Here is a 72,089-nt window from a genome sequence, read left to right as displayed (position 1 = left end):
ATAAATATGCCAAAATTGAAAAGAAAGAAATAAACTTTTGCAATACAAACATTTCACCTGTAGCCTCACTAGTCTGTTAAGCTTATCATATTTTTAATTGTAATTATTAATAATGTACCTTTATTCTCACTCTCACATTTATATTTAAGTGAAACATTTATCGTTATGATCAAAGCTCCAGTGAGCACAATATGCTAGACCTCTGTTAAAATTAATTTGAAAATTATTCATGTACTAAAAACTTTAATTGTTAAGCAACTTGATTTGTAAAATATAACTGATATGTTCAGAGTCGTACTCGTACAAAATTTAATATCAGTTCTAAATTAACAATAAATTTTAAATTGTCCTCCCGTGGCCATGTTTGCTGTAAAGTACCCGAAACGTCGGACATCTAAAAAATTTAATAAATCTAGCTAAAATCTGAAAAAGTTGTTTTATTATAATGAGTGAAGTTCGCGTAAATATTAGAAAACAATATAATTATGAAATACTAATTCTTAGTAATGCTGCAGGATTTTTTAACACCAATACTTTAATTTTTTAACAAGAATTTAAACGATTAAGCTATAATAAAGTGAATAAAATAAGTAATAAAATAAATATATATTTTTTAATTTATTAAAAATATATATTTTTAAGTTTTTAGAGGAATTATCATAGTGATGAGATATTAAAACATATTTTTACAATTTCCATAGAAATTTCTTCAATTTTCCCACTTCTATATGATATGTGACATCGTGACAAGCTCGATCACTTGTATACGTGACATCATTATTATTTCTTATAACGTCTCAAATGGGGTAAAAAAATATTTCATAAGTTAATCTTCCACGTCTTAAATTGGCCAAATATATATTGTGTTACGCTTTATTTTTTGTTGTGGACTAAGATGAGACTAGAAGCTTTTGATGATTATTTTACTTCTTTGATTATTACTTTTCACTAGATTATAAATTTTAATTTTAACTAATATTTAGTAAGTTCTAAGTACAAAACATTACATATTTGTGAATAAAATAGTAATAAATGCAATCTGTTTAATATTTACGTTAATTAATTTGATGCTTGATTTTAAGTTTTATAATTAAAGCTTTAAATACTATAAATTACTTATCATTACATAGTTATAAAACAAAGTCACTTCCCGCTGTCTGTATGCTTAGATTTTTAAAACCACGCAACGGATTTTAATGCGGTTTTCTTTAAAAATAAAGTGATTCCGATAAGAATAAGAGATTGGAAGGTTTATATGTATAATACATGCACAATATACTAGAGGAACAGTGATAGTTTTTATAACCGTGCGATGCCGGGGCGGGTCGATAGTAGACTATAAATCGTTAATAAAATTGAAGAAAAGTGGCATGTTTCCGGTAAACACGGAACAGGACCGGTACAAGCCCGATTCACGAATGTTAATAAAACGTTTCGCAATAAACTTTGATAGTTTGTGAAATTGTTATATTCATGAACAATAGAAAGCGGTAAAAAATGCTTTGCGATATTTACAATTCAAAATTATGTTCATTTAGGTATTGAATAGGAGAATCTATTTATATATTCATGTTTTTTGAGAAATTATGCTGTTTTTTTGTTACGTATTTGTCGTCAGAGGTGACTACTCTTCATATGCGAGAAGCGTGTGAATTAGGTACTCGAAGAGTGTATCGAAATACCGTGGTATACATAATTTATATAAGCTTTACCTATTTTGTAGCGCGTGTCACGTCGTTATGCTTCTCGACGAAATATCAATTAATCATTGTACCTAAATAGCCTTAATACTGCGTCGTCGTCTTAATCGTGTCACATGAAGTATTTGTCGCATTTTGTTGTACCGTTTTGAGCTCGTTGCTTCTTGACATTTTTCTTCGTTCACCCGAAAGAGCTCGATCAGCTTATCACCCTCTATGATGTAAAACGTAAATGTATCAATGAAATGGAACCAAACGCTTTATTTCCATAAAAATCCTTTACATTTTTAATCGTATAAATAAAATTATAAAAAACAAGATTTGTAATAGTCATGCGGTATTTCTAAATATTATTTTAACGACCACCACCAACACCACCGTTTACCACGAGTAAAACACGACAGTTTTACGCGCTGCCGAGGCGTGGTGGGGTTACCCACAAAAACGTATACCCAGACCAGAAACAAATGTTATATTTATTTAGAACGGTTTCTATCTAAATCAATACAAACCGAATTTACGAAGTAACAAGTGTAATAAGAAGCGTGTGGTCACTTTTGTTGAGATTTGTTACATTACATAAACTTTTAGTGAGTTTTAGTAAATAAAAATACAAATTACAGCCCCAGTTTGACAGCGAATTATGTACAGATAACACTAAAAGAAACAAAGGTGACCCAGATGGATAAAATATGGAAAATAAAAACATGTTTGAGTTGTTGGTCAATACGGACTGACATCGCTGATAATACTTAATGAATATTCAAGTAATCATTGTTTTTTGGTGATAAAGTAAAAAACGTTTGAACCGGCGATTCTAGGAAATAAATCCGAGACTAGTGTGTAATACGCTACTCAACTCATTAAGCTACAATTACTCCTTATTAGGTGCTTAATTTGCTCATTAACTGCTAGTACGAGTATTATAATTATGAGACCTAAAGGACGCATTCACTGATTGTAGGTATATCACACTTTAGTCGAAAAAGATAGTAATGATCAACAATACATTCAAGAGCACGTATAAGTGAAACCTTACAAGGTCCATACCCAAGTATTTATAATGAGGTAGGGCACAGCAGGAATTTCCTGCTCAAAATATGGAGCAGCCCGACTGGGGTTGTACCTCGACCTTACAGAAGATCACAGCAAAAGAATACTGTTTTCAAGCAGTATTGTGTTCCCGTTGGTGAGTAAGGTGACCAGAGCTCCTGGGGGGATTGGTGATTGGGTCGACAACGCGCTTGCAATGCTTCTGGTGTTGCAGGCATCTATAAGCTACGGTAATCGCTTACCACCAGGTGAGCCGTACGCTTGTTTGCCGACCGAGTGACAAAAAAAAAATTATAATGATTAAACCAGTCGAGTCGAGAAACAAACAAAACTTGAAGATGCTTCTTCCAATTCTGACTTTTTGCCGCGTGTATCTTTTATTTCATTGCGAATTTTAGAAGTATTTGATTCCTGAATAATATGTTTTTTTAGCTTGTATCGTAGCGTAAAATTAAAACGATGTTCATTCAAACGGTTGGATTGTCACGTACAATACAAAATTGTTCTTAGTCAGTAAAAACTTATTAATCTTTTTTCGTCGATAGAAATGATTTATACAAATGTTGTAAGAATCGCTTCCACTTCATCATTACTAATAGTAGCTAAAACTGTATTCTATATTATTTAATAAATATTATATTATAGTGATAGTTTCACATATTACTTTTTTAAGTTTCATCCCGATTGTCATTCTGAAACTCCCGATTTTTGCCGTGTTTGCCGTGGTCTGGGTTCTTTGGTCTCCCCATCGTGCCTCAGAGAGCACGTTGAGCAGTCGGTCCTGGACATGATATCGGACATGATAGCGATTATTACTCATAGAAGGGAATATATCCGCCAACCCGCATTGGATTAGCGTCGTTGATTAAGCATTGATCCTTCTCCTACATAGGGAAAGAGGTCTATGCCCAGCAGTGGGATATTACAGGCTGAAGCGATTATAATTTTAATTTTGAAAATTTAATACTTAATACTCGTGCCAAACCGAGGCGGGCTGCTAATATATATTATGTATTTTATTAATTTTAACATTCACCTTCTAGTGTATATTCTATTCTATGTCATCTTTAATAAAAGCGTTTGTACTGCGGAACTTCAAATAGCTTAAATGAATCGTGATTTGAATAATTTATCCACATCGTATGTACAACTGTCTTACAATAAAATTCATTGTAAATTTATTACACACACGGCTAGAGGATATACGTTAAAATAATTTTTTTTTTCATGATATTAACATTATAAAGCCTGTTTCGCTTGTTGCTGATAAATCAATAATAATCAAACTTATAATAGTATCCAACAGATTAGAGTTCGTGATATAATTTCTCAATGTTATTATTTTTGTAAGGAATATTTAGCTAATTTTTTAATACAATATATACTATGTCACCCGGCGATAGTTTGGCTTCCTAACAGTGAAAGAATTTCTCAAATCGGTTCAGTAGTTCCTCTTTATAATATTAGTATAAATAAAACAGATTATATTAAGATATATCATAAGTTAAACGATACAATCATATGTTAAATAATGATCACCCAGGAATTTAAAAATACTTTCGACGATCGCTTATAATAATAAAAAAACGACTGTGTTTTAGACCACACAACTGAAGTTAAGTTTCTGCACAATAGGCCCGCACTGTGTCTTAGTATACGAAACGTAACTGGCTATGAGAGTAAGAGAGAAAAAAAATGTGTGCTCGCATCTTTCTCTCTCTCTTGCTCCGTTCGATTCGTCCGATCACACCTTTTTGTCACGCCCCGTCACGCATTGACCAGCTTATTCCCCAAGACAATCACGCGTCAAAAAGTTTACTTCAAGAAAGGGAACTGTCAAGAAAGAGTTTGATTGAGATAGATAGAATTGAAATTTTCATTTTCATGAATATAAAAACATTATATAATTTATATAATTGTATTATTAGTTATAACATAAATATAATATAAACTCTCTGCATAAGCATGATTATATTTAAAAAATAATAGCGATAGAATAGGAGCGATACATGCCATTTCTAACAAAACTAGTTCTAAGGTGTTACGATCAACACGTGCCTTATCGCACAAGTTACATAACCATAGGAAATGAACTTGTAACGCTAAGGTCATGGGCCTTTCGTTGCGCAACAGCAAGAGTGCGTCTGGCGCTTTTAAAGTATACATGGTTAATTATATGAGTGTTTTATTTTTATTATGAAAGATCATTATTTTATTTATTTTATTTTTTGATATTTAACTTGCCTTAGGTTGTTTAAGTATAAATTGTTTTTATAATATTGTTACGGCAATTGTATAAAGTGTGCTATTTAATATAGTTTTAGGGTATTGTTTAAATTCTTCATAGTTCGAAATATGCAAACAATTATACTTTTGTACAATTAGGGGGGATGTATTATAAGTGTCGATAATTTTAAACACTTCATTAATCATTTAATTTCATTGAATATTTTTATTGAACTGTTTAAACTTTCACACATAGACCACTAATCGTAAGTAAATTGAAGTAAAAAAATATAATTTAATAAATAATTTAGAAATTCGTAAACCATTTTGTTTCGATTTATACAGCTAAACAAATTTATAAATTTCTTATAAGTTGTTCATTGTTAGTTCAAGCAGTTACCTTCGAAGTTTCAAACAGATGAGAGACTGAAGAATTACAATTTCCTGGAATCTCATAAATCTTAAGATTGTGTAAACTGTATTTTACTTGGGAATAATTTTATATGTACCGGGTCGTAATCCCTAAAGATCGTAAGTTATTCTTAAGTAAATTTTACCAGAGTTAAAACTCACATCAAACCTTTATGGAGTAAAAAAAGGGTTACATTAAAATATGGACATCGACATTATTTTGTACGTAATTTTTTTTACTTAATTTATCGTTTTTGAACTTTGTTAATTAGTGTTAAATAGACAACGTTATAATAAAACATCAAATCACATGAACAGGTTGTTAGTTGATTTTCTTTTCTTAATATTACTTACTTTATTATTATTTATTACTCCATCCTAAACGAGTTCTCCCGACGTGTCGGTCTCTGTTTGAACAAAACGAAAGCTATGTTTAACAACCAAGTTATACCGAGATCGGTATCGGTCGACGGTACCTTTATCGAAGTTGTTCAGGATTATATTTACCTAGGCCATATTATTCAACTAGGCCGCAACAACTTCGAGAAGGAGGCCGACAGGAGGATTCGGTTAGGCTGGGCGGCATTTGGCAGGCTTCGTCGAGTCCTCACTTCGAAGATTCCGTAAAGCTTGAAGACAAAAGTCTTCGAGCAATGCGTCTTGCTCGTGTTAACAACACACGGAGCCGAGACGTGGACACTAACGAAAGGACTGGTCCACAAGCTTAAAGTCGCTCAACGTGCAATGGAACGGGCTATGCTTAGGGTTTCTCTCAAAGATAGGATTAGAAATGAGACTATCCGCGAGGGAACGAAAGTAAGCGACATAGCTCACAAAATTAGCAAGTTGAAGTGGCAGAGGGCTAGTCATCTGTGTCGCAGGACTGGTGGCCTTTGGAGCAGACGGGTCCTGGAGTGGAGACCGCGTCTTGGCAAACGCAGTGTGGGACGTCGTCCTACGGTCTGTTGGACCGACGATCCACGTAAGATTTCCGGTGTAGGCTGGATGAAGATTGCGGCAAACCGGGATGTCTGGCGCGAACTTGGGGAGGCCTATGTCCAGCAGTGGACTAGAATAGGCTGAACTGACTGACTGACTTATTTTTTTTTTTAAAGATTAAAATACAAACTTATATCGCATAAAAAATAACACATTTAGGACAAATACTAAATATTACATTTAACTACGATAATAGCAAGAGTCTTTGGTTCGAAACAAACCCAGATTTGCTTTGTAAATCCGAATTTGTTTATCGCGTCACTTGCTGTGGTATTTTCAATTTCACCGCGATACTGTTTATTGCTGTACTATACATAAAAATGTTAAAAGCAAGATTCTCTTATTTTAGAGCTCTAAAGGTATCAAAATATGAGATTTAGAGCAATCATGTCTATTTTTCGGAGAAGGTTTTTTATAGTGTCAATTGTGTATATATGTATCTATTTATTTGTCTGTCGATTTTATTGTTATCGACTTTTTTTCAAATTTATCTTATTTATTAATATAGCAATTTTTTACGTATTAAATACCACTCTTATAATTTATCTAAAGGTACCAAGATATGATGAGATTTAGAGCAATCATGTATATTTTTCGAAGAAGGATATTAAACAAACAAATTATCGTTAAATATATGTAAATTTTTAAAATTATTAAATTGTATTAATCAAATCGACACCAAAAGATAGATTCATGGAAATGAATATATAAACAGCAATTAAGTATTCAAGTTGTAGTTCAAGCCTGTTGGTTGAATCTAAAATAGACAAGTTGAAGGCCACTGTCGGACTGGCCGGAAATATCATTTTGAATATATTATTACGTACTGCCTACTGCTTACTTGCTTAAAAATTGTCATTCAACAGGTCTACCTGTTACTAAGACAATCCTCATATTAATGGTTTAACCTCAATTTTATTAATGAACTCTATGATTCATTTATAAAAGTTTTCTTAATTCTTAGCAATGAACGAGATTCTATGCAAATATCACCTACCTTTAGTTTCGTGTCGTGTCTTTTGAATTTACTCTACTCTGCTCCTTATTACTCCGGAGTGAGATAAGCACTAACAACTTAACCTACATTTGACACTTCTAATTAATTTCCAAAGACGTGTTTTACAGCATCAAATAGCATTTATTTTAAACGATTTCAAAACATCGAAATTTATAGTATAATGATGAACCTAATTTATGGTAAATTTGTCTATACCCACTAATTTGCGCTCGACGTTAATCTTCAACCAAATCAAAGTGATGAGGCATTGAGTGAGCTGTTAGTAATTATAAGTACCTAAGGGATTTCAAAATTAATAGAGACAGTACTAGATAGAGATCCTTCATAGTGACATGTCCTTTGATCTGTGACAAGATATTAATTTATAAACAGTTATTTACTTAGTTTAATTAATAACTTTGTGTTCCCATGATTTAATGTAAATTCTTCAGAAGACAGCTATGAAACAATATAATAAATATTTGTCAAATCATTTTGTTGGTTACGAAATTTCGTATCGAATGGGCCTATAAAAGTGTTCAGTAAGCAATGCCTGATCCTATTTAGTATTAAAAAAATACTTCCCCGTAGAGTCTAATGTATATATTACTATATTTTAATAAATTAAGACATTTATATTGAACAGATTTCACAAAATATAGCCTCTTTCCCATGTAGGAGAAGGATCAGAGCTTAATCCACCACGCTGTTCCAATGCGGGTTGGATATATTTCCTACTATGAGTAATATATGATATACCAATATATATATATATATATATATATATATATATATATATGTATGTATAAAAACAGGGACCGACGGCTTAACGTGTTCCCCGGGGCACGGTAAAGAGACACACAAGGACTACACCAACACCAAGACCACGGCAAACATCTGTATCCCTATACTAATGTTTGTCACGTGCGGGGATCGGACCCGCAACTGCCAGCGCAACAGCCACAAACCTGTCGCGACGTCACAAATAAAGCAGAGTTTTTTTTCGACTAAGGCCTTGTCAGTCCCAAGTGAACAGACAATTGATATATTTCTATGTTTTTTCTTGTTATGAAATAACAAATATTAATAATAAAATATTCGAAAACTGTTTTTTTAGAAAGTGAAAATATATTTAATGAAACTATTTTGTTAAGGGTCAAAATATCTATGTAGTATCCATGAAGTATGTATAATTATGAATATGGGAAATATCGTAAGGGACGAGTAGTTTTAAATAACGTCAAACTATCCCGTTCAAACAACATAATGATTATCTCTTGGTCCGTGATATTTACGCGTTCCTATGCAAATATGGACACTATTGAATCAGCAATATTGGGTTTAATGACCGTGTTTTGACTCTAGATATACGTTTTGGTAAATGTACGCATATCTTCTATACATGAAATGACAATGTGATCAGCAGTTGATATTTGAAGACTGTTTAAATTTATTATGCTCTTTAATGTCCTGGACTACATTTTCATTTTATGACTAGCCCGTTGGCGCAATTTATCCTTTCTGCTCGGGGGATTGCGGGTTCAATTCCCGCCTGAGTCTGTACAATTTCTATATATATTGTTGTCAAAAAAAAAATGCTACGTAAGTCGGTTGTTACTAATAAGACAAGCATTATGTAGATTATACACACAGCGTTTAAAGAAATTTATTTATTTATATACGATTAAAAAAAATAAAACTTTGGCAATAAGCAACACAAAAATAAAATGAAGACGAAAGAGGTTTTAAGTAATAATTTAAATGTTTCTAATCTAATACAAGTAGAAAAATAATAAGAGCAAATAACGTTTTAAAAATAAATTAGTTCTTAATAGTTTTAATTCGTTATACTTTAAGCCAATAATTTAATGCATCATATTAAATAAAAATCTATACAAGTATGTCGTATGTGTGTTTGTGTATGTGTCAATGTGTGTTAGTTTAATAACTAAAACGACTAAAGATTTATGAGTGAATGTAATTGTAATTACTTGTTTAAATTTTATTGTGTCTCTGTTTTTATGTTACTTATATCTTAACAGTTACATTATTGTACATAAGTTGTAACATCAAACAGGATCTCTAAACATTACACTCTTCTTTCTTTTCCCGTCTTTTCATTTAGAATAATACAGTCAGTATGTGTCGAACACAAATTCATAAAATTAATAATATATAAGAATAAATAATTTAGCTTTTAATATATGTGAAGCTTACGTTAAAAATTATTCAAGGTCACCTTATCTAATTAATTTTAAAACTAATTTAATCTCGATCAGTGGTCTCGTAAACTTTATCATAGTTACATTAATATTACGTAAAACATAAAACTGGAGCCGCAGTATAAGCGTACTAATGTTTATATTTTTTACTTACAGTTGTATTAATTGTATACAATATCAATACGTTTGAACTATATTTACACACAATAGAGTTCGTTGACCGAGTGAGAGTGAGTTACATGTTTTGAGTAGGCTTAATGAGTTAAGCCGGTTATCAGTGTTACGTTGTTAGAGCTATTTTCATACTATTGTATGAAATACGCGCGCATAAATAAAAATACTCTATATTTTTAGACGTAAATCGATATTGTTTTAGTACTGACCTTTAACATTTTACGGAAACGTAAGGAAAAATGTGGTGAAATTGAATATTTTATTTAATGTGTAAAATTTTATCGTTTGATTAGATTTATAAGTTACTAAAGCGTAAGTAAAACCACAGGCTTTAATTACTTATATCTTTACTTAACTATTTATTACACACTAGCTGCCAGAACAGACTTCGTTCTGTCAACAGTTAATAGTATTTTTTTTAGTAATAAAATCTTCCGTGGGTCTTAAGGAACATACAAAAAAAGTTATTAGCCGGATTGATCGAGCCATTCTCGAGTTTTGCGCATAGAAACATTCATTTTTATTTATATAGATTACATATTGACAATCTTATCGCGGCTAGTGACACCGGTGACACTAAGGCTATTTAAAATACAGACATTACTCTGTCAATAAACATTAAACGCTTACATATAGAACTTCGCTCACGGAATTTCGTTCATCTTAACATAAGCTTACGTATATATACATATGCATTTCAATTTATATAAGTAGGGTGTATAAAATTGAAAAATTATTATGAACTTTACTCAATTTATGTTGTATTGCAGTAAACTCAAGTAAACACAATTTTTTTAGAGTGTCATTTGCATAAATTATGAAGTCACCCCTATGTTTATGTTTTCAATTAAAAAAAATTGCTGCGAAACTACGTGACAGATTTAATTAAAATTGATTAAAATTTTCTGGGAAACCAACTAGTCATTTTCGCATGTCATTAATTTGGAAGGCCAAATAAGAAGAAAGACCATCTTAGCGATTACTCTCTTAGTGTTACCTACCAGTTGAACTACTCAATTGAAATAACTGCATTTATTATTCTGTCTGGACGATTTATGGTAAATAAAACATTTTGTTTATCACCCAACCTTATATGAAGCAACTTATTATTTAGAAACTAAATTATTCGAGGAAACAGGTCTTAGCTGCTATACAAATAATACTAATTTAGCATATATATATATAAGAAAAAACTTTAAATACGACTTAAGAGACTAGCGAACTTACCAGTTAAGAAATGATAAAATGATATTATAAAGCATAAAGCACGCTCACTAATGAGCGTTTGTGCTAACCATACAACCTCACCGCATCCCTCATTAAAAGTTTCATTGAATTCATTACATAAACAAAGAGTTAGTCTATACTCAACAATTTAGGCGGCCATTTTGTTAAAGTTGTGAGGACCAATTTGTACGACATATTGTTACAAAGTGAAAATGACTGAGATACGATTGTTTAAATTTTCACCCCCTCAATATTTAGATTTAACTGCGATAAAGTTTAATGATGTAAACACGTCTTTATAAAATGGTTTGTTTTGAATTGGTTTATATTTTTTTTGAATTGTATAAATTATTTGTTAAATTTAATATTACAGATTGAAATAGATTTTAATTTCATTAATGTTACCTAATTTGTGTTATTATTATTAAATGTCTTTTTTAAATTAATTTTATGATTTTTGTGTGATTATTTATAAAATTATTATTTTTTTATTGATTTTATTGAATTGTTTAAATTATTTGTTAAATTTAATGTTATTTGTATACAAAAATCTGTAGATAGAGGTAAAATTTGTGATCAACTTAACTAACGCATTGGGTTCACTGTAATGTTAGTTTTAAGTTTTTTATGCATAAATAAATAAATAAATAAAATAATATTTCTATCACACACTGTCTAATACTGAACTCAAAAGTTATATGACCGTATTTTATTGTGCTATTTCATCTAGAGTTTTGCTTCTTACGATGATTAAATTTAGCAATGATTGATTTATTCAGCCTGTAACATCGCTTTCACTCACGATGCTGCTGGGCATCGACGGCTTTTGTCGTATATACGAGGGATCACTGCGAATACATTCCCTATTATGAGTAACGATCGCTACCAGGTGTCTATCAAGTCTATCTTAACCCGAATATGTTTAAAGCGCGGGTGAACAGGCTTCTTCTGGGCGAGCTCGCTCCATCTTCGACTTCGTCTCTGCTTTGAGCTAGACTGGGGTCAAGAGTAAGCCCATTACATAATAAAAAAGTCTATGATGACAACTGGGACAGATAGCTTTACGTGCTTTTGTTACATGAAATGACTTTCATTTAGCGCTTCGCTTCTCGCACTGATAAAATTTATTAATATCCTGAACCAATCTAAGTTTTTTATTTACCAATTGAAGATTATTAATAATTCTATAAATTGTAAGCGGTAGATCAAGCTCTGATTCTTCTCCTACATGGGGGAAAGAGGTCTATGCACAGCAGCAAGATATTACAGGCTGAGACGTAATGCTGCACTATCGAAAAAACCTTTCTTAGAGGATTTCTGCAAATTATTAACTATCTGCTAAATTTAAAGCTTGTAAAAAAAGTTTTATAAAAATTTTCGAAAGCCCTTAAACCTCTTTATTGTAACCCTATCGCAATTTTTTTATTGATAATCGGTCTTTGGAAACTATTAAATACCTCTTTATCAAATTTTAATTTCATAGCACAAAAATTAAGAACTTTTATCCAATGAAACAACAGTTTTTATTTAGACAATAAAATAAAAGCATTTTGTACGATATGAAACGGTGCTTATATTGCATAAGTTTTAAATTGCATCATGCAAAAAGTAAACTAACAATGCTTATTTCAAAATTAAAAAGTCTCTGAGATGCAGTCGAAAATTTTAATTCAAGTACGAAATTGTATTACGTGTTTATTTCGTCGGAATTAAGGAAATTAGAATAGAAGATAATTTATACTGAATTAACCTAGAATAATTCTATGTTGTCCATTTCGTGAAAGTAAAGCACAAATTACGTATGCTTCGCACGATGGGTCACAAAAGCTATTTTAGCTTTGTATCGTTTATGACTTTCTTGTATAAAATACCAAAATCCTATTCGATTAATCATATCGATATGAATTTTCCGGAATGTTAAATTATTCGTTTGATTAAAACAATTCTTTTATTAGAATGTTCGGAAATTTCAAATTCATTTTTTCTTTTATCTTTTACGTTCGAATCGGTTCTCGATATCGATGGAAAAAGTTTCAATGAAAAATGAAAGAATGAACAGTTGCATTGATTTATGAATACGACGTTTATTTTTTTAACGGTACCAATATACCGCTCTTTTTTGTTACCGTTTTTTTTTCGAACAACAGAATGGTGTCCTCCTATATATTTTTATTTTTTATCGATTATAAACACTAAAATAAATAAATATAATAATAATAAATCTCCTTTTTTTACTTTCAACACAAATATTATCGTAAATATTTATTTTTACGTTTGTTATTTAGATATTCATTCTATTCATAACACATTCTAGTGTAATGAATGTCTACCTAAAAACTCGAGCTCATTTTTACTAAATTGCCATTTAATATTTGTGTCCCAAGTTTAGTTTTCGTTAGCCTTAAGTAACATAGATCATTTTCATATAAAAACAGTATGTTAACGAGAAAACTTTTTTTTGATACAAGACGGTAAAATCAATATCGCTGCTACATTTTAATCGATTTTGAATTCAATTTAAAAAAAATGCCCGATTCCGTACAATCCACCGCTTCATATTATGTACCTAGATCAATACATCAAATCAAAAAAAAAAATGTTTGAAAGCCTCATCTTCCATTAGGAGTAATACTTTTGTATCGGGGGTCTGAAAACAAACATATAAAAAAAACAGACTACGGCTGACATCCCCATGGTATATTCTATTGCCATAAGCGGATATCGAACCTGCGAGCGCTAGTGCAAAAGGCATTGCTTAGTGTGGCATGTCATCTATAATATTATTAAGCTATGGTTAGTAAAATGGAAGCTTACAATAACTATAAGAACACAACCTTGCCTATTCTTATTTTATAATCAACCTAAACTTGAAAAATGCAGTTCCCAAACTTGGATCCATAGAGGTCTTACTCAAAATAGATGTTATCTATTTACGATTTACTGCCTATAAATAAAATTGTTAAGATACCAATATAAATATTCTTTTATAAATAAAACGTTAAATGGTTAATGCCACCTATGGAAATCCACAACAAAATTCATGTCAAAATACAGAAAATTAAATTTTTAACTCGGAGAGTCTTGGTAAAAATTATCCTAAAATTTTAAGACAGTGAAAAAAAAAACTATGAATTTAAATTTCTTCCTAATTATGTGCTATATAAAAAGCGGTAAATTGAAGTTAAATAAAAACTCAAAGTTCGAACTTTTTTATAACATACGTTCGGTAAGAATTCTGGAAACAATTCAATGAAAACTTTTACAAGTATAACTTAATCATACACACGTCTTGTTGTGAGTGAACTTTGAAAAGAAGGGCTGTTACTTATTCCCCTATCTATTATGTTGTATTCAATAATGTTTGTTTATTACTAGAATAGAATCAATACGTGACCAGCTTTTAAAGATGAAAAACTGAATATATTTTGTTGTGCACAAACTTTTTAATTTCTCACTGAAGTCTCTCCTAGATCTTATTAAACTTAGTTCATACTTCGAATTTGTTGGCATTTACAATTTTTCAATAATATAAGACTGAAAAGTTTTGCAGACTGATTGATTAATGAAGATTAAATTTAGGGAACAGCCACGAAAGTTGGCTGACAAACGAATTACAGAAGATTACAATTTTATTACAATTTTACAAATTTCGTGAGTTATAATTAACGTTTGCGTTTAACTTTTTGATTTTATCTTATTGACCGTTTTAAATATGACATTTGAAGACAGCCTTTTTTAGCAGTTTTGATTATTTTATATGATAATTATAAAAATTGCTAATTTTTATGTAATATTTAGAGCTTTACTTACTGTGTAAGGCTTACATAGTAAATTGTCTGTAGGATAAGCATAATACATGTTCTTTCAAAAATATATAGAAAATTTATATAGATATTGTTAATTGTAAATAAAAAGCAATCTTTATTTTTATCTGTACCTTTATATTGAGTCGAAAAAATGCAAATTAGGAAAAAAGTTCTCGTATATGAAAAAGGTCTGTGAACAGCGTGCATGCTATTAAGTCGTTTTCAACACACGTACCGTGGTACTCGTAATTAAAGACATACATCTCTAGCGGAGCGGGTTGGCTGCGACATCGTAAATTGCCCGTTTTTATTAAAGACAATATGGTGCGAGTGGTTTAAATTTTTTATACTGAAATTGTGGTCAAATAAAATTAATTTAATTAAATCACAGTCTTTTTTAAATAATAAATCTGTATTTAGTTTTAATAAATATATAAAATACATGACTGTCTGTATACAAATATTTTTAAAGCCATGCATTCCAAGCGTTTAAATCTAAAACCTAACGTGTAAAGTATTATAATTTGTGTTTGCAGGTAAACGAAGAAAAACCGACTTCAATTATATCGACAATAATACGACGTAATACAACGTAGGTAGACGAAAAAATAGTCAAGTAAATACGCATTATCAAAGATTACTCCAAAAGTTGTAATTAGATCTCGATGAAATTTAAATGTGATCACATGATTAACATCGGCTTTCGAATAAATTAAAAATAATCAAAATCGGTACCCAATAAAAAGTTATGCGGATTTTCGAGAGTTTCCCTCGATTTCTCTGGGATCCCATTATCAGATCCTGGTTTCCTTATCATGGTACCAAACTAGGAATATCTCCTTTCCAACAAAAAAAGAATTACCAAAATCGGTTCATAAACGATGGAGTTATCCCCGAAAATACATAAAAAATAAATAGATATATGTATACGGTCGAATTGAGTAACCTCCTCCCTTTTTGAAATCGGTTAAAAATTACAAGAATCAGACATTACTTTTTAAACAATATGCCATGAATATCAGTGGTAAGCTATTATTAATGGAACGTTATGTTACAGCAAGTGAAGATACTCGAGTAACCACGAATAGTTACTACGTATACATAGATTTGTGACTATAAAATAGAAGTAAAGACTGATAGGAAAAAGAAATACCAATAGGAAAGAAGACTTGGGAAGTACCTCTTTACAGAAGATCACACCTGAATAATACTGCTTTCAAGCAGTGTTGTGTTCCTTTGGTGAATAAGGTGACCGGAGCTTCTGGGGGAGGGGGGGATTAGAGGCATGGTTTACAACGAGCTTGCAATGCTTCTGGTGTTGTAGGCATATAATTTAAGGTAATTGCTTACCATCAGGTGAACTTGTGACTTAGTTGTATATAAAGAGAAAAAAAGTCATAACTGGTAATTAAACTTTCTAATCATATAATTGTAAGGTAAAAAATATCAATAATATAAAAATATAATAATCTTGCACAATCAATGATTGTCTTGTAGTTTACGAGTATTATTATAATAAAGCTGATAATTGTTTTGTAGTTTGAGAGCGATAATCTCTCTAGCTAAGCTCTATTTAAACAATTAAAAGACTTCTGTTAAGATTGTTAAGTACTTGCTTGTTTATGAAGGAAGTTTAAATATGGTTGAAAATTACCGCTCTAAGGCTTTATGCAGTATCGTAGTAGCTAAAAATAGATTGAAACAAGCAAACTTTTAAATTATATTCGAATATATAATATAATTATGAAAGATTTATATACCTAATTTTTTTTTAAATTTATTTGTGATATTAAGAAAAGTATGTATTACACTACATTTACTTGCAAAGCAAAAACAAATCTTACACTTATTACTATAATTGTTACGAAAACACGTTTATACTAAGCTTTGACATTTTTTTTGTTAAACAAAGTTGAAAAATTTAACTGTAAAAAGGTAATTGACTCTTTTATAGCACATTTTTTAATATATATTTAAGCACAGTGTAATTAAAATCAGTTTTTAATGGCAAAAACGTTTGTATTCGACTTTTAAAAATTCAATATCCCACTGTTGGGCATAGGCCTCTTTCATAGTAGATTAAGCCCCACTGCGGGTTGGCAGATATGTTTCCTACAATGAGTAACGATCGTTATCAAGTATCTATGATGCTCGTAGCAACCGGGACCGACGGCTTAACGTGCTCTTCGAGGTACGGCAGGAAGACTCACAAGAACAGACATCCAAAATAGAAAGAAATATTTGTACACATAGAAATATCCAATCCGAGCGGTAATCGAACCCGCAAAACGTCGGTGTTTTAGGCGCATCACTACACCAGAGCGGTTGGTGAACAATGAAATGTTAACAGCAAATAAGGGTGATATGTAACTTCTTTGTTCGACTGTAATTAAAAAAGTTTCATTCTTATTTAAACCTCAATATTAAACAAGTTGCCGTCGGGTTTCTAAGTTTCTTTAACGTCAAACAAAAACTTATTTTTGTGTCAAAATTAAAGGTGGATGTATTCTATAAAAGAGGTTTCTAATGAAAAGTGGTTATAAAATTCTAAAAAAAGGTTCAGAAACAAAATATAGACAATCTATAATAATATATATAAAAGCGAAAGGTCACTCACTCATCACGAAATGTCCGAAACTATAACACCTACAAACTTAAAATTTGGCAGGTAGGCTCCTTAAAAGATGTAGGCATCCGCTAAGAACGGATGTTATGAAACTCGACCCCTAAGGGGGTAAAACGGGGGTTGGAAGTTTGTATGAAAGTCCTATGTTTTTGAAGTAAGAGACTTGAAATTTAAAATATATGCTCTATAGATAGTGAGACGGTGTTCAGATAATGTATCTTTAGAAATCAACTCCCTTTTGGGGTTAAAACGGGGGATGGTAGGTTGACTCACTTATCACGAAATCTCCGAAACTATAACACCTGAAAACTTGAAATTTGGCAGGTACGTTTTTTATAGGGCGTAGACATTTGCTAAGAACGGATTTTATGAAACTCGACCCCTAAAGGGGTAAAACGGCGGTTGGTAGTTTGTAGAAAGTCCTATGTTTTTGAAGTAAAAGACTTGAAATTTAAAATATATGCTCTATAGATAGTAGGAAGGTGTTCAAATAATGTATCTTTTGAAATCAACTCCCTTTTGGGGTTAAAACGGGAGATGGTAGGTTGACTCACTGATCACGAAATCTCCGAAACTATAACATCTACAAACTTGAAATTTAGCAGGTAGGCTCCTTATAGGGCGTAAACTACCGCTAAGAATGGATTTTACGAAACTCGACCCCTAAGGGGGTAAAACGGGTGTTGGAAGTTTCTATGAAAGTCCTATGTTTTTGAAGTAAGAGACTTAAAGTTTAAAATATATGCTCTATAGATAGTTAAAAGGTGTTCAAATAATATATCTTTAGAAATCAACTCCCTTTTGGGGTTAAAACGGGGGATGGTAGGTTGACTCACTTATCACGAAATCTCCGAAACTATAACACCTGAAAACTTGAAATTTGGCAGGTACGTTTTTTATAGAGCGTAGACATTTTCTAAGAACGGATTTTATGAAACTCGACCCCTAAAGGGGTAAAACGGGGGTTGGTCATTTGTAGAAAGTCCTATGTTTTTGAAGTAAAAGACTTGAAATTTAAAATGTATGCTCCATAGATGGCGAGGAGGTCTCTAAACAATGAATCTTTAGAAATCAACTCCCTTTCGGGGTTAAAACGGGGGATGGTACATTGACTCATTCATCACGAAATCCCCGAAACTATAACAGCTACAAATTTGATATTTGATAGGTAGGTTCCTTATAGAGCGTAAACATCCGCTAAGAACGAATTTTACGAAACTCGACCCTTTACCCCTAAACGGGGGTTGGAAGTTTGTATGAAAGTCCTATGTTTTTGAAGAAAGAGACTTAAAATTTAAAATGTATGCTCTATAGATAGTAAGAAGGTGTTCAAATAATGTATCTTTTGAAATCAACTCCCTTTTGGGGTTAAAACGGGGTATGGTAGGTTGACTCACTCATCACGAAATCTCCGAAACTATAACAGCTAGAAACTTGAAATTTTACAGATAGGTTTCTTATAGGGTGTAAACATCTGCTGAGAACGAATTTTACGAAACTCGACCCTTAAGGGGATAAAACGGCGGTTGGAAGTTTGTATGAAAGTCCTATGTTATTAAGGTAAGAGACTTGAAATTTAAAATGTATGCTTTATAGATGGTGAGGAGGTGTCCAAATAATACATCGTAATCTATATATATAAAAGAGAAAGGTCACTGACTCAGTCATCACGAGAACTCAAATACCGCTGGATGGTCCATCCATCCTTGGATGTATATATCGAGAGGTATCGACAATAATGGAATTTGGCAGGGAGGTAGATTATAGTTAGTAGACGTCCGCTAAGAACAAATTTCGAGATATTCCACCGCTAAGGGGATTTAATTAGGGTTGATAGTTTGTATAAAACATATATAGCAGCTATAAGTTCGCCTGATAGGTTATTTATACTGCAGCCTGAAAATAAAACTAAAAATGTGGTGTATTGAGGGGTTTTATAAAAATAGCTATTAAATTATACTAAATTGTGCCTTTTAAAAGTTACTCTGTGATAAGCATTTCAAGTGACTGAAATAAAAAAAATAATTTGCGTTAAACATCTTGATAGTAATGCATATTTTCATAACCACGCGGACGTAGTCCCGGGCTACAGTTAGTGTATTATAAAACAAAGTCCCCAAAAGTGTATGTGATCGATTCCCTCAAAATCTATTGAAGGGATTTTCATGCGGTTTCACCAATGGAGAGAGGGCTTCAAGAGCAAGGTTTACGGAACGGCTAAGCCGATTTTGATGAGAGTTTCACGGGAAGTTTGCCGGGAAAACTTTGTGACAAACTGATTACAACGCGGGCGAAGCCGCGGGCACAGCTAGTATAATATAAATTCTTTTGATACTGGCATTTGGAATAGTATTTCTGGCCTTTCCAACATCTGGAGAGGCAAGGATGCTATACAGATTAGTATTAATAGGATTAAGACGTCGATATTTGTAGATTACTTTAGAGATTAATTGTATAGTAGCACATAGGAGTGACATGATCACTTCGTGATCAAACTCCTTAAAAAATAAAGATTAAAAAAAATACAAATTTAGACACGGGTACAATACAGTATGATTTGTCTTTTAAGGTGTATACAGCAATTACTATACAACAGTTAGTGAGCACATAGAGTTGATAGGTATGAATCAATACAATACAAAAGCACAGTTAAGTCTAATAAACATACATAAAAATTCCAACAGATAAATAGATTACAGTTAATTTAACGAGTTGTAAACAATCAAACAATTTTTGACAAATTCTTTACAATTAATAGAAAAAAAAAAAAAAAATCGAAATTATAATACCATAAACCAATACCAACTTTTTCAAGCATAATTTTTCCACGACACTTAACACTTCTATATTTCTAATACCCAAGATTTGACGACATAATAAACATGGGCGTCTTTTTGAAGCGAAAATTCCTTTAACGCAAAACAGGATTACACACGGAATATGGCTTAATACGCGTTTATTTCAAACATCCTCCCGAAATCAACAAAGGAAATTTGGAAATAAATTGTACCATTGAAAAAACGAACTGATTTAGAAGACTTATTTCCTTATCGATGTTCTTAGTAAGAATCTACTTCATATTTACACATATAAATGATAAAAGCTTGCGTAAAAATAAATAGGTATATCAGGACAAAGTCGATGATATATTCATTTTAAAATTATGATATATTTCACAGCTTTAAATTACTTTTATATGTGTCGTAAAAAGTCAACATTTACACATACAAAACTAAGTGAACACGTTTTGCTCACGATCGGTACATCGCTTGATGTTAACGAGCAACACACGTGTATACTTTGAAATCAACAGTTACACAGTTTGTACAACCAATATAACTTTGATTGGAAATCTTAAGTGAAACAACCAGTAAAAACGTATCAAATTTTATATAAATGAAATATAATACAATTTATTTACTATTTTTATCAATTCACTTTCTTGTTATAGTTATGTTCAAAATTATTCATAATAATTATGTCGACGGGATTGAGGTTGCACTTCGTGTAACTTTTAACTATTCGAAATCGTTCATAATTTACTACAAAACTTTACTTAAATGATACCACGATGATATATACAAGCAATAAATACAGTAATATATATATGAGTCGTTTGTTTTTTTGAGCGATAAACACGATATAAATATAAATAATCATTGGCCAAAGATACCTATATACATTTAGAACCAACGCCACTGTACTTCATTTTTATTTATTTTTATTTTTAAATACACATTAGTTCAGCGTAATACAGTCCACTGCTGGACATAGGCCTTCACAAGTTCGTACCATAAATGGAGTGAACTCAATCTGTTTTCACCACGTTGGGCAGGCGGGTTGGTGACCGCAGGGCTGGCTTTATCGCATCGAAGATGCTGCTGCCCGTCTTCAACCTGTGTATTTCAAAGATCAGCAGTTGGATGGTTATCCCGCCATCAGTCGGCTTTTTTAGTTCCAACCAAGTTTCGACGGGAAAAGAGGAGGTGGCTATATTCTTAATGCCGTAACTACACAGCACATTTTAAATTCATACTTTTTCTATAACTATCTTACATAGGTCCACATATAGGTCAGATAGGTACAATATGTTACAATGTAGCACATATTGACTAATAAAAAAGCAAAATTTTATACAAAGTTTAAAATATCGGATTGCAAACCTTACAATGTCCAGTAATTAAATTGAGTGAGTTGGGGAAAGAACTTTGTTCATCATTGTTCGTTAGCTTAAGGTCGCGTATCAATTTCATTTACTTACAGTTTCATTATTTAACAATTTTAATTACAGTAAATAACATGCCATCTTTGTTTATTAATTCACTGGTTTTAAAAAGAATATATCAATATTTTTCGATAAATAAAAGATAATGTTAAAACTATACTGTTTTATTTCTGTATTTATAACCTATCCCCGAACCAACGAGTATATAACTACTTTAGATTAGATATTTAGCTATGATGTTCCATAAGATAGAAGTTTCACCCATAATATCATCTATACAAATAAATAAAATTGGAGTGTCTGTTTGTAATATAAAAATAACCGCTTTTTACTAAATGCATATGGATGTATACATGACACGGTACATATAGCAAAATAACATTTTTTACGATTTTTGTCTGTCTGTTTGTTCCGGCTAATCTCTGAAACGGCTGGACTGATTTTGGCGGGACTTTCACTTGGCAGATAGCTGATATAATAAGGAGTAACCTAGGCTACTTTTATTTTAAAAATTTATTTATTTTATAACTCTGCGAACTGAACCAAAACTTTTTTTTTAAATTCCACGCGGACAAAGTCGCGGGCACAGCTAGTACTTCAATAAAATTGTATTTATTCCTTAAATTACAATGCTGCAGTAAAATCAAAAATTGAATTCACACACTTCGTTACAAAAATATCGAAAATACTTTTAAAATAAAGATAATAATAATTCCTTAAGCGTTAATTAAGAAGTCGAGAGTGAGTTCACCATCAACAACTAGTTAACTTTGGCACTTTGACACTTAAAGACCCGAAGAATATCCGTGAACGACGTCTTCAATTAGTTGGCTTTTTAAGTCTAGGTAAATAATTTATATCTACATAAGAGCAAAAATATACATTTTTTTATTATTATAAAACTGGTTATTTGAAAAGAAGAGAATCTTTATACTAAACGTGAAGCTAATTAAACTTTCAATTTCTTTACTTTTGTTTTCGACTTCTGAGCCTTAAATCAGTTTTCATACCAATATTAAAACCAACAATTAATTGAATATCGGAGATTGAAGATCGCTCTCGTTTCACGACGCCAATTCGCGGTAACTTTCAATAGAACACCGTTAAGTGTTTTCATGAATGGTTTCTGTTTAATTAAATTTATATTACACGCAGAAACATTTCTAAATTGCCATTACGACTACTGGATACTTTTTGCATAGTTCTTGCGTATAATCCAGTAAAAATGGCATACTAATACGCTCTTAAGTTTTTTTTTAATTTTAATGGCATGAAAATAATAATCGGAAAAGTAGTCCATCATAATTATAATTTATATATAAATTGTGATAGCTAAAGTTTTCCATTGTACTAATGATAGTGTCAAAGCTGAACCCATAGATCATTGCGATAGCAATCGGTGCCTGATTCATCATAATTAAAGAGTTTGCATATAGTGTGTCGGTTGTCATAATATTCATAGGTCTGTGACATCACGAAACGACTGATCGAAGTGGAGCAGAACAGGGTTGAATCAAGCCACGTCCGCAAAAAAAACAGTTTATCATTTTCCATCAATCGTCAAATATAATTGCTGATGATGAAAAGTTAATTTGTTCGAACTACTGTATAAATTAAAAGATAAATTAAACGTGGCGATTTAAGTTTAAATACAATACGGCTCATTAAATCATTGAGTCCCAAAAAATGGAGTTGTTAAACGTTAACGAATATGTAATGGACTGGAGGTCACTCAGGTACCTGTTTTACCTATCTCTTAAAAGTAATGTTTCAATATTAGTAGCAGGGTATATCTTGCTCATAGTCTGGCGAAACCAAACTAAGAAAGATAAAAGAAACTTACAGGATATCTGTAGCCAAATAATAGTTCTATCAAGTAGTGTAGTGTCCAAGTGGTTATTAAGATAGCTGGAGTTCCTAAAGATGCGCTCCCTTACAGCGAGAATAGGTTGTTCTACGATATATCAATGATCGTATACTCGTTTGCTACCATTTTATATAAAAAAACTTTATGTTAATTTTATTCAGTTAATCCTATATTTTCTGAGTAATTAAGCATTTGTTCTAATGTTAGACGTTTATAGGGTATTAAAATACATTACAGAACCACAATACAAGTTTAGATGGGAATGAAAACTTTTCAGTGCCGGAACGTGATGTGCCTATCATACTCATATTGGAATATCAATAATTCTTAATTGACACTTATTTGCTTACTCAATCATATCTTTTAAGAAAGTAAAAATCTTGGTGCTTGTTAACGTAAATGACGGAAACAAAATATACGTTTATATTTGTGTTATCTATTTAAACTAACACTTAGACATCGATCAATCACGATAGTAAAAATTGAGTTACATACAATAAATTTCTCTTATTTTGCCATGCTATACTCAGCATCTATAAATGCGACATTAAAGATTTTTTTTTTGCTTAAAGCGCTCACGAGACGAATTGCAAATGACAATGGTGCTACGTTATTGACCTTCAGTAAGATGTTGTAACGTTGCTCACCTTCAGTCACGTTTATTAGTGAGTTTTAATTAAAGTTTTCGTAAATTAGTTTAGATCATATTATATATAAAGTGCTATGATGAGATTGACACTTGTACTTATCGATTACATAAAATTGTCAATTAAGCAAAATACGGTCAACACTTTCTCTTTAAAAAGCCTGTTGACAAAGTTTTTGTAGAAGAATTTGTAACTATATGCGTTAACCGCTCTAGACCATAGATCATAAAGCCATCTGCAAAGACTGAGCATAATTTTACTGATGATATAGTTTTAAATATCTTTTAAGTTTCAATCCATCTCTGGAAGATAGATATGAGAAAATGTTGCGGTAATACAAAATGTACCGCTATATTAATTTTGAAGACTCCTTTCTAATTACGCCTGTGGTCTACAAAGCTTTTAGAGTTTGGTTTTAATAATAAGACATCGCTTTTTATTAATATACTTATATATAAGTATATTAGTATATATATTATTCTCGTGTCACAATCTCACAATGTTAGTTACCATATTCCTCCGAAACGACTGGACCGATTTTTATGAAATTTTGTGTCCATATTGGGTAGGTCTGGGGGGTTAAGGGGGTTAATAACATATGTGGCAAAACGTTTGCGGGGTCAGCTAGTATTAAATAAAATATAAATATATTAAACAGATTGAAGAAGGTTGTTTCTAGTCGAATCTCTTACTACAGATGCGCACGCAGAATCGTTACCGCGTAAGATTCACTTTATTGTACTGTCCATGAATACCATACCAACTTGTACTACTAGCTTGATTTTAAAATACGATTGATATGTCTTATTATGTGTTCCAAAACTATACAAACCATAAAGCGTTATATAGATGCTAAGTAAAAAAAAATCGAATGACTTTTTTCTTTTTCAGTACTTACAAGTACAAAGTTCCTACATGATTAATGTATACTTTAAATTTGTCGAATAAAATTTTATGAAACTAAGATAAAGATATTAAAAGATTTTAGATAAAGCTAACGAATATTACCTGAACATTTAATGTTTTTTGTTTTCTCTGCCCTTATAGGTTTAGCTAAGACAAATTAGATACGCCGTTTTTATGCGGATTGGCGCACAAGTATACTTACTTTTTTTTTAACGAATCTCTACAAATGGTATAAATAATATGTACGCTGATGAAGGTGTAGTCCACTTCCAGTATTTCATTTCAACACTTAGCGCACAGTTAACCGACTGCATCAAAGTGGACGCTTGTTTGCGGTTCACGGTACTCCAGTGTTCCCGCACACCATTACGGCTCGCTTGTGAAATTTGGCCCTTTTAAATTTAATTATTTCCGTACCCGATGTTATGTTAAATTTAAATTATTTGCATTAAGTGATATTGTAATTATTGAACCTTCAATTTAATTTTTTTTTTGCTTTAATCTATCATACAATATGTTACTAAAAACATCACCAATTTAATGGAAAAATATTTTTTTTTTAATTTTCAATATTTTAAGACACTCAAACCAAGAAGAAAACTCGTTAGTATAGAGTTCGTCGTTCGTTCGTTCTCGTTAGGTAGACGATGAAAATTAAATAAAAAGCACAAACCAAACAAGAGTAATATTGATTTCAATTGTATCAACTAAATATAATAATCACATTTTTTTTTGTATATAACTATATCGGCAAACAAGCGTAGGGCTAACATGATGGTAAGCAATTACCGGTCTGCAACACCAGAAGCATCGCAAGAGCGTTAGTGACCCTATCCCCAATCGGAGCTCTATTCATCTTAATCGCCATAGGTAAATAACAGTCTTTGAAAGCAGTATTATTTAGCTGTGATCTTTCTGTAAGGCATAAGAGCATCCCAACTAGGGTAGTACCTCAGTACTACCCTAGCTGGGATTGGGTTGGGAAATTTCTTGCTATGCTCTACTTCAGTTAGTTAACGATATAATAATCACGAAGATAATAATCACATATTTTTTACACATAAAAGTTAGTATAGGACGTCCTTCAGCCCGCTGGACCGACGAGCTACGTAAGATTGCCGGTGTAGGCTAGATGAGGATTGCGGAAAATTTTTAAAAGAATCTTGAATCTTTAAAGATTTTGATTTTTAAAAGTTATAATAAGTCAGTCACGCGGAAAGAAGACCAATGTAACGATACCTTACACACGTAGAAACCGGAAAAGCTATTTGATATTTTGCATGCAAATGTAAAATAACTGTGATTAAAGCATCATTTGAATAAAAAAAAACTTTGAATAATTGAGACGTCATTCGGTGGAATAGAAAAAGGGATTAACATTTTTGTGTGGGCCAACTAATCCGTTTTCTCGGATCTGTGGAAAGGTCAAACGATACTAATAAATTATATTGAATAAAGTAACAAAGTTAGTTAATCAAGATGCTCTTAACTTTTTTTAAAACTAGATGTCACCATTAATCGAAATTCCACCATAACTTAACCACAGACTAACAATAAACAACAGAATATATATGCGTGTGTTTCAAATGCATTGTATTGTGTGTAATGTTTTTTTTAAACTGATTAAATGTATTTTTAGGCATAATTTAAAAAAGAATTAGCATTCTTGATTCCTTCTCTATATAAACTATAAGTGTACGAAACTTCATACTCCTCCGTCCGCGCAATTTTCGTAAAAACTACGTACAAAGTTTTTGCTTCACGTATTGATATATAGAAACTAGATTAAATATCAAAGTTATACCCAAAATAGAGTTATAATAATTATTGAAATATAAAGTAAAAAAAATAAGTTAATGATTTTAACATTACTGGAAAGAATAATGTGCAAGATGTGTTTTTCTTTTAAAAGAAAATAGTCTAACAAATCTATCATGCAAACATCTTAATTTTACGATTTAGAAACAATACAAAGACAGTTTTGTTAGTGTAGCGAACTCTTCCAGGCAACATTTTTTAATATAAATTTAATGAACTGTATGAAAAATATCGAGCTGAACATTTTGATAGTGAAGGCAGAAAATTTGTCATTTAAAAACTTTTACTATTTTTCTTTGCAGGTCGTCGAAAAGCGCCGGTTCTTCTTACAACGAGGGGTAAACGAGAATGAGTTTCAATGTTTAGGAGAGGACACAAGACGCGTTACATCCGCGTTATCCTAAAAGCGGGTGCGTGGAAACGAATGCCGATGAAGATTCTCAAGTGGGGAAGAAAGATGCCTTCTACTAAACAGTACAACCTGGTGCCGAATGATGAGTACGATACAAGAATACCGCTCCATCCAGATGAGGCGTTTCAGTACGGGATCACTTTCCATGCTAAGGTATGTAATTGTTGATCTTATAGTTGATACTTGAGTATTAATTGTTAATATTAATAAAACAACCTCTCTCTAAAAATAGTACAATTTACAAAGCTGATAACAGATAAAAGACAATATATACAGGTTTCAACAACATATAATAAAAACAAATTCATATGAATTTTTGCTGGGAAAAATTGAATCTAAATATTTTTTTTAAAATTTGTTTAAAAATTATAAAAGTGTACGATGCTATAAACGAATTTAGTAGCAAAGTAGTTTTATTCAAGTCTTCATTATTGTATTCAATGACTATTAATTTAAACCTTTCTAAACTATTTGAAAATAAGTAAAATTATATTCTCTTAAATATAAATTTTTCTTATTTTTTATGTACATAAAAATTCTATAGCACATATTCAATTAATAAATAAATGTATACTAAGCACACTAAGATCGTTTCAGACGCAGTCTTTATAACTCAGCTTTATTTCGCTTTATGTATCTGGCAATTGCTTAATTTGTACGAAATTTCGGTTACTTATCAACTGAGGCTATCGAAGTTTCGTTAGAAAATTTAGCATCGTTTTCCCTCTCCTAATTAAATAAAGCAGTACCCGGATGAAAGTAATATTATTATAGAACAAAATTACAAGTTAGTATTTGGCCTACAAATTAATTCGGCCCTTTTTTCGCGTGTAATAATGTGCTAATTTGAAAACAGTGTAAATTAAAAGATTGATACAAAAGCTATTACATTATCAAATCTCTTAATCGATTTTCGAATTCTATTAATAAAAATATCATATCCTTTGAGATCAATCACAAATTAAATATTTTATATTATTTTATATTATATTATTGACTAGCCCGTTGGCGCAGTTTGTAGTGACCCTGCTTTCTGCTACGAGGGTTGTGGGTTCGATTCCCACCCCGAGTCTGGGTGTAATATAAATATTTATTTATATATTTATATATGTATTATTTATAAGTATGTTTATCGAAAAAAAAATATAGCTATATACCAGTCGGCTGTTACCTATAACACAAGCATTAAGTTGCTTACTTTAGGAACAGACGACCGTGTGTGTATTGTGTAGATATTTATTTATTTATTTATTTATTTTATTTATCAATTTTTCCAAAAATTTGAACTATTCACCTGCCGAATCCTATATTCTTTGGAACAACCACTAATCCGAAATCTCCCGCATAACTATTTTTAAATAATCTTTCACTAATGGCGTAACATTGAGTAAAAAACTCTATCATATAAGAAAATACCGTTTTCTTATCTTTCCCCGTATACTGGTCACTTTACTCGTTATTTTCAATTCAAATGAACCAATTGCGATATGTAATGAATGCCCGTAATGAGACCACCAGATTCTAGCAGATTCTAGCATAATACTTATACACTATTGTTTTGGTACCAACAGGTAAATATAAATAAATCTTCAAAATGTGGATATTTGGTTTTGGTATTGATACTGGAGTTGATAACAACGAACTACGGTCTTTTTATAGTTGTCATAGAATGAAGAATATCATAGAAAGAATGGCTAAATTTTTATTTCTCGTCATAATCAGATGCAAAAAACCTTTCTTTTATAACCTTTGGAGCATTTTTGTTCTACGGCTCCAGCTTTACTACATGAAGCAGGCAATAGACTTGCTTTTGAATAATTTTAATATATTTTAATCATAGTGATGTTGTTAATTGTATCACTTCGATTGATTATGTAAGCTTCACTTGAATTTGGCACTGCTTTTCATGGACTACCGTGTCCTATTTTTGTCTTCGAATTTTTCAGACACCTCGGGCCAGGCAGGACTCTCCGTAACACAAAAAATTCTAAAACGTCGAAATCTTTCTTTTTGTGATTTATCAGTTGAAACGTTGTCACTGTAAGAATCAATAATCATTCAATGCGTTTCAGCTCCACTTTTCTTCAAATTAAATCAGTATAGCAAAATCTCTCGTAAACGCCACAAATTACCACTAATTTTGTATAGTTTCAACCAAATAAAATAATTAAAAAAAAAAAAAAAACAAAAAAACTCATATCTCGAATTTGAATTAAAGAACTCAGATTTGTAACCTATATTACTCAGATCTCTCAGAAACCATCGCAATTTTCTATCCCAAAACAACACACATGGCAGTCTAAAGTCTAAGCCAACTTTTAAAAACGGCCCAAATTAATTTGATTATTTGACTTTTGACTTTTCAGCTGTTTGTTTTCACAGCATTTATAAATTTATTTTCCTTTGCTAAAACTAGATTAACATTAACAGAACATTCTTTTTATATACACATTATAACAATTTTTAATCAACTTTAAAGAGAAGAAATTTCTCGATTGGACTCTTCTGGTTTTCTTTTTTGAGAATATATTACCTCATAACTCTTAACCAGATTACCGATTTGATGATTCTTTTTTTGTCGAAAGCTGGTACTTCTAGTGTAGTCCCCATTTACTTTATAAAAAGATCTGACGAGTACTTTTTGAGTTATCCTATATAGTTATTATATATTTTTAGATATAATAGTGCGTATTTAGTTGATTACTTTTTGACAATATTGTATTACTATTCAATGTAAGCTAGAGTCGGTTTTTCCATTTGAGATAAAACATAATAATAATTCATCAAGGCAATTCAAACTGTGCTGGTCGTTTAGTTACGGTACTGACAAGCTACTAAGAAATCAATAAAATGTACAGTGTTTAGAATCTGCTTTGTTACGATTATTGAACATATCGTACGGTTATAAATAAAACAATTAATATAAAGATTATACAGGTGTCATTTCCCCTTAACGTGTGAATGTGCACGGATTTTCATTAATTCATATTGCTTCATTTAGGTTACCTGAATTATTCATTATCATTATAATTAGTATATCTCTCAAATGTTACCTAAAACAAAACTTTAATTTAATATCTTATGAACAGACCATCGTGATTGTATGTTAAAGTTATAAAGATGTATAAATCTCTTTACAGTATATAATAGGTATAATAGGGTTCCGACCCAAAGGATTCAAACAATCCTATTACTAAGACTCTATCCCTGAAGGGAGTTCTAACACAATAAACATTTTTAAGATATTTTAAGAAATACGTTTATAGTTTAACATTACTGTGCTACGAAATGCTTCGTGTAGAATTTCGACTCGCGTTCGATCGCTTCTCATTTCAAAACAGATATGTCACGTATCTGTACTTGTACAAAAATAATATGTGATAATGTGACATATTTCTTCATAATAAGAATGCAGCAATAATAAGTGACGATAAAGAAATAAAGCATATTATTACTTGAATCAATCTAATGTAAGTCAAAATGACCAAGTTCAATTGGCCGGTAAACTTATCGGTAAACTACGATCTCTTCCTGACAGCAAACTTGGTGAGGAAATTGTGAAAAACCATGTCTATGATGTTCAAATTGGTCATGTTACAATTTTATTAAAAGTGTGAATAAGTGTTAAGAATTACACGGTTGAATTAAATACGAGAGACGAGATAAATTTAAATGAGCGAATGATAAATGGAAGAGAAATTACGTTATGAAGCTAGTGTCTACATAATTAGACGTCGACCTCTTAACGTGATCAACGTCTCCTCCACATACGAATGTTAATCTTGACTGTTTGTCGATAATTACACGATGAGGCCTATTTCGACAGTTTTAGAACTTGTTCTATATGAATAACTTAAGAAAAAGTATATACAAAAATTAGTTTGCGTGTGATCGATATCAATTTGAATTCTTGTTTGTAATATAACGACAGCCTAACTAAAACCTTATGTACTATAAAAATAAGTGAAACAAATAAACATATTTGACATAGACACACGGTCGTCTGTTTTTAAGTAAGTATAATAGGTAAAAACCGACTGATTTTACCATTTTTTTTTCAATAAACATATATACTTACAGCAGGAATCGAACCCACAACTCTCGGAGCAGAAAGCTCGTTCACAACAGACTGCGCCAATGGGCTAGTGTGATTATGAATCGTAAGTTATATCTACTATACGAAAAAGCAATATGTATCATTCATTACATTTTTAAAATTATCTATTAAAAATGTATGTAAATTATTATATATAAGTTGTTAATTTGTTCTTCGTTTTTCATAAAAGATCAATTCCATTTCAAATATGATCTAAAATTTCATCGTATGCCTCATTATTTGACGGGATTGACTAAGAATGTATTTTATTTTTGTTTATTTTGGTTTTTGCTATAAGAAGCCAATACGTTACATTTGTTTTTAATAAAAAATAACGGTATAATAATTTTTCAATTATAAGCTAACTCAACACGTCTAACAGTCACGCACGACGCTTGAGGCGTTTAATGGAAAACTCGTAGGACGGTATGTTTGACAAGTTTGTTGGCTCAAACGAAATTGAGATGAACAAAATCGTAATAAAAGTTGTCTCATGTTGTTTGTAATTTGCTTTGACTGTGTAAGTAATTTATTGCTAACAAACATGTCATTGATGTCAGGTTTAACAATTTTATCTAAATTTTAAGGATGAATTTGGCACGTATTTTATATTATAAATATGTCTTAAAAAAAGCCACTTGAAAATCCATCGAGCAGTAAATACAAGTGACGTGTTGCTCTATATCGGGAGAAGATTTATCTTGTGGATGGTATAATAATATACAAATATGTAGTTATATAATGCTTTATAGTTCTAACAACAAACATAAAGTAATTTTGTTAAAAAACGTAAACTAAAAAAAATTAGCTTTACGGCAAAATTTGTTGTCATACTCTCATCACTTCATCATCATCATTCATCACCTTCATCATCACTTCAGCCTAATACAGTCTATTGCCGGATGGAGGGCTCCACAAGTTCTCGCCGAAAATGGAATGAACTCACTTTGCCCATACCACGCTATCACTCACCATCACCACGCTAGGCAGGCAGGTTGGTGACCGTAGGGCTTGCTTTGTCGCACCGAAGACGCTGCTGCCTGTCTTCGGCCTGTGTATTTCTAAGCCAGCAGTTGGATGGTTATCCCGTCATCGGTCGGCTTTATAAGTTCCAAGGCTGTTAAGTTAGCTGTGTGACCACGGCATTAAATAATATAGCCACCCCTCTCTTCCCGTGGGTGTCGTAAGAGGCGACTAAGGGATAACACAGTTCCACTACTGCCTTGGAACTTATTGGCCAAGTAATTGATGCATATCAAAATACAACTTATTCTAATTAATCTAAAAAAAAAAAAAAAAAAAAACGTTTTTTGACTAATTTGTCGCCATAAAAATGTTATAAGAGTAGTAAAGTGAAAATAGTAGAGCTAACCTTGGTTTGTTTTTAGGGGTACTAAGAGATTGAACTATAAGGATAACAAAGATAGCAAGTAATTTATTAGGACAGCCTACGCATACCGATTTAAACAAACTAGTTTTCACCCAGTGGTGGAAATTCGACTATAATTAAAATTTTAAATTAAAAAAAAAAAACCAAAAAAAAAAAAAATAATGAAAATAAAGAATCCTTTTTAAAATGTATCAATTTGACTACAGACTTTGATATTCAAACAAAAGAGTACTAGTAATATGCGTGTGTGTGTGAAATACATGGTAGTGTGTGTAATTTTTTTATTGATTTAATATATTTTTATGCATAATTTAAAAAAAATAGTATTCAGCACTCCTTTTATAAACTATAAGTGTACGAAATTTCATACTCCTCCATCCGCGCAATTTTCGTAAAAAGGGGCATAAAGTTTTTGCTTCACGTGTACATGTACCCTACCTCACAGCATTTGTCAACAAGAAATGGCTCATTTTGACTTTATCCTTTGGATAGTACTTAAAAATCGCATTAAATTTTTCTGAAGATATTCGATGGTTTGGACTCACTATCTGTTAATGCATACTACTACGAGTATATTATATACTAAGTAATCTAAATTGCTATTCGAGAATATTTTAAATCTAAAATGTCAATGTATGTTTATTTATTAATAAAAAAAAAAAAAAAATGTCGTTACGTTTGGACGGTGGTATAAAGAGTACGTACCCTTTTTAGACGAGGTCGAAAAAGCCTTAGGGAATAATAAATCCTGCTTCTTTCTGAACAAAGCTTCAATTATTATTTTATCCTGTCCATATTGGGACGGCACTTAACATTTGAAAAATTTTTGGCATAAAACCTATTTGAATTATCTAATAATTATATTTTTTTTTTTCGTCGTTTGTTTATATTTATTTGTCTTACTAACTTAATAATAGCTATTATCAATTTACCTTATTACTTTGAATTTGTCTGTCCTGTCAACCTTAATAACATGCATTTAATACATTTAAATTTTTTGATTTAACGCTTTATTTTATACTAAGTACACAATTTGATCATAAAGGAAACAATAATTTTATAAAAACCGATATTTTAACGTATCAGATCGCGAGCATCAGCGCTTGACCTTGAACAGTATCGCGTCGGTGAAAGGGATGTCTTACATAGACATTCCAGATCTACTTTTACCTTTTTTAATATCAGGTCATTAACCGGAGAGTGTTCATATGTTCAAAATTATTATCCATAATATTATATGCATCCTTAGAAATAATATTGTTCGTGTACACATATATAACTAATGTTGTGATTGCGTAAGCTTGTGAGGATTGATGAATATTTGTTGCTCTGCCATGTAAAAACTAAATGAATGTAATTTTTTTTAAATAGCTTCATACCCAAAAGAATTCATAAGCTACTTTGTATCAGAGAATTCAATCCTGACCTTTTTCTGTATCCCGGAATCCCTAGATCGGAGATTTTTGAATTTCATAAAAAATATATATATAAAAATCAGTGTTTATGTATTTTTTTTTTATGTCACTAGGTCGGCAAACAAGCGTACGGCTCACCTGATGGTAAGCGATTACCGTAGCTTATAGACGCCTGCAACACCAGAAGCATCGCAAGCGCGTTGCCGACCCAATCCCCAATCCTCCCAGGAGCTCTGGTCACCTTACTCACCAACAGGATCACAATACTGCTTGAAAACAGTATTATTTTGCTGTGATCTTCTGTAAGGTCGAGGTACTACCCCAGTCGGGCTGCTCCATATTTTGAGCAGGAAATTCCTGCTGTGCCCTACCTCAGTTTTTGTATTGTACAAGTCTGAATGAAAACTCCTTTTTATTCAGAATTTTATAATTGTAATTACATATTTGAACTTAATAGACACATAAGATCGTCGCGTATCACATACATTAGTATTTAATAGTAATTATGATAAGTAAATGACACTAATGGTACAGTAAATAATAACAATCACTAAATCTCAACATTTAAACATTACATTTCACTGAAGTAGCTAGTTACCTATTTATTTATTGTTTCATATTTAAATAGAAATATAATATAAAACGTAGATATTATCAGCTATCAGTGAAAACGCGAGGTGTAGCTCCCTCGCCTGTGTGTGAGGGACTGAATAATATGAATCAAACAATATCCCCTGTTGATATTTTATATCGCGTTATTATATCGCGCATTTACTAATCTGATTGAGCCGCTGTGTGTGTTTCGTACCGTAGTTTAACCTCTTTCAATCACTTGGATTAATGGCTTTCCATAGTGCCAAGATAATGCGGATAATTTCACCAATGTCACGTAGAATTGTTATTCGGTCTAGTAGTAGTCTCAGTCTTGCTGTGTGTTTACGGCAAATAATATAACCACCCCCTCTCTTCCCGTGGGTGTAGTGGGTAAAACCAGCTCTGCGGTCACCAACCCGCCTGCCCAGCGTGGTGACTATGGGCAAAACACATGAGTTCACGACATTTTGAGCGTGAACTTGTTGAGGCCTAAGTTCAGCTGTTGACTGCGACAGGCTGAAGTGACAGATAGAATTAAGAAGCCACAAATGAGTTGGATCGGAGCGGTTGGATTGCAACCCTAATAGAAACTTATTGACCGTAGAAATGCCGGATATCTTATGGGTTAACCTTAATCTAGAACAAAAAAAGCTTTTAGACTGTTATATTTTTATCTAAAGATTTTTTTTTATATAAAATAAATATCAAGTTCAGCACGTGCAAACTTAACTGATTAACGATAAGAAAAAACAGTGTAATATTAAAATAATATGTATTGTTATAGTTGACCTTTTCATCTTATTATAGACAAGAATAATGTATATAATATCTCATCGTTAGCAAACAACGGACTTTAGTAATTTACTTTGACTACGATAAATTCTTAGGTTGACAAGTTTGTCTTTGATGATATACACCTAAAATAAAGCAGCCTCGCTTTAGATTTTGATGCTAAACTTGTAATATTAGTGGTAGTATCAATATTATAGAATTATTTGGCGTATAAAACTGAACTACGGATCAATTTGCTGCATATTAAAAATAAAAAAGGTAAAAAAACTTCTGATTTTTTAGTTTCGTTAGTTCCCACGAAAACAGTTTGTTATAAAATAATAATTATCAATAATATATAAGTAGTATAAATAACAAATATAAGTCATAATTTATATTATAATCTATTTTATATACAGTAAATAGAAAGAAAAGTTTCATTCTGTTAATGTTACAAATGTGACTCTTTTTCAAAGGTAAAAAGGTATGTTGTGCGGCTTTAATGAAAAATTACCTCCGACTTGTTTTAAAATGCTCTCCTCATTAATTCATTACTAAAAAGTTACTTTGTTTTAATTATCATTAAAACTTTTGCATAAAGTATACGTAAATACATGATATTTCCGAAAACCTAGATAATTAACAAAAAGAAAAAAAATCGACCGTTGCAGTATTTAATATTGGAAGAGATTCGTTACAAACGCCTGATAAATTCTTTTATACTGTTGGACGTTGATCTCGACGAAAAAGGAGCTGTTACCTACGTATCACCGTCCCAATTTTTCATTGTCACCAATATCGATGAGGAGACCCTATATATAGACTGAAAACAGATTTATCAAACACGACAATGTTGGTCCAAACTCAATCTTACTGATAGACTTTTAAAGTTCTTCCGCAAAGAACGAAAACCTAAATTCATGTATTCAGGTCCGTTTTTATAAGGTTTCAATCTTATAAATGTGAAGGTAACATAATATGTATATGTATCAGTTAGGCTCCGCTGCCCCTGAGGTGGGATTACTTTGGCTTTAACGATTTTGTCGTCTCCTTTCTTATCTTGATAAATACAGCCCAGGGGGATGTGTATCACTCGATAGAGTAATCAGGAACTTTCCAAACGTGATACTGAAATGGAAGGTAAATGAGCAGTATTTTTCTTCTCACTTAAAGTTTATATTGCTTTTGTATCATACTTTCAGCAAGGTCTTCATAATTGTTTATAGGTAAAAGTGAGTACTAGAATGTTTATTTTTAATTTAAAAAAACTTGTCGGAAGATTCAAAAACATTGTCTTATTAAAACTAAATTGAATGAAAAACAATTTTTTTACGGTTTTATTATTAGCGAAATTCATTTCTTGACCCGGAACAATAATAATAAATGATAATACAAAATGATAATTTGGATTAGTACTATGTTAAAAATTCGTCTTAATTCCGTAATTTAAAAACTTATATAATTATAATTGGTAATTTAATAGACTCGTATCAGTTTCCACTATTATTTAGCTAGTAGTATTATAAGCCTATTTTTATTTGTTAGGACAGAGATACAAGATACATTGGTTGTCAAAAATTAATCTAGAGAATAACACTTGAAATATCAATTTGTTATGTGCATTAAAATAAAAAAGAAATTGAAAAAAATATTTTCGATTATGTTCTTCGTATAATTTTTCAGATAAATGATAACAAGAACATAATAAGTAGAAGATAAAAAATATTTCGTTGTTACGAGACTTCTACTGTAACTATCTGTTCACTATCTGCGTCATCATTTTGGAATGGTCTGTACGCATTAAGTTCAATAAATATTGAATGATTCCATTCTATTGTGATTAATGTACAATAAAGGAATATCTTCAAGACCTACGAGGAATATCAGAAGCACTCGTCAGTAAGAACATGAACGATGCAATATTGTAAGTACTATGAATGGATCTTTTGTGACCATCTCATTGTGTTTATATGAATGGGGACCTTCACGGACCGAACAGTCGAATCCAAGTTCAATTCGCGAAACATTTCTTTCGAATAAAGAAAAGAGACTACTGATCTTAAGCATATGAGTTTAATAAAAAAAAAATACTATGTTCATTTACCACTTTTCTATTTGAGACACACATTCAGGGACATTTTTGCATCAATAGAGTAAAATTGTTATTGATATAATATATAAATTTATTGTATTGTTAAGTTTTAGTTTCAGGATCTAAAATTAAGTTTTCATCAGATTTAAACAAACATTAAAAAAAAATAGTAGACAAAATTTCTAGTTTATTAGTATTTGTATTATAACAAATGTTCTCGTTGTTAATTTAATTAGCATAATAGATAAAAAGAAAAAAAACGTAGTCATAATTGTCCCGCTATTTTTTAAATAATTCTTTTTTTTGTGAGCTTAAGCGGATCCCGCATTAAAATAAAATACAACGTGAAAATACGAGTGGACATAATCATTTCGTATTTGTAATGTTTGGATTAATTTCATTTCAAATGAGTTACCTTACTTTGATCCCTGTTGAAATATATCGGCTTCATAAATTTTGTATTAAGTTTTTTTTTTTAAATCGTAGTTTATAAAATAGGCCCACAAAAAAGTGTTCTGTACCTTTGACCAGAATTATCTTGGGTTGTGTATTCCGATGTACTGAATCCAAATTGGGGGTCCGTTTGGTCTCTAAATCCTAGGTTTTGAGTAAATTTTGGTGGACCAGTGTCATGAATGCTTCAATCCAAAATATTCAAAAGTTTTTTATCTTATTAGTATTACGATCGTGCATGTGTGCGAGTATTCGTGTGTGTTCACAATACGTATGTGAATAGCTGCTTGTTTATGTGTGCGTTTTAGAAGTGATTGACTATTCAACGAGACCTACTGGTAGTGTTCAAATGTATACCAAAATTTTTTCTTACTTTCGTAAGCGACAATATTAGAACAATTCTATTATATTATGTACTGATAATATGTGATTATTACGAATTTGGTCGAATATTTATACTGTTTTGGTACTTCGACATAATCAAATATCCAAAGATAAATAAAAAAAAAACGAAAATATTATGACTATTTAATAATAATAGAAAAAAAAATCTACCTGAAACAATATTTTCAACGGTATAAACGTAATCTCCATACATTTTCCAAGACATTCCAACCTTTTGATGTAAATGAAAACATTTTCCTGCTTTGTGAGATTCAATTTTAAGTCGCAAATCACCGGAAGGGATAACACGTGCCCTGCGAATCTCACTGAAATCATCAAAAATACGTATTTTGTTACAAATATAAAAATAGTTCATATTCGTGTTCTATTTTTGAGCTTTTTAATATAATTTCCTAAAATATTATTCCTTTAAATAAATTTAGATATAAAATATATTTTTATATAATGCGAGAAAAAGTAAATGTATTCGACTTTAAAATTGTTTTTTTTTTTAAGAGTTAGCTTATATTATTAAAAATGTTATGATATTCCTATACGCACTCAGTTATTAAAAATCATTGAGTTAGTAAATATTTAATATGGAGATAAAATATTTAGCGGTCGCCGAGAGGTCTAAATTCGAACATAATTAATTTAAAATTAAAAATTATTGAACATTATTAAGGTTCTGTTGACTTATACTTGTATAATAAACAAAAGAATATGTATGCGTGTGTGTTTCAAATATATGGTAGTATGTGTAATGTTTTTTTATTGATTGGACGTATTTTTTATCCATAAATTTAAAGTCAATCGGTCAGTCAGCTCCGCCTATTGCAGTCCACTGCTGGACATAGGCCTCCCCAAGTTCGCGCCAAACTCATCCAGCCTACACCGGCAATCTTACGTAGATCGTTGGTCCAACGGGCCGGAGGACGTCCCACACTGCGTTTGCCAAGACGCAGTCTTCACTCCAGGACCCGTCTACTCCAACGACCATCGGTCCTGCGACACAGATGGCCAGCTCACTGCCAATTCAACTTGCTAATTCTGTGGGCTATGTCGGTTACTTTCGTTCTCTCGCGGATAGTCTCATTTCTAATCCTATCTTTGAGAGAGACCCCAAGCATAGCCCGTTCCACTGCACGTTGAGCGACTTTAAACTTGTAGACCAGTCCCTTCGTCTTCATAAATTTAAAGAAATATTAGCAATCTGTACCTGTTCTCTATATAAACTATAAGTGTATTTTTTTTATACAATGATAGGTTTGCGTTTGACCACTATTTCATCTGATGATAAGTGAAAATGCGGTCTAAAATGGAGCACGCTTACCTAGAAGTAACCTATTCACTCGCGTCTTAAAGATCCCCAGGTTATAGTTTTCCGGAAACACAGACAGTGTACGAAATTTCACACTCCTCAGTCCGCGCAATTTTCGTAAAAGGGGGTATGTTTGCTTCAAGTATTAATACGAGTATATAGAAGAAGATCTTCGAATTTAGTTCTTAAATTAAGAATTGTAAATATGCATAATATTGCAAAATTTGAAATCAAATATAAAGTATAAAAATGAGAATATAAACTAAATTATCCTAATTTTTTTTCCTCGATTTATACTGCTCAATATTTTATTCTGCTCTTGAAAATGTATTCGAATTTTAACGACGCATTTTCCATGCGTAATTATTTGCGTATTTAAGTGGTGATAATATCAATGAAAGTAAAAGCGTGAAAATCACCCAATGTTACGATCAGCAATTGTCATCATACAATAATATCAATCATCCCCTGATTCGACATTTATAAATTGATCTTTGCTGAAATGTTTTATTTTGTCCCTTGAAAAGGGATAAGTTCCAATTATTGAAGGTTTGGATTTTTCTTTTATCTGTGAATATATTTTATACGAAGTGAATGTTTTTAAATTTCCGATAACTATTAATTTTTTTTTCGTTCCATTACATTACTTTATTTTATTTTGTTTGCAATTAAATTATATAATCTTAATAGTTGTGTGTGGAAAGATTATAAGTTATTCCTTACAAATAACTTCGATTCATAAAAACTGTAGATATAAATATGTAATATAAAACGATAAGGTTTGTTTTATTAATTTATTTCATAACGCGATAATGGCTAGGATGTACGACCCGTTTCTGATTATTTTAGAGAGTGTAAAATTTAGGGAATTTAATAACCATAAAAATAATTACCTACTTATTCAAGGGAGTGGGGCACGTGGGTTTTATTAATACCCCTTATATGTGAAAAGATCATAAAGAAGGCTCGAAACTTCAAAGTATTGGTGATACTGACTTAATAAATTACTGGTCAAAGTAAACGTATCCAATGTATCAATTTTAGGTCGACGTCACGATAAGAAATGAGTATTACGTTCTCGTGACTTTACCGGGCAATTGGGTTTTCTCACTAATGAGGCTATTTAGTTCGACATACGATAGTTCCGTAGCAACGGAAGCTAAAGTTATCTCCAAAAGTTCTGCCTAACAAGATAATATATAAAAATGATCTAACCAGTTTACTGTACTCCATCCGAGACTGTTTTGATTTAATGAGGTAACATGTTTGATATCTACTTTACTAGCTACAAACTGATTCAATATATTGATTTTCGAACGCGATGAAAATGATTGAAATGACTTTAAATTCACAATTAAAAGATTACCCTACAGTATTCATATATTACATATTATATTGACTAACCCGTCGTGGGAACCCCAAGTCTGGGTGTAATATATATATTTATTTATATGTGTATTATTTCTATGTATATTTCTAAAAATATGTAGTTATACCAGTCGGCTGTTACCTATAACACAAGCATTAAGTTGCTTACTTTAGGAATAGATGACCGTGTGTGTATGTTGTAAATATTTATTTATATTGCGACGATGGAAGAAGGACGGACGTACATATAAGAAAAAACGAGTATGCTTCAAGGCTGGTTTACACAGTGCAAGCTGCTGCCTGCCCAGTAGACAGCTATTCGGTTTATCTACTTGTACGCCAGTAGCTCGGCTCGCCTTTGCTGTCTACACAACACCAAGCTACTGCCCCGTCCGAGTCGAGTCGCGATGTCGAGTGAAATTGCTCTAATAAAAAAATAAATAAAAAAAACGGCAATACGCTCTATGACAACAATATTATGCCAGAAACAATATCTATAACCAAATAAAAAAACACGAGTTCCAAAAAAAAAAGCTTCCAAACTGTCCGGCTGGCACTGGCGAACGCGTCCAAACGATGCGAGCGACGGCCGAGCCGCTGTCATGTGTGAGTTGCTGCCGGGCGAGCAGGCGAGTGAAAACAAAAAATGTTGAAGTAACTCGGATGCTAGCTACTGACCAACTGGCATGTACGAGTTACTCGTAAGTTACGTCCAAACAGGAGTTACTGCAGTGCAGCTACTCGGAAGGCTGACTCGTATGCTCGCTCGCACTGTGTAAACCAGCCATTAGTCTAAAGCAAACTCGTTTTTTTTTTAAATAAAATGTATAACCCCAAAAAAATTATAACAAAAAATGGGTGTTTGCCAAATCACAATTTGTTAAATAGAGAAAAAAATTACTTTACTTATTGAAATAACAATGAAAAATACTGATCGAACCCTATTTTTTGTGTTTTGTCGCCAAAACAACTTAAAGTACTAACCATTTGTCTAAAGTCCTGTACTTGAGCAGACTTGGAGACATTTTCACTTGACTTCCTTTTGCGTTGGTGACACCGGTTTAACGTATCGGGTTGTCGTCAATACTCTAATATGATACGATAATTACGAGACTATTGCCGAATAGTCTAAGACAGTGAAAGCATAAAATAAGGCTGCTAATCGAAATTGTGAGGAAAAATGGTACAGAATAAAAAAGTTATTCATCATTTTCGAATCACTCGGTCACGTACATTTAAGTTACTTTTTTCAGGTTAAGCTCTCACTCTTAATATATTACTTTAGAAGAATATTTACGGTTCGGTAAAGTTCATGTATTAACTTAATTATTATATTTGAAGTTTTGTTTGACTTACGAAAACCATCTACTACTACCTACTACTCAGTAGAGCCAGATGTGAAATCAAATGCAAGAAATATCTTAGATCAAATAAAATAATATTCAGTCAACCTCGAACGCTCGTAATTCTATTTAGAAACAGACCATTCAGTATCATAATAATGAAATTGTGTTCGTATGTTTGAGAGTAGAAAATTTAATTTTAAAACTTTATTGCTTACATTCATAAAGTTAAAGTTAAGAATTTTTCTTTTTCGTTATATTTATATTTAAAAAAAAAACCATAATACATTCAAAAATTTCATTGGTTTTTATAAAGATTTTCCGACTTAATTTTATTTTTTTAACCGACTTCAAAAAAGGAGGCGGTTACTCAATTCGACCGTATATATTTTTTATGTATGTTCGAGGATAACTTCGTCTTTTATGAGCCGATTTTGATAATTCTTTTTTGTTGGAAAGGAGATATCTCATGATAATAAAACCAGGATCTGATGACGAAATCCCTAAGAAATCGAGGGTAACTCTCAAAAATCGTGGTGACGACTAGTACGATTCTTAATTTTTTTTCGTCTACTTACGTTGTATTATTTGTCGATATAATTGAGGTCAGTTTTTACGTTTGCTAGCAAACACAATTATTGACTCTAGAACCTAGACATGGCTAGATGTCACATTTTAATGACTCCGTCGTTAAGGACATTTCGAAACTGACTTATAACCGCTATACTTGAACGATATGCGGCAATGACACCAATACGATGTCACCCGATAACTTCAAATGCTTTTTACACCTAAATAATATAATTTTGGTTACTATATATGTGGTCACTATATATAATACTAGCGGTCTCTAACCGAAACACGCTGCATCCTATGGTATAAGTATTATTCCGATCGTTTCAATAGTTTCATTATACATTTATTAGTATAAATTAGTTCGCAACGTAAGTATGGTCGTATATATGGCATTGATAGTTTTTTATTGTTTGTCATCAAGTCATCAATCCTTCCTCTTTATTTACCTTTAAATAGACTATTCTTATAAGGTTATTCCTACAATTTTATGACAGTCCAATGAAATTCGTAAATGGAATTGAACAACAGGCGACGTTCAATTATTTACAAGTAACGAAATCAAAGTAAAGAGAAAATGTTTTTATAAAAACCAACGTTTCACTTTCACACAATTTCGTAAGAAATTTAATAAAAATGTATGTAAATGTAAATTTTTGTTTCCTTAATTTTAAAGTATTCTTTGAGTTACTATAAGAAAAAAACATAACATAGCACAAGGCACTTAAATATAAACATTTTAATATTTATATAATAATATCTATATAATAATATCTTTAAATTCGTTGGTGCATTTTTAAATAAAAGTAATATTTTCAATTGTGAATTAAATATAGCCTAGCCTAGGCAGGAATTTTCTTAATATACTAAAATAAATATAATTTTCATCAATTAAGAAGATGAGTGTAGTTCTTCTCTATTTCGGAACTTCTACTATATAAAATGAACAAATTATTTTAAATTTATGTAGTTACACAATTTTTTATATATAACTAGGTCGGCAAAGAAGCGTACGGCTCACCTGATGGTAAGCGCTTAACGAAGCTTATAGATGCTTGCAACACCAGAAGCATCGCAAGCGTGTTGCCGACCCTACTCCCAATCCCCCCAGGATTTCTCTCTGGTCACTTTACTCACCACAGGAATATAACACTCTTTGAAAGCAGTATTATTTAGCTGTGATCTTCTGTAAGATCGAGGTATTTCCTCAGTCGGGCTTCACCAGATTTTGAGCAGGATATTTTCCATCAACTAAGTAGTTAACTCAGTTAACTTAGTTGATGGAATCGGGCTTTATGGTGCCAGGATTCTATTTGGAATAAATCTTTAATCATAATTGGTAAAAGCTGTAATCATTTGGATCGTAAATAAAAAGTGAACCAATAAATAAACAAACATACGCTCTTTCGGACTCCAATGTTATGAAATGTAATGTGAAATATATCGGGGTCCCGGTCCCGGAAACACGATAGAAATACAAATGCCAATACAAACATGTGTTTGGCTTACACAAACATATGTTGCTGATACATTATTGTTCTGTCCGCAAACCCTTTCGCGTACGTTTTATTTCGTTCGAGATGAAATGGTAGAAAGACTATAAATCTAATGGTCTGTTCTCTTACAACTCATTCGGCTTTTTTAGACAGTGTAGAATTTCCTGACGGTTAAAGTTATATACATTAAATAAGATAAGTTTTGGTTACAAAGTAATTTAATTTTAACAAAGGCATGACAAAGAATTTGTAGGGAGTTAACATAAGATTCGACAAAAATATAATGACGTGTTTATTATTTGCTGGTCAGCAGAGTTTTTAGACTACATATGTTATGGTTACAGGATATTGAAAGAAAAAAAGAACAGTTATGCGATAAAAAACTCAGCTAAAAAACGGCACAGACGTTTTTACGGCGTAATATTGATATTACGTTACTCAAAAACGTTATCATGGGTGGTCCTCCATAAACAATAAATAGGTTCTTTTAAACAATGGCCTAATAATTTCCGATAAATTTTAGAAAACCCGTAAAGTATGCACTTTGAGCTAATTTCTAAACTAAATAAAAAAAATCTAATATTATAGTCTTTTTTGTAATTTTTATAGGATCAAAACTACGAATAACATCGAAAACTCGGGTGTAGTGGAGGTGCGCATGTCGTTTTGACGCCTGTACAACGGACCACAGTTGGGATAATTGTACTTATAGGATAACTTCTCCTTCTCTTGTCATTTCTTCATTATCGTTCCTGAAAGGGAAATTTCATAAATTGTATATTAAAAATTACATACATACGTACTCAAAACTTTCATTTTAAATTTATATTTATAAAATAATTTATTTTTATTACATGATCAGACTTTTCGTGAAACGCAAACTAAGGTTATTTTTATAAAGCAAAGGGGAACCAACTTGTTCCGCTTCCAAGCGAATGGATTGTAAAAACAACTGAGCTTAATACAAAATAAATTACGATCCTTTCGCAGAATGCAATATTTTCATAGAAAAAAAAAAACCAACATACATATTATGTGTTACTTGAATAATTTAATAAAACAAATTATGAAAATCAATACTGATATATTTTAAGCGTAATTTTATTTGTAATGTACATAAGTACATATCTCATTCGTTACATATTACAATCATAAGTTAGTATTAATTTATTATTTCAAAAAGTTTGATTGTTACTTCGTTAAATTTATGAAAAAATTCAATTAAACAAAAGTAAGTCTTCAGTGATTAATACTTTTCAACAAAGGAAACGTTAATATCTTAATATCATTGTTAGTGTTATTCTTCCCTATTACTAATAACAGTGATCTTTACTTGAAGTAAAGACAAGTCTCTTTTATTTAACGTTCTTTTATAATTGTACAGACGCACGTAACAATTAAAAATTAATTATTTTTTTAAAACTTAATAAGTCTTATAATTGTGTTTGCTCGTAAACGAAAAAAAACCGACTTCAATTACATAGACATAATACAACGAAAGTTGACAAAAAAATTAATAAACGCACTAATCGTCACTACAATTTTTGAGGGTTCCCCTCGATTTCTCTAGGATGCATTATCAGATACTAGTTTCCTTATCATAGTACCACTCCTGGAATATCTGCTTTCCAACACAAAAGAATTATCAAAATCGGTCCATAAACAACGAAGTTATCCCTGAATTGAGAGTAACCTCCTCCTTTTTGAAGTCGATTAATAAAATAAAATTAAACTACAATACATGGCTTGATCCCATAACCAGCAACGTAGCGGATTACGTTTCAACAAACCTATTTTTTATGAAGGAGGTTTTGATCTGGTAATGGTGGAACTGGTGGTGGGTGTGTGTGTGTGTGTGCTGTGAGCTATTATAACTTCATAGTGGTCTTTGTGATTACCTCAATTATTTAATTTGTAAAAATAAATAAATTAACTTCATAAACGCTTCAATATGAATCAATCAAAGTTGGGTATTTCGAGTCGTAAATTTTTTGTCTCATATGATAAATCGTACAGAGAAGTTACGAGCTATAACATTTATCAATATAGTAATTTATGACATATAAACGCAAAGGTCCTAAAATTTTACGTTTATTGTTTTTTTTATGACGTATATATATTAAGAGGATTCTTGTTGACGAATTTTATCGTTTCAAGATAAAACTACACAAAAAAGTTGAGAGTTTAAATCGTGAGTGACCTATGCTAGGCATATTACCATGCAGTCAAATTAATAAAAAATATCTGATAGGAACTTGCTGTGTGGTTACGGCAGTAAAGAAAGTAGCCACACTCTCTCTTCCCGTAGGCGTTGTAAGAGGCGACTAAGGAATAATACAGTTCCGCTACCACATTGGAACTTAAAAAGCCGACCAATGGCGTGATAACCATCCAACTGCTGGCTTTAAAATATACAGGCCGAAGACGGGCAGCAGCGTCTTCGGTGCGACAAAGCCAGCTCTGCGGTCTCCGATACGCCTGCCCAGCGTGGTTGAAGGCAGCGGCGTTGAGTACGACGACATAATGTTAAGAACGTGATCCAGAACCTTAAAATATACTTTACTACAATAATGAGTCACTGTTCAGTCCAACCGTCTTAAGTGAAATCTTCATTCCTTAACACTTTTATTATTATGTAAATATTAAATCAATAATTTATTAAAATAAGCATTCGAAGTCATGAATAATCCATGCAGGTGACCTATTTTCACTATGAACTGGAAATAGAGATGAGGTTATTTTAATCGATTTAAAAAGAGATTACAGCTAGATGGTCAATGTTCTGTGACTAAAAGTGACAGTAAAAGTTTATATGCTATTTGAAAATAGGCAAATATATCTACGGATAGATTATTCCGTGCAAAAAGTTTAAGTTTTACATCGTAGACAAGCATATTAATTACCACATCTGTGAATTAATAAAATGATAGTAATAATATAGTTTTAATGCTTACTAATATAACAATACAATATAACGTGTATTGTACTCTAAAAAATAATAATATTAGATGTTTCAATGAACAAACGCTATGAAACTACGTAACCGAATATCGTGTTTATTTGAAATTGCAATATATCTTAGTTTTCAACGTAATAATAGTACGCTAAGGTAATCCTAATAGTAAAACTTCCATCTGCATACTAAATTTTATATGTACATTTCGAAAGCATATTTTTGAAACCGACTTCGGTTCATAGAAGTAATCTGCATGTTACAAGTTACGTCTTTGAAACCGTAATAGCATATGTAATAATAATAAATATAATAACTAATAAGTTGATGTCTACCATTAACAACTATACCTATAACATGTACGCTATATAATTTAACAGCTAAGCCAACAGACAAAGTACTTGGTACATATAAAAATTGTAAATTTTTCCAACATTGTACTAAGTTAAATTTGTTTTTTAAGGATTTTGTCCTCCTAATGTATAAAAGTTGATTACGATTCTTTTCTAATTTGTATATCAAAACAAACATACATTAATATTAGATATATGTAATATATGTAATATTAAAAAGTAACATAATTTTATTTATATGTAGTCTTTCGACTGAATTGGAAGCTCGTTTACTATATTTGCAGGGCGCGGGCGTAGGTTATACTCGCACTCTTTACAATACTATGTAGGTAGTACTCAAAATTGTAATGCGATCCGATCCAATCTATCGTGTGGCATAGGGAGTAACTCAGAGCAGCGCCTAGGACTTGCGACCCAGGTGTAGGTTTAAGGAGGCCCCCTTTGCAATGCGCATCAACGCTCACCTTCACTGCTCGAGTTATACGTCCCGCCTAGCCAAATTAATCGTAATAGGTAACAATTAATTCGTTTGCACAAATTAATTATTGAACGAGTCTAGGTTAAGCAACTAGCAGGATACAACAAGTGTATCGTGCCAAGCCAGAGCCAAGACTGCCTTAGCGGCGGTTGCACCGTTCGTTTCGTACACGTCAGAATAACTCGAGTAATATAATAAATGAGGGTAGATAACTTATCGAACAATGTGCTAGGTGGCGCGATCGTTGCATCTGTTGCTTATAAATTCCTTTCTAATTGCGTATGACGGCGCTAGTGTTGACACGGCCATCCTGCTAGCACACGCCCTCGTGTGATGGTCAGCCTTGAGTAGAAGACAAAGCCACAACAGTGCCCTGCACCACCCAGTCAAACTCAACGTAAAAGGAAGAACCCTACAACAATCCCAATCACAACCAATCACTACAGACAAATACCATAGCCATGCACCATCAACGCCATGACAACCAATACTATAGACCTCGACAACAAGCTACAACCAAACCCACAGAAATCCCCGAGTAAATGCCTCCAACACCACGGCCTTCCAGCCGAAGAGCAATCACATGACTATCACAACAACGGTCTCCATAGATCACGACCTCCGCCAGAGCCAAACTCACATCGCTCACCCACGGACCTGAGTCTGACAAGTTACACGTAACACGTGTAATGTGCCCTTTGGAGGCTGAACGCTGCACACGTCCACGCGCCGCCCGCTGCGCGCCGCGCCGGCCCCACTGTTGATACAAGCGATCGACAACACAAGCGGCTTTCGGGCAACATCAACTATGTAACGTCTAAAATAGCTAGCTAAACCCTGACAATCGCATGACCTCGTGCGTCCATGTCGTGCATCCGCCAACTCGGCGTTACTCCTCTCGACCTATACAACAGTAACGAGTGACTTTAATAACTGTTCGGCTATTCCTGACCAAAACGCTGAGACCGTAATGCACTAGCGGGTCGGGCGTACTAGGCCCCTTCATCCCTTCCTAACATAGCATGGCCCGGGCGTACGTGGCCCCTTCAACCAGCTTACCAACCGTGGGTCGGGCGTGCTAGGCCCCTTCACCCTCACTCTGTAGCGTGGCCCGGGCGTACAAGGCCCCTTCAACCAGCTAACAACCGTGGGTCGGGCGTGCTAGGCCCCTTCACCCTCACTCTGTAGCGTGGCCCGGGCATACAAGGCCCCTTCAACCAGCTAACAACCGTGGGTCGGGCGTGCTAGGCCCCTTCACCCTCACTCTGTAGCGTGGCCCGGGCGTACGAGGCCCCTTCAACCAGCTAACAACCGTGGGTCGGGCGTGCTAGGCCCCTTCACCCTCACTCTGTAGCGTGGCCCGGGCGTACAAGGCCCCTTCAACCAGCTAACAACCGTGGGTCGGGCGTGCTAGGCCCCTTCACCCTCACTCTGTCGCGTGGCCCGGGCGTACAAGGCCCCTTCAACCAGCTACCCATGGTCCGGGCGTACAAAGCCCGTCCAACCAGCTTACTAACCGATAAGAATATTACAGAACGACCGAAAAGAACTAAAATACCGATGTACCCACTAATAAAAGAAAATAAAACGATGATCGATGTACCCACTAATCACCACAAAATATTGCAACTAACTTGCACACTCGCTAAAAACAGATGTATCGTCAGGAGGTGGGCCTATAACTTCAGCTATTTTCTGAAATAGCTTCCATACCGGAAGCGAAGAGAGACATTTCTTCGTTCAATGTAACTAACTGAATTAGTTAAATCTTGAAAGTGGGGGTGGATCTTATCCCGCTTCTGATGTAGTCTTTCGACTGAATTGGAAGCTCGTTTACTATATTTGCAGGGCGCGGGCGTAGGTTATACTCGCACTCTTTACAATACTATGTAGGTAGTACTCAAAATTGTAATGCGATCCGATCCAATCTATCGTGTGGCATAGGGAGTAACTCAGAGCAGTGCCTAGGACTTGCGACCCAGGTGTAGGTTTAAGGAGGCCCCCTTTGCAATGCGCATCAACGCTCACCTTCACTGCTCGAGTTATAACGTCCCGCCTAGCCAAATTAATCGTAATAGGTAACAATTAATTCGTTTGCACAAATTAATTATTGAACGAGTCTAGGTTAAGCAACTAGCAGGATACAACAAGTGTATCGTGCCAAGCCAGAGCCAAGACTGCCTTAGCGGCGGTTGCACCGTTCGTTTCGTACACGTCAGAATAACTCGAGTAATATAATAAATGAGGGTAGATAACTTATCGAACAATGTGCTAGGTGGCGCGATCGTTGCATCTGTTGCTTATAAATTCCTTTCTAATTGCGTATGACGGCGCTAGTGTTGACATATACAAAATATTATACATATTTACAATTCACAACTTAAGAACTAAATATTTACAAATAGTTTTGGTATAAATCATGTCTTAATATTAAATATATGTAGAACCTATTTAGTGAACACTGTACAAAATTAATTGCAATTAATAATCACTTTACTATCGTAGAGGTTCCTAATAGGTATTAATAGTTAAATTTAAAAATAGAACTTTGAAACCACGAGCAATTTAGTGATATTTCTGGAAATATTGATAGTAATTTGTGAAAATAGAGCTGCAGGTAAGTCTGTATATTACTCCGCTGTAATAAAATTACGAGTGAGAGCACTTACGGCTCTCAACTGAACAGCTACTTGAATTTCGACAGTCAATAATGGCGGTCGTACATTTGCGATTGTTACACATGAAATTTTTAGCTAACTACAGCAATGTCGAGGAAGTTAAAAACGAAGATCTTAGGTCAAAATGTAATTTTCTTGGTTTTGTGTCAATAATATCATCCTAATGAAAATAATAATAATCAATTATTTTATAATAAATTTTGAAATACCGATTTTTTATACATAAAATATAAAATAATAAGTCAGTCAAATAATAAGTCACGACGTACAGAACTCATACTATGTCCTTGGCTTGTGACGTGAACACTAAATTGTAAAAATAACGTGATTCGGCAATGTTACCAACTTACTCGTTATGTTACAAAGTGAAACCGCCATAAAAAAATTAAAGAGTTACAATGATAGGAGTTCTTCTTAGAGTTTGTAAGATTCCGTGTAAAATATTACCGTGTAAGTCCAATATAAATAATTATCTTTAACATACACACAGAGTCGTCTGTTCACAGGCTAAGCAACTAATTCTTGTGTGATTGGTAACAATATAAATATTCATTGCACCTAGACTCGGGGTAAGAAACAACCTCATAATCTCCGGAGCATAAAGCAAACTGCACGAACGGGCTAATCGAAAAATAAAAATAAAAATAGGATCAATGTATAATATTACCTAATGTTTTAATAAAATCGATTTTTTTTAAATTGATTTGTGTGCAGTTTAATAGTTAATTTACACAAAACACACATAACTCCTTTTAAAAGTTAATTCGAATTGTAAGATTTTTTTTTTTAATAGAATGGAGATTAAAATTCGTGCAGTTCGAATTATTCGTACAATTGAATAATGAAAAGAAAATAATAGTAAACAATCGTTAAAAATTTGTTTTCTTTGTATTTATATTTCATTCATTAAATAATACTCGGTTCGGTAAACGTGTAAAGGTTATATCGATAGCACTCAATCGGACCACGAATTATGTTGGAATTTCAGAATTATATACAAGTACATAATACCTAAGTATGGCATTTTCCAAAAATAGTGTATTTCTAGATATGTGAGCATTTAGCTATAAGTATATAAAATTTTCGTAATTCTGCTGTACAGATACAAGTTTTTGATTGAGTCATGTTAAAGTCGCTCAGTCCAATGAGTATGAGTATGATCTAATACCTTGGTCGTCAATAGCGGCCCGCGGACCGCATGCCGCGCGCCGACTGTTTACGTGCTTTTTGCAGCGAATACCTGTGCGAATTATTCGCACTAAATAAGTAAACAATTTACGGTCCGTGAATCATGACGTTGTTTCAAAATTAATGCCATCGTATATATAATTTTAAAAATAAATAAATGATCAAAAGCAAAGAAATAATAATTATTTAGTTGTTGATGCCGGTAGAGCAAGCAATTATCTATAAAATGATATATAATTTATGTGGAGTAATTGGGAGTTTTTTTTTTTTTCTAAAAAGGGAGGCAAACATCTTAACCTTAGCGTATTAATATATATGATATTGACTCATCTAGATAAACTACAAGAATGTAACTAGTACATGAAATTTTGAGTCGCGTTGGATACATGTAAGTATATACAAGAGTATAGGGTTGTATCTTATTGTAAAGTACATATATATCAAAAACTAAATTTTTTAATCAAGTAATTTAATGTGCTTAACAATTAACTTTTCCTGCTGCAAGTATCAACTTTATTTGTTGAACACTTACACAGTTCTTTTTTTTAAGTGATGAAATTATTATTAGACATATTGTTGGTTTTATTTTTTTTTCGGTAAAATTATTTACGTATAAATTTACCTCGTCCTTGGACATGATACAGCGTTTATCCTCCTCATATCATGTCATGAAAGATGACAATATTGACAGCGGTATTAGCGAATACGATTTTATATAGCAAATTTAAGGTGTGATACGAGATTTTATTGCAAAACTGAGATTAAAATAAAGATAAACTAATTGTAAGTTTTAGTAACGTTTCGTAATTTGAAACTGCAATTTTTTTATATTTTATGTGCATGTCAGAAAACAATAAAATGGATTTTATTGCTCTTAAAAGTTTTAACTGTAGGGAGTCACAATGCGTTGCTAGTTTAAGAAAATAAAGAATAAAAAGATATTTCATATTACCGAAAAAAATTAATTCTAATGATAAAAATATCAATTCCAGTCAAAGTTCTAACTAACTCGCTACCTTGGAGAAGAGATATTTAAATATTTTTTTCATATTTTTATCTCGGTTTTTATAATTGTATTTATAATGAAAAAAACGTTAAAAATAAAAATAATCTTTTTATCGTTACTTTAAAAGTTTCACGTTATAGTTCTTATGCTCAGCAAGCCGAATAGCTATCAACCATACAAGACTCGGGGGCGAAACGATCAATCAGTCGCCGATACCACCGTTATAAATCTATACACTACGTCAAGTACATTAATTTCAAAGGAGGTGCTAAATATTCAAAAACGCTTCACGAACCTCATTCAACACATAATAAAATAATGAGACCGAAAATTCTTTTATAAAATTAATAATTGTGTAATATTTATTTACAGGTTGTTGTGTTCATTACTCTTTATAAAAAAAAGAACGATATGTTATTTATTTAAAGTAATAATTTATAGAAAATTTTCACTGTTTGTTGATTAAGGCTATATTTATATCATTTAACACATTAATACGTGGTTATTTTTTGAATAAATTTTTTGTATACTATTAAGCAGAAAGAAAGAATATCTCGCTTACATTTAGTATAATCTAGTCTGATTTTCATGATAATATTCTTTTCAATTTAAGGGTTTTAAATAACACCAATACATTCTATGAATAAAATTAACCGCTCTCTATTTTCATACCCTAGGGACAAAGCGAAGGGTTGAACTTATTCGCCCACTACTGTGGATATCATCCTTACCTGTATACAATTCTATACTAAGTACGTTTTTTTATTCAGTTACATACGTATTTTTAAAAGTACAAAATTTCGTTCCTATCTTCAATAAAAAACGCACATAACTCTTAGACGGCTGAATCAGGAATACGGATTTTATAATAATTATGAATTAATATCACAAGGATAATTCTAGATAATATTAATTTTAATAGGTGTTGCAGAATCAATTGAATTATAAAAGAAACATAGACACAGGTTGCTAGGCACATATGAAAATATGTGTATACTACTAAACTGTGGGTATTTTGTAGTAAGGTAGAATTTCTCATTAGCACCGCTAAATAAAAATAATGAAATATTTTTCAGGCATTGTGACAAAAAATTAAACGACGACAAATGAATCTGAAACATCAACTTTTTATCTTAACGCCTAAAATTTCTAAGGTAATTTAAGTACTTAATTTTGAGTTGGTTCCGAGCTTTTAATAAATGAAGGTCCTTATTAAATTACTTTAAAGAAGTTATGCACAATTACCGACAGTAAAATAACATCACATTTTTTTTTGTTACAGTGAAAATATATTCGAATTAAAAAAGGCTTATATTAATTATGATTCAGATTGTAACAGTTAAATACAAAAGACGTATGTAAGTTACTTAAGATACAGCGTAAAAGTAAATTTTTATTTATATATATTTCAGTGACCTTATGTAAAAAAAAATTTTGGTTCTAACTCTAGTGCACGTAGAGCGACTATCTAATGTTCCTTGGCAAGCTGCCTTGCACCAGATAGGTCAAGATCGTCTCCAAATATTCAAACTTTATATTGATGTTTGGCAATACACCGAACGCTGTTTAGTAAACACGACTAGGAATTTAAATAAACCTCGAAGAAATACGCCATCAATGAAATATCGTAACAAAATTGTTTTCCAATAGAGCTTTCAAATTTTCACACGAAAGGACGGACCCGCGTCTCTCGTTTATAGCAGGTTGGGAACACTAAATTTACATTTTTAAAGAGCTGTCGAGACCTAAAATAATATTGAAAATTTTGAATTTTCTCTAAGAATTTGGAATCCTAAAGTAAACTCTACTGGAATATTAACAAAATAAGCCTGTCCTGTTTCATATTTCTAAATATTCATTAGATCTGTTTTGAGTTTGATGTAATTTATGTTTGATTATAAATATGTCGAAGTGGACGTTTGATATGTAGATGAGATTTTTGGTTATTTTGGGATATTATTGATGTTTGTTAAGTAGAAAATGTGCTCTACAAATTTTAGGAATATTTTCGTATTAATTACTTTTAATACTCTATGTTAGATAATATTCTAATCTAAAGTCAGTTTCTCTTTTGATGGAAGGAGAACCCATTGACCAGGATTGAGATAATCTGTCAAAAAAAAAAATGTTTTGTTTGTGCGATACAATGTTAAGAAGAATATAGGAGTTGGGTCGATATTTTTCATAAGATTTTGAACCTCTTTTAAAGGAGCGAGGTAAACATCCCGTTTTTTCACAATCCTTACCCAGCCACCACCGTCAACCTTACTTAGATCGTGGATTTGTCAACACGCAGTCTCCACTCCATTAAACGTTGGTTCTAGTGGCCATCGGTCCTGCGACACAGGTGACCAGTCCACTGTCACTACAACTTGCTAACTATGTGGGCTATGTGGGTTACTTTCTTATCATATCTTTGAAAAAGACCCCTAGCATAGCGCGATCCATTGCAGGTTAAGTGACTTTAAACTTGTAGACGAGTTCCTTCCTCAATGTCCACGTCTCGGTAACGTATTTTAAAGCAGGCAGGACGTATTTCTCGAAGACTTGTCTTCAACCATTGCAGAATCCTTGAAGTGAAGACCCAACTAAGCCTGCCCAACACCGTCCAGCCCAACTGAATCCTCCTATCAGCTTCCTTTTCGAAGTGATTGGAAAATCAATATTTTGAAGTGCTTTTTCGAACATAGTGGAATACCCTATTCATTATAATGAAATATAATGAATAGGGTATTACACTATGTATATACTATAGTATATACAGTGCATTGGCGAGACGGATTGGATTCAGAAAGAGAAGACACGAGAGGACTGTTCTTGTTATTTGTTCTTCTCGTTCTATAGTCGTCCTAGTATCTGTGTCTAAAAAAAGAACTCCATATATACACAGTACATAAAACAATTTTATCTTTTTAAAAATAATTAGTTATCGCTCCTAAATTTTAGCAATTGCTAGTACACATTTTACAAAAATCACCACTTGCATATATTTTACAATATCTACATGACATATAATTATATTTTAAACGCTTCTGTCATTGTCCATTTCGATAAAAACAGTGAGTCAACTTTGCCATTACTTTTGCGATAACTAACGCTTTACTTAGTTAGTATTTACCAATTCATTACATTCCATAGGTCTTTAGTCAGTTAAAATGAAATGAAATATAAGGATATATTCATTTATTTCGTCATAAGGTGATATACACACTTAACGAAAGTGAAAATAATGTCATTTACATAAATAATAATACAAATTAATTCAAAAAAAACTCGACAATAATAAAAGAAAGTTACGGTAGCAAAAAAATAAAACAATAAAATAAAAATTTATATCTTAACATTACAAACTTGGGTAATATACCCAGTGTTATGTGCAACCTTAACTTAGTCAAAATAATCAAAATATTAAGTTACTTTAAATTTCTAATGTCTTGGTAGACATTACCTTCCTATTATATCCTTGGTTTTATTAAATATTAAAATAAATAAGATAAACTAATGTCCCTGGCCGAGAGAAAAAAAAAAGACGAAAAAAAGCCGAAACAAAAAACGATTAAATTTTGAATAAAATAAAATAAAAAAACGAACTCTATCAATTCATCATTCATCATTTCATCACCATTTTAGCATATCACAGTCCACTGCTGGACATAGGCCTCCACAAGTTCACGACAAAAATGGCGAGAACTTTATGTGTTTTGCCCATAGTCACCACGCTGGGCAGGCGAGTTGGTGACCGCTGGGTTGGCTTTGTCGCACTGAAGACGCTGCTGCCCGTCTTCGGCCTGTGTATTTCAAAGCCAACAGTTGGGTGGTTATCCCGCCATCGGTCGGCTTTTTAAGTTCCAAGGTGATAGTGGAACTGTGTTATCCCTTCGTCGCCTCTTACGACACCCACGGGAAGAGATGGGGTGGCTATATTCTTTACTACCGTAGCCACACAGCGAACTCTATTAATTAATATATATTAAATTTACTATTTTGTGAAATAAGAGTTTAATCCCTTAAGTCTACAAGTATATTTTGGCGTTAAAAACTTCTTTGCACAAGCATAAATAGAAGTACAAAACGTAACCATATTCAGTCACCTTTGACTAATATGTTCATAAATGAAGTCTTATTATTATATCACAATTTTTCGTTTTGTTTTTTAAATTAGATGTCTTGGTATTTCGAAATTATTAAAAATCTTAAAAACTGTATTTATAAACATTGGTAAGTATTTATAGCTTACATTTTTTATTATATTTATCTCTAATGTCAAATCTATGTTAAATCTTCTTCCTGATATTGCTTTTACAAATATAAAACAGAAATTGATCTAGTATTCATCTAAGCTCTAACAGTTTAAATGTTATAATCCAAACACGCACATATTCTTAGAATAATAAACAATATGGCAAAAATATATCAGCTTATAGTCAAAAATAACTACACTATATACACCACTAAAATAAATTATGGTCCGGGCGTATAAAACGATTTCTAAGTGTGGATCATGCTTCCATTTATTTAATGAGTTACAGGGCTCGGGACTATGTACAGTATAGAGCAATTTTTTTTCTAATATATAAAATTCTCGTGTTGAGGTGCTTGAAACGGCTGGACTGACTTTTATGAAATTTTGTATTGATAGCGGATAAGTATGCCTTTACTGAGGTAGGGTACAGCAGGAATTTCCTGCTCAAAATATCGAGCAGCCCTACTCGTGTTGTTATACAATCTATTAGCTACATATTGACTTATCGTAATAAGACTTGAAATAAATTATTGATTTATTAAATAAATTTAATGAAGTTGAAATTTGAAAATCTGCTTCGTCAGTTCCAACTTCTATGTTAATTTACCAAAATTTAGAAACCTGTTTTTGTTTCGAAAGGACCTGACAAGAAACTTATTAATTGCTACCTTAAATCATGTCGAAGTTTGCTAAAATATGTCAACGTAGACCTAATTAATAATCCTTTGAAACTTTATTTTTATTAACTACTGGCCGACTCTGTGAACTTTAAACCGCCATATTTCTTTTTTTGAATATTTTGATTTTATTTTAAAATATTTTTTCGTACGTATAAGTATAAACCTTGTTTAAAATAAAATTAATGCAAAAATACAAATTTTTACGTTATTGCAGTCATTTGGAAGTAATACACGTACACAAATTTAAGCGATTCATTCTTGTTTATATGTCGGCTCAATAACAATAGTTCGTCAATTGAACTAGTTCAGTCTTATAATTTGACTGTTTTAGAATTACTACATAAGCTGTTGATTGATCATTACAATTTAAAAAATATTACTCATTTATTCACCTTTGATTTATTGAAACATTGAAACACGTAACGTGCAATGTACATATTATGTGCAGTGATGTGTATACATATAAATATGGCTACAACAGTAGACAGTGCGCATCTCTGTGAGAACTTGTTACGCTGTCAGTTTGATAAACGAAGCTTTGGAAATTATTTTTGAATTTTATTTCTATGCTGAGCATCAACCAAGAAACCTTGAGTGACGTCAGCTATGCTGGCGTAAGGCTATAAAAAAACTGAAACTCGTCTTCCTCCGTTACATATAAAAAGGAATATTCTGCTAAGTATCTTTTATGTAATAAAGATAAATTAATTATTTCCAATGAATAACCAATAACCGACACGTTACATATCACAAATGAACACAAACCTTCCTGTTTGGCAATGGAATAAATGATGAATAGATAAACCGATTAAAACTGGTTTGTTCCGGATTTCATCGCAATGAATGAAGTTTACTGTTGAATAACACTTTGTTATTGTAATATATTTAGTTAATGCACTTTGTTCGTTAAATGTGTTTTTACGGGATTAGAATTTTTCATAGCGTCAAAAATTTATAGCGACAGTCATCCTTAAAATAAAACAATTGTACTTAAAAAAGGTATTCTCTAATGGAAGTCGAAACGAACAAGTTTATAGAAATCATTAAAATGTTCAATAAATGTGGCAATTTGGATCCTTCAGTAGCTATTAAGACTGTAGTTGAAAGAAATCTCAATGAAGAATTGTTACGAGTTACGACTGTGGCGAACTTCAATCGTCTAATATAAAAGTTTTCTTCAAAAGGCTAAGTGAAAAACTGCGGCATCTATCCTTCGTATTACTTTTGAAGACTTCAAATTAGCCTGTCTGATTTTTTATTACTTTTTTTGTTAACAGTAAACAAATTAATTTATACGAGATTGTTGTCATACACAGGATACAATAGGGGAAAATTAGATTAAAATATATATAGTACTTTGTACATCTTCTATTGTATCTTTCTTTATATGTGTCTGTATTTCGGTGTACATTAAGAATAAAATAAATAAATAATAATTAGATAGTAATTAATATCCATACAAACGAAATTACTGCTATTTTTTTTAAACAAAGAATGTACTTTTAAACACATTTTTTGACTAAAACTTGGGTTGTCTGGAAGAAATGGCTAAATAGCCATAAGTCCGCGCATTGTACTTCACAGTCTGTAAATGTTTTTTAAACGTGTTTATTGTTTAACATGTAGTTGTGGTGTACCATAAAGTATAAATAAATAAATAAATAGTACGTAACAATATTTATCTACATTTTTATCTACATTTCAAAAAAGCAGTCAAATAGAAACATTCGTTTTATTGCAATTGTAAAATTACCGTTAGTATTCATCTTATAAGTATATTTGACTATATTAAGATTTCTTAACTAAGAACGGCAAGAAATTTGACGTAGTTTTCTTATTTCTTCAAAGAACATAATATGTTTCCTTTATATTCCACTTAACTTCATATCATCAAATAAGATGTGAACTACCTGATTAGTAATTGCAAGATGATATAATTGAATGGTTCTTTAAGTTTTTTGTTTGTTTCAACTGAGTTTTTTGTTACGTCTAAATAAATGTACTTAGTTGTGACGTTTGAAAATACATTTATGGGTATGCAATCATCGGCAGCTAAAGATGTATTCACACTAGGCTAGTAAATATATTTATTATCTATATTATTATCTCATTTATGAACTAAAATACTTGATATTATTCATAAATCACTCAGATCTCTTACGAGTACAAGACAACTTAGTACAAAAACCTTTTAGCGTATATTGTTAACTTTAGTTTGATTTCTCTTATTTAAAAATATACATATGTAAGTTGTTTTCGAAATTTAGTGATAAGTGAGCAAAACGGAGCGTTTTTATTTTTTTTAGGAGGAGGTTATTCAATTCGACAATATATATATTTTTATGTATGGTCGGGGATAACTTCGTCACTTATGAACCGATTTTGATAATTCTTTTTTGTTGGAAAGGAGATATTCCAAGTATGGTACCATAATAAGGAAACCAGGATCTGATGATGGGATCCCAGAGAAATCGAGGGAAACCCTCGAAAATCGGAATGACGACTAGTGCGTTTGTTAATTTTTTTCGTCTACTTACGTTGTATTGGTTGTCGATGTAATTGCAGTTCGGTGGGATTTATTGAGTTGGTGAATCAGAAAGCGTTACCGTATTACATAGTTTACTATAGGTATGGTATGATATAGGTAGTGGGTCCCTAACACCTTGAAAAAATATTAATAATATTTTATCATAATATTTCATGACAACAAGCTTAATTATTACAGTACATTAAGCTCGACTAAGTTACTAGTCTAGTGCAAACGAACCTTTAAGATCCAGCTTGACGGTTCAAGGTCGTATGTGTGTTCTAGATGAGTTGTTAAGATTGGATTCAGTTGTTACTGGTAATATCCTGTTCCAATAAGGCTTCGAAGATAAGTGACGATCGTTCTGGTGTAATGGTGCGTGTGCCGTGTCGGCGGCGACTAAACACCAACGGTCGCGGGTTCGGTTCCCGCTCGGAGGTCGCTGGTTGTTAGTCCTTGTGAGTCTCTCCACCGTGCCTCGGAGAACACGTTAAGTTGTCGATCCCGGTTATTATTATTTATACCTGATAGTGATCGTTATTCGAAGTAGGGAACATATCCGCCAACCCGCATTGGAACAGCGTGGTGGATTAAGCTCTGATCCTTCTTCTACATAGGGCAAGAGACCTATGCCCAGCTGTGGGATATTACAGGCTGAAGCGATTCGAAGATAATACTGGAATACATTGACGATCTCTGTAAATATTTTATGTACCAATCCTCTTGTGTCTACTAACAGCGAACTTAGCTCATATTAATGTGAGAGCGTAAGAGTTCATTCGTTACTATAAAATGTTGAATCCTATTAATTTAGACTGATTAAAAGCTATAAATCAAGACAAATGATTCATGGGGCAGGAACTTGACGTGTTTGAAATTTATCTTGTCGTTGGACGTCGGATGCCGGGTCATCTTATAAAGTATGCATACTTAGACATAACACAGTAAAACGTTTTCATTTGGTTGGATTAAATTTTTTAATCAATATTTAAATTTTTTTTTATTATAATTTTTTTTTCATATGACACATACACATTCGTGTTTGAATTGTATGTGTTTTCTGTGTATATATGAAACGTATGTGTGTGTACATGTGTACAGTTTTATATTCTATTGTAATTTATTGCAAATGTTATGACAATTACTTGTACACTTCCTAACCGCTCTATGTCTTGTCCTATACCCGAATGGGTGTCTGGAAGAAATCGATCTTATAGCGATTAGACCGCCTTTGTTCATGTTCCTCTAATTGTACTACTTTTGTTTGTATCTTGCAATGATGTAACAATAAAGATTATTATTATTATTTTTATCTTTAAAAAAATTTGTCATCATAATAATTTCAAATTTACCTTTGATTTATTTCATTTTTTTTTCTATATTTCAGCAAGGCGCTGTACAAATATAACATTTTACAATATCATACCAATCTATTTTCAAAAAACTAACGCCTCCGTTGTACGTTCACGTAGCCACCGGCGGTTTCGGAAAAGTTCATTAGGTTAGTACAAAAATATTGCTAATTGGGCAGTTACTTTAGATCGAACGAGAGTGTTAGACAATGACACGAATAACACAAATATTGCATCCTTTGATGACTGAAGTTGTCTGTAAGAAATTACTGTCAGTTATAGGACCATCTTAATTTCTGTTAAGTTAGTTTATTTATATTGCACTCTTATATCATGTACTTTTAAAACATGCAATCGAGCGTTAAACAAATAAGTGAATCAGTAAGTATCCTTCGAATTATATTGATTCTCTATTTACACTATTTTACCTTCATTAGTGATATTTTTAACTTCTTTATGCCGTTTTTGCATTATGCGTGTAATTATTACATAGTATAAAACAAAGTCGCTTCCCGCTGTCTGTATCTTTAAAACTACGCAACGAATTTCGATGCTGTTTTCTTTAGTAAATAGAGTGATTCCAGGCAAAAGTTTCATATGTGTGACGCATCCATAATATAGTAGAAGAACATTGATAGTTTTTGCAACCGTGCGAAGCCGGGGTGGCTAGCTTGTAAGATATATAGCAGTCCATCCAGGATAGCTATAACGTATAGAAAAATTTAATTGCAACATATTGTTTGTAACTATAATGTTATGTTTTTTACTCATGTCTTTTATGCATTAGATGTGTCTTTAGCGTGTTCAAGGTATGAGATCGGACGCGAAAATTAGCTTTGTTATTCTCTTCTTGCGGTCTGTTCACGGGCTTACCTGACAATCTCTTACAAATACAAATAACTGAATGACTTGCGATCATCTTTCATCAGTAGTGGATAATCCTGCAAGCTTGCGAATTGTTATGGGAAAACTTGCAATATTGTTCCTTGGATTTGTACCAAATTTTTGTACAAGACTTTTACACATACAACAAGTTATATCCTGCTTAAAAATATGGGACAGCTCGACTGTGGGCGCACTTCAACCTTAGAGAATATTTTACATAGTGTTGTGTTCCTCTAAGTAAGGTGGCCAGAGTTCCTAGGGAGGGGAGATTCGCCAACGCGCTTACGATACTTATAGTGTTGCAGATGTCTTTAGGCTACGGTAACCGCTTACCACCATGTGCAATGTACGCTTGTTGGTCGAATTAGATGTATAAAAAACGAGCGTGTTTTAGACCACACGACTTAAGTAAAATATGTTTAGCAATAAGCTTGCACTTTGACTTCGATATACGAAACCTAACTTTCTATGAGAGTAAGAGAGAAAGAAATTGTGTGCTCGCACCTCTCTCCCTCTTGCTTGCTGTTAATACGCATTTACCAGCTTACTTCCCAAGTCATGCGAACGTAAAGAAGTTTTACTACAAAAACTAAAAAATAATTGAAATTAAACTCTTATCCATACAAAGAAATAAAATTGGGGTGTCTGTTTGTAATATTGAAATACCCGATTTTTACTAAATGCGTATGGATGTACATGAGGTGTATACCAAAATAACATTTTTTACAATTTTTGTCTGTCTGTCTGTCTGTCTGTCTATTTGTTTCGGCTAACCTCTGAAATGACTTGTCCGATATTGACAATACTTTCATTGGCAGATAGCTGATGTAATAAGGAGTAATTTAGGACACTTTTATTTTAGAAATGTATTTATTTTTTAACTCAGCGAACTGAAAAATATTTTTTTTTAATTCCGCGTGGACGAAATTGCGGGCACAGCTAGTCATTAAATAAAGTAACAAAAGTCCTAGTTGAAAAGAACACAACAAAAGTAACTCATAATTGTACCACACTTTTCTGCAATTCAATTTTCTTCTTGCGGAAAAATACAAAAGCGCAGCTTAAAGTATAATTCAAGGATCGTTACTTAAATACTTCAAACGAGCTGCAGGAAGAGCCCACATACCTCGCCTGCAACAATGTTATCACGAAACTTAGGTGATAAGGACCGCGGCATACTTGTTAAGATAAAGTTTATCTTTTGTTTGCTAATTCATAAACGAGCCTTAATTAAAATGTCATTAAATATTCAATTTATATCGTAAATTTCATTTTTATCGTTATTTGAATTCGAAAATCTTCAAATCGAATTGATTCAAATTGAAATTTACTGTTTTTCCGCATTAACACATCAGCGCTGATATTATTTTATTATAAAAAAATATTTAAAGACATGTTCATTAAGAAATATTTAAAGTATATTGATAAAAATTTCCACGAAAAATTATTAATTTTGTTATTATGACTATCATAATCTATGTAATTTGGATGATAACAATTGACATGAATATTAGCGTAACATCAAGTATTAAGCTATAAAAATAAAAGCTAAAAACCTTTGAAATATAAGGCGTTGTTGAACCTCACCCTTTGCACACCTTTGCACTTAAACTGAGCACGTGTTTAACTTAGCTTTGAATTGTAATACGTTAGTACATAGAAGTATGCGATGCACGAATATCGTTCTTGTTAATCGACTTCGTGTGTCGAGCGATCGTGCGTAGCCTGTGCCGTCATCGGTATAGAATCTTAATGTCATAGAATAAAGTGTGATTATTTTTTCTCTGCGTTATATTACATATGCAAAATCACGGATAGACGGAAAATAATGAACACGATAATTATAAAATGAAACTTTTAAAATATTTCGAAATATTTTTTTTTCAATTTTCTTTTTTGCCATGCTCTCAAATATTGACTAAAACATATCAAGTGCTCAAAACAAAGATTTGCTTAGCTGTGCAATTACAATCTACAACTAATCATTCGGTTTTGTAATAAACGGAGTGTCGGGTATTTATGTGGATAATACGTTTCACCTGAGCTTAATTCCTTTGAGCCCTCAAAACTATTTAAGCGGAATGTTTGTTATTTTGGGAAACAGAGTTCTAAAAACAACCCTTTACTAGACTTAGCGTTTAAGATAATACTGTGTCGAGAACCGAATTGCTTTTAGTGATTTTATGCTGAACGGTTCGAGAAACCATCATAGGGATATTTTGAAATTTAAACTTCATGATCAAAATATGTGATTATAATATAAAAAAAATGTATTATCACACACTAAGTTTCATTCCTATTTCCTTATATCCATTCTGTATAGACTGTAATTCATAAGAATGTTGAAACAAAATACGAATTTTTCAAATTTTCAAATCCAGAAGAAAAAAATAAAGTAAAAAAAATATAGTTAATTAAAAATGATCAGCACAAAGGTAAAAAAGAAATGCATACAATCGCAAGTATAATCTGCGTTGTAACTAGCTTCTATTCGAAGGTTTTCTAGTGCACAACTACATAGATTGTACATACGTTTAAAATAATGTGAGATTTTTTTTTTTTATTCCATATTTAATTTCATACACTCAAATGAATAACTTAAAATTAAACTTACACCATAATAATTCTTTGTTGACTAGAATTCAAAGTAATATTATCATTTTTATTATTTTCCTTGTTTTAATGGCGTTTAAGAGTTACAGAGGACCATACAAACTTTGATGCTCTATTTTTACGTCTTATTTTCTTAAGAGTGTAGTTTCCATAAACGTCAAAATTTCAGTTTTTATTTTACAATAACGCATTAGCTTTAACTTAAGATGGGTGGGAACGATAAAAAATGACAAAGCTCACATACAAACTTTATTTTTATATTTATAATGAAGCACAGACTCTAAAATAAATGATAATATTTCTAGCTTCAAAAATATTAGCTATTTTAGTTTAAAGCATCACTGCTAAAATAACCAAATAAGAACCCCAAAATATATCATCAAGTTCCCTTTGACAGCTCATTGTTTAATTTGGTTAACGAATATATTTAACCTTTCAACGATGTTACAATTTTAAAATTATTTGCTAAGATAATTTTTCACACTTATCGTGATTGTTGTTTTTTTTTTTTTTGAGGACATGCACAACGCTTTCGTGCTAATCGAAAATGTAAATACTTAAAAGGGATATATGGTATTGTTCCAAAACTTTTGTTTAGACTCTTAGGGTTGCTAGTGTACTAAATTGTTCGAAAAGTAATTTTGTTTTTTCTTAACATAGCTTATTGTGGTATTATATAACCAACTTCACCTTTAAGCTGCATAATTATACTTATAATATATATATCGTGTGTGTTTATTATCGTGTTTTTTTAACTATTAATTATTATTTATGTTGACCAATTTAGTTAGCGCCGTGCGTTCGCTTCATCCTAGTTAGATGCTAATACAAAAGCACCTCAAACTTTATTCAATAGATTTTATAAGTGTACATTTTTACATTTTGTGCTGTTCACCAAATATATACTACAAACAAATATGTGAAACGAATGTTCTTTCTGTTTGGGAGACTTAAGTATATGTCGGTGAAAGTAACAATGAATATTATTTATACAGGATTTCTGTTTGGCTTTGTAAGTTACGTAGTTAGTCAACTTAGTATAAACTGTACTTTATAAACCATATGAATTATTCATTCACATTCGAACCCAAAATAAATAATGTAAAAAAATTATTATGATGTATCTCGTCTTGGTATCATTTTTTTTCCGGTCATGTCTACCGTGCAAAGGTATTTCATACGAATAACTTAGATATTATTGTATTTCTAAACTATTATCATTACAGTTTTTTTTTTTCGAGAAGCGTTTTAGGTATTGACAATATTTTATATATGGGACCTCCATTATGTTACTCATGTACATCTATGTATGGGTCAAATCATATATTTTGCTCGGAGCGGTCATGCTTTGATAAGGGTCTATATAATTGTAATATCGAGGGAATTTAATAAAAGTATACTCTCATAATACGTTAATCGAAATGAAGTAAATTCTGGGCGCATTTTAAAAGCTCTCATAACAAAAATATAAGATTGTGATATTGTTTTATTATTGTCAGTTTAAAATTATATTTAATCAAGAATATTAAAAAAAAGGTCAGTTTTCTTTAAAAATATTATATTTCTTTCGATTTTGTTTTCTACAATTTCAGACCATTTCTTAGTTACAGTTTTTTATTTATTTATTAAAGAGCTTTGCCGCTACTGCGACTATGTCGCTCTGTTTTATACATATATATTAATACAGTTATATGATAACAACCTTAAGACACTTACATAAAATTTCTCGTTTTCATTATAAAAAACCTGAACTTTACATAAACTTTATTGGAAGCTACAATTGTACATGCAAACAAAACTGGAAGAAGGGGAAGCAAAAATATAATAATAATAATAATAATAATAACCACTTTATTGCAACTAAAGATAGTATACATAGCAAACCTTAATTCTAGACACATATAGTGCAATGGGCGATCTTATCACTAAATAGCGATCTCTTCCAGATTACCCAACAGAAAAAAGCTAGCAGTGTAAAGGGCTTGCGCAATAGTAATAACGTTTAATCAGAAAAATAAACTTTGTTTACAAAATATACTTTGTTTTAGATATTTAATTCCCCCGAGTGTCTTTACTATTTTTGGTATTATCGTGTATATTCTAAAAGGAATACATTGCAAAAATAAACAGTGCTTTAACAAGCCAAACGAGTAACATCAGCAAAATGTCTCCGAATATTATAGCGTTATTATTATATTTCAATATCACATGAAATCATACATTATTTAATATGTTGATAAAGGCTCACATATCAATAATATTTGCTGGCTATGCTGTTACATATTCTATAACGATAAGATACTATTATGAGTACTACGAGAATTTGAGCTTTATTTAAGGCTTCAAATCTTTACAAGGTTGAAGTGTCTGTTTGTAATATTAAAATAACCGCTTTTAACTAAATACATATGGATGTTTACACGTTACATATACCAAAATAACATTTTTTACAATTTTTGTCTGTTTGTCTGTCCAGTTTGTTGTTTGTTCCAGCTAATCCATGAAACGGCTGGACCGATTTTGATGGAACTTTCACTGGCAAATAGCTTATGTTATAAGGAGTACCTTAAGCTACTTTTATTTTAGAAATTAATTTATTTTATAACTCTGCGAACTGAAGAATAACTAACACTAATAATTTTTGTTAAATTCCACGCGGACAAAGTCGCGGGCACAGCTAGTAGTTTAATAAAACAAAATATAAACATGTAAATTCACCGTTTATGTGTATAGTAACAATATATGAAACTTAACACTTGAAAAACTGGATCGATTCGATTTATTCCATCGACCTTGGCAGTTAATCCCGGATTGAATTGAGGCTTGCACCACACTGCCAATATAAGCATCTACATGTTAATCGACATTCATTAAGCCAACTGTCATTCCAACCTCGCAGTTTACACTTATGAGTTTTTTGATACGTAAATACTTGAAAGAATTATGGTTTGCACTTCACGTTTGAAAATCTAATGGATATACTATCTTCTGTATATTTACACGTGAAACAAAAACTTTGTACCACTTTTCGCGCAAATTGCGCCGACGGAGGAGTATGAAATTTCGCACACTTGTAGTTTATATAGAGACAGAGTGTAGAATATTAATATTTTTTAAAAATTATGCATAAAAATGAACTAAATTAAAAAAAAACATTACACACACTACCACGCGTTAGACACACAAACGCATATATACGCTTTTGTTTAATGTTCAAACTTATAATTTAAATTAATTTACGTCGAATTTCGATCACTGGGCGACCACTAGTCTTCTATATATTAATACGCGAAGCAAAAACTTCATATCCCTTTGTACGGAAATTGCGCGGACGGAGGGGTATGAAATTTTGCACACTTATAGTTTATATAGAGAAAGAGATAATATTTATAACGCTAATATTTTTTTAAATTATGCATTTAAAAAAGATTAAATCAATGAATAGAACATTACACCCACTACCATCTATTTGACACATACACGCATACCCTTTTTTTATTATATGTATGCTCTGACAATGAATCTTGTAGCTGTCAAAGGATCTCTGTTGCCAACAGCACTAAGTATCTAGGTGTAGTTGTTGATAGTTCGCTAAATTTTAATTACCATTTAGACCTGCTACAATCGCGAACTCGGAAACTTATCTTCACCTTTAAGAATCTCCGTAATATTGCTGAAAAATCGACCATTAAAATGGTGTATCAGTCCCTCTGCCAATCCGTTTTAAGCTATTGTATTACAGTCTGGGGAGGTGCTTGTAAAACTAATCTTATAAAACTGGAGAGGGCTCAGCGTGCGTTATTGAAAGTTAGTTATTCTAAGCCATTTTTTTACCCTACCAAAGATATTTATCTTTTATCTGACGTACTCAGTGTTCGCCAACTATATATACTAAACACAGTGCTCAAACAACATTCTATGACTCGCTATGATCCTTTTTTAAATAACAACAAACGATGCAAATATAAAGTCTGCACCTCAGATACCCGTTGGTCCACCGCTTTCTCAAGGAGGTTTTTTGGTTTTATGGGCTGTCATCTATATAACAAGATAAACAGGTTGATCAACATATATCCGCTTACTAAATATGAATGTAAAAAAGCTATAGTAAAATGGCTTAAAGATCTAGACTACAATGAGACTGAGAAGTTGTTACTGGTCCTCAGCTAATACTAAGCACTCTAACACGCGTATACACATATTATGTTCTTTGCCACACATACATGTACATATACTAAGACCTACATACATTAACACATTTACTACATACACTTACACATTCATGCATTAAAAAATACATACACTAACCCATACATACACCATGACACTAAAGTGTGAGTATATTTAATAATTTTATTGATCAAATTCGGTCCGGATGTGGAGGGACTGGCAATCTGTAATACAGGTCTCCTAGTACAGTCGCCAGTCTCTCACACAGATTGTGTTTCGTTATGTTGAAATTTGTATTTTGTTTTGTGTGAGAGAAAATAAAATAAATATTTATTTTGTGTGAGAGAAAATAAAATAAATATTTATATTTATTATTTATTTATTATTCTTGAAGACTGTGCTTAAATTATGGTCGAATTTCGACCACTAGGTGACCACTAGTTATAATAGACTACATATTTTAAACATATTTTAACATAATACCTGATGGTATTTTAATGTAACAGCTGGAAAAAGCAGTCAATAGCTTCTTGACATGAAGAACGGAAGTTTGTTTAACTTACTCAGAACCTACTGAAAAAAAATATACTTTTTATTTATTCGTGAGAAATAACAAAAAGTTGTTTCAAGTTTACTATGTATAAGATCTTTCGTATTCACATTGACTGGGACATTTTTGTGAATTGGAATTTGAAAAAGAAAATTAGACGTCAAAACACGTCGCTCGCGTGTGTAATACGAAAAGTTTTTCATACGAATGTTTTGTTGGTCGTATCATACCCAAAACTTTATCCGGAATGATTAGAAACTTTTGTAACTTTCTATAATAATAGAAATGCGTAACCCAATTATAATAACGATTGTTTATTTTGTACCAATGTATATTAAATACCTTTGGCTAAAGCCATTTGATAGGAAGCTTCTAAAATTTAAATTGTAACAAGATGATATTCGTAATTTAAAATATGAAATGACTGTAAATTGAAAGTGGTAATTCTTAAAGTTTATCTCAAACTACTTAGCAGGAGTAGCATAGCGACTTACGCTACATACCCTTTTGTTTAATAAACTTTTGAGACTTTATCCGGTTGAGGAACTTTACTACATGCATATAAAGTAAATGTGACATTTACGTCATTTAGCTTAATTTGAATCTCTTAAGTGTTTTTGCGTTTTCTTTTTTATTGCAATGGATCAGTACCAACGTGGATTTTAATGATTACCATACAGCCATTATGAGTGAACAATGATTTATAACCCAAACTTTTAACATGATAATTCTTTATAATATTATTATAGATGTATAGATTTTGTCACAAAAATTGTATCGGTAATTTAATAAAAAACGTTTGGTTATTTCATATTTATCTTGGTGGTAGATTTTCGGGCGCGGTAAACACGGTTTTTCCGGTTAAATCACGATTTTGCGGAAAATCCGGGAAACGGAATAGCCTTTATATGGCTCCCCAACCTCCTCATATTCTTGTGAAAATCCCATAAAAATCAGTTTAGCCGACGTTTAAAGACAAAATTATTAAATCGTTTGTTTGTGTTTTAATATCATGTAAATAACAATGTGCACTTGACAAATCACAGTTATTTTGAAATCAAAGACAGACACTTCAATTTTATATATAGAGATCCAGTATACATCATAAACTAATACAAAGAAAAAACAATAAAAAATATTTAGTTTAGGTCAAGGAATTCTTTTACAAATCCCTTAAAGGGCACGTAAGCAAAACTAAGTTGGAAAAAGCCGAAATACATAGTTGTTTGTTTCAGTTAAGGAAGAGATTTACGTGATAAACACGTCTACTTTTCCCTTCTTTACTTCTAGAAGTTATTTACTTTCAGAATATATATCTATATACGCTGTAATTTTTTATCTGGGTGACATTTTGTTTCAAACTAATCTTTTTTATGTAACTTCGTAAATGTAACAACATTCTTTATAAGATTATACATTATTATTTATTATTTTCATATATTAAGACATTTACGGCTTTAGCAAATGCCTTGAATTCTTTTTTGATTCAAAAAGTTGATTTAATTCGTACAAAGTAAAGATAATAAACGAAACACATTACATACTTGAAATTTTGATTGACATTTCGAAATAACTTTTACAAGAAGATCTTAAAACCAACAGAAAAAAAATAAATAAGCCCTTCAACCCTAGAAGTTAGAGTGTTTCTTTTTAAAAGCAATGACAATAAAACAAGAAAGCAGGAAAACAATATAACTTTGTAATAAAATATCTCCGAGCAATATGGGAAATACTTAAATGATACATTGCCACCTGCATCCTGCATATACGTAAAAGTATTCATAGAACACCTTATACGGAT

At 31.9% G+C, this 72,089-nt stretch overlaps 1 long non-coding RNA gene across 1 annotated transcript; it reads right to left on the bottom strand.

Annotated features, from left to right (window-relative positions):
- Window positions 1–44,812: 44,812 nt before the first annotated feature.
- On the bottom strand, window positions 44,813–64,630 carry LOC123668395. The gene is made up of 2 exons (XR_006745578.1): window positions 64,512–64,630; window positions 44,813–45,364 (listed from the first exon to the last, which is right to left on the bottom strand). It is a non-coding gene; the product is annotated as an uncharacterized LOC123668395 (long non-coding RNA).
- Between the last annotated feature and the right edge of the window lie 7,459 nt (window positions 64,631–72,089).

Source organism: Melitaea cinxia, chromosome Z (genome assembly GCF_905220565.1).
Source record: "Melitaea cinxia chromosome Z, ilMelCinx1.1, whole genome shotgun sequence".
Classification (NCBI taxonomy): Eukaryota; Metazoa; Arthropoda; class Insecta; order Lepidoptera; family Nymphalidae; genus Melitaea; species Melitaea cinxia.
This window is presented reverse-complemented; position numbering and strand designations above follow the sequence as displayed.